A 72089-nucleotide genomic window follows, 5' to 3' on the forward strand; every position below is an offset into this window, starting at 1 on the left:
GAACCAGGTTCCTCTCTGTACATCACTTCCTATTCATCATAATAAGAAACCTTGTCTAGAGACCTTTTCAAAGCTAGAAAATTCTTCTTCAAATGACCATTACGATCACAGTGAAGACACAACCAGTTTTCAGATTCTGTATTACACTTTTCGTTAGTATTATGAGAGAAACTGATTTTGGAATTTTTTGGACTTCTTCTACCATTGTTATTCTAATCAATAGCATTTTCAAAAAACTTTGGGTGACCAGTCCATTTTAGTGATTTAAAAAGTTCTTCTTTTGTCAAGGCTAAATCCTTTTCAAGCTGTACATTTCTATCAAGAATCATAGTCAACTTTACTTCAGTTATTTTCTGCCATCAAAACCATTATCTGTTCTTCTAGATCTAATATTTGTAGAACTAGAGACAAATTCTCATCTTGAGAGGTATCTGAACAATTAATGAGTCTTTTTTAATTATTTGATAGCTCAATGATCGAATCTATCAACATGATAGTAAGATTTTTCAATTTTTTTACTGAATAAGTATATAGGTTCTATTTAAGATCAAGAAGTGTTACCTCTTCTTTAGCTTCTTCCTTAGCATCCGATTGAACCATAAGAGCAACTATTGAACCAAAATCACTTTTGTCATCATCCACGTCATATGTTTCTATGAGAACATCCCAGATTTGCTTTGCGAAGGTACAATTGGATTTTTGATCATACTTATCTGGTCTAAGACCACAGATAAGTATGTGCTTGGATTTTGAATTCTTTTCAAGTGATCTAAATTCATCTGCTTCATACTCTATATTTTCCTTTTTTACATCATTTCCTTCACTGTCTCTCTTCATTGGATATTTAGGACCATCAAAAATTCTTGTCCATATTTCATAGTCTTTAGCTTGAATAAAACTTCCATTCTTGTCTTCCACAATAGGATGTAGTGTCCCTTGAACACTGGAGGTCTATGGCATAGTATTAATCTTCTCGGGACCTTCTATTTTTGTTAACCAGATAGAGAAAATCTGCCCTGATACAAATTGTTAGAATGTATGATTCCACCAGAACAGTAGAAACCGGGTCCATTATCAGAAATTAGTGCAAAAATTTGAAGAACGTAAAGATAAAATAGACACAAGATTTTTACATGGAAACTCTTTGCTCAAGAGAGCATAGGATTTCAGTTCAAATCTTCGCTAGAACAACTGAGCCAAGATTCAGATTATAAGTTATTGTAACCTAGAAATTGTACTCATAATTTCTCTCCACTCATTGTAACAACTCTGTTATAGACTTGAAATAAAAACTCTATTGCTTCCTTAATCACTAAACTCCTAGATGATTTAGAGTTTAGATGGTCTCCATAACTAGCTCTAATTACTTCGACAAGATGAACATAAGAGATAACAAATGAGAGCTGATCTAACTTGCTTTACAGATTAGGAAGTAGATCTTATAAGATTAAGAACAAGAAATTACAACTTTAAAAACAAGAACAAAAACACTGATAACTCTATCAGATACTTGATCTTCTTCAAGAGCAAATTTTCAATACTTGAGAGCATGAGCTTATATGAATATTCCTTTTTAGATTCAAAAAGGCAAGTGGAAAAATATTGTAAAGAGTATATATATCATCGATATACCATGTGCTGGACGATTTGTATTGGTTAAATAACTAGCCTTCTGCACTAGGACTTGACTGCGTACATACAGACCTGCAGACTTCGCAGAATCTATTATGTACTATTTGTCTGTTGTCATTGTCAAAAAGAAGTCCTCAAAGGGACCAGGTTCTCTACCTATTCCCTAAGTTTGTCAAATCATCAAAATCGACTTCAAGAACACTATCAAAAGGCTTTGAAATGATCTTTACATATTAGTTGATTAAGGATTTGTGTATTATCCAATGCAAAGTTTGTGGTGCAAATATTACAAAAAGAAGATAACAACATTGTGGAAAATAGATTCCACTTGCGAAAATATATGTAGATCGATGAATTTTTTCAAAGATATCAATATTTTATATACTTCTCGAACATGAAATGTACTAACTCATAATCTAAAATAATTCTCTATTTTATTACAACATAGAATTTATGGAAATTTAGTTTTCCAAGTTGGGTTGTAAAAGATGCATTGATGTCGAATAAACATTTGAAACAAATAATGAAGTAATATATCGAAGTTGTTCACTAAAAAAGATAGGAAAAACTAAGCTCATACCCCATAAAAATAAAATAATTATAGAAAAATACCCTTTACAATTCATACCACCCAAAACATGTGACTCGCGGCTTCCGTTCCTTACCCTCAAAGCAAGAGACCTCCATGATACCATCGCAGTATCAATATACTGACATGGTATCATTGAAGTTTGCTTCTGTCCGTAATTATACCACCACAGTATATTTGTATACTATCATAATATCATTGATGTCTACTTCAATCTTTCAGCTGCATCTCCATGATATCATCATATACTAGTATGATATCATTAAGGATTATTCCATATAATCAGTAACACTGCTCAAATCATTTATGATACCATCTAAGTATGTGAATATATTGTTGTGGTAGCACTAACGTTTTCTTTATTCATTCATTCATATATAATAGTATAGTATCATTCACCAATAACCAGTCCTTCAAGTATATATCATATACTGACATGATACCATCACAAATGTTGAATGATACCATCATAGTGATGGTATCACAAAAATTTTCCTAAGTCATTCGATATTACATGATTGATACTATCATAATATATTTGTATATTATCATTATATTGAAAATACTTAATGAAACATTTTTAAAATACACAATGATATCATAACAATATATTGCATGCATTAAGAAATCAAACATTTAGGAAAAATTGCACAAATACGAAATGATACCATCATAGTGTGTGTATATATATATATATATATATATATATAAATATATTGTAATGATATCATAAACTCGAATTGAGCCTAGACTAAAGGGGTATATCGGGTATGTATTTGGAGCAAAGGGGGTATTCTTTGAAATTACTTTAGAATGGGACAATTTCGGATAATTACTTTCAATCTAGATCTATTTTATGTACTTTTTTTAAAAAAGATATGTGAAATGATATTGGGCCCGTTCTACGGGCCTTAAATTATCTAATTTTTAATATAATGATGTTCAAATGAGCTTGTGTCAACTTTATTCGAAATGTTCCAAGCCATCAATATTTCTCTACTTCATGTGTCTTGCATCTATTACTTTGAGATATGGCGGCAAATGGGCGGGCCGAGTTGAATATGAATTGATCTAAAATGAATCAAGTAAAAATGGATAAAATATTCAATCCAATCCATATTTAATATAATTAACCCAATAAATAATATGAACAGTACATCTATATTACATGCAAAATTACTTTTATACATAGTGTAATGCATTTATATTACATGTATAATTTATTTTTAATACATAATACAATTTTGTTTTACCAAAATAAGTATAATACATATATAATTCACTTTAATGCATAGTACAATTGCTATAAATGATAAATATTTTTTAAATATGGTATATCTAGGTAATAAATAAAAATTATGTTCAAAAGCAGTAAATTTTTTATAAAAGGAACTCAAAATGATAATTATCCCTTTAAACTTAAGCTTCAAGGATATTGCAGTCAGCCCAATCCCAAGTTACTTGAAGGAAATTTTTTCAAAACAACAATATTTTAGCATTTAATAAGACCTCTTATCTATACTTTCAATATTTATTAAAAATAATTATATTTAGTTTACTATTAGACCCATTTATGTATATTTTTTTTAAAAAAGTTTCAATTAACAAAATACAAATAAGAATTAACCAACTAGAGAAAATCAGGGAAGAGAATCTTTTAAAATAGGTAAAAATGCTTAAATTTCTCAATATGTATCTTACAAAGATTAGGAGTCTCAAAATAGAAGATTCTCACAATAATTGACTGAAAATTTGTATCGGATTGAATTTCCCATTGATAATCATCCTTCTTCCTCGAATTTAATTAAGTTAATCAAATATTGTTGCTAGAATAATAAAGATTGCCATCGATCTATAACAACTCGTTAGATCGTTTTGAACACTGGACCTATTTCTTTCATAAAAGAACTATCATAGTATTTCAAATTTGAGCTTTGACCTTTACTTTAAAATGTATTGTGTCAAAAGTCTGTTGAATTAACCTATGAGGAAGAACGGATAAGTTTAATGAAAGAAACCATTGATTTTAAAATAACTACAAGTTTCATAAAAAAGATCAATGTAGCATGCAAGATACAACATGTAAAATTGAATTGAATACAAATACAAACTATCTATAAACTTGAATGAATATAGTTTTATAAAGGATACTAAATTTTAAAAAATACAAATAGCCTGTGACAAAATGCATGGATACAAACATGCTTATATAAATACAAAATCAAATGGCATACATACGGTAAATAATACAATTTAAGAAATAATACAATATTCTGAAAACATACAAATAGATTGTGAAAAAAATAGGATATGGATCTGCTTACAAATCCTAACAAAATTGACATACTTATTGACTATTGTAATTAATACAATCTACAAATAAATACAACTTCCATCTAAAAAATCCAATGTAATATGCAAGATACAACATGAAAATTATAATTAACACAAATACAAAATAACATAAATACTTTGAAGAATACAACTTGATAAAAGATACAATAATCTGAAAAGTGCAAATAGACTGTGAAGACAATCCTAAACCACTTGGCATACCTATTGTAATGAATACAAATTAAAAAAGAAATACAATATTTTGAGTAAAATATAAATGTTATGTGACGAAAAAACAAATCATAAACAAAAATTGATATGAATACAAACTAAAAAAAATACAATATTCTTAACAAAGTACAAATGTTATGTGAAGAAAAAATGCTATGTTCTTCCACAATTTGGTCTTCAACAAGTTCTTCGATTTCTTCTTCAAATGTTATATTCTTTCTCAAATCTCTAAAAATTTGATAAAATAGTGAAAGATATGTCACGACCCTAACCTGCCGTGACTAACATCCATTCTAACTCTCTAGTGGGAGAACCATTCTAACAGCCCAACAATACAATAGAAATATGTACACAAGCTTAGATATGTGGAATCAGGATATAAACTAGAATAATGACTGAATCCTCATAAATACAACAAAAAAAGATCAAATATCAAGAAGTGCAAAAACACACTAGAAAATTGAAAGTCGTCTGCATCGCACTCTAACAATGTTTGAAAAGGAAAGAAAAACACTCCCACAAGAAAACATAATAATAAAACAGTGACTAAAGTCTTAGTCCTGAAAAAGGGACTAGAACATGGAAGAGTCCATGGTAGCTTAAAACAAATAGCTCACCCTTGAACTCGAACATGCTTAATCTTCTAATCGAGGTCTCTCCGTAGTCGAAGGAATATGCCTTGTACTCAATAAAAAGGCAGAGCAGAGTAGTATTATTACACAAAAACAATGGTGTATTGGTAGAATTATGCGGTTAGCCAATAAGCGGATCATAGACAAGTAAATTCAACACAATAGGCATATACATATACAGAATAAGTCAACAACATCTCAATATCACAACTCAATGTCTTCCACGTGCTATAATTTCACACAAGAGTCCTCTCAAGCGACCTATAAACAATCAATTTTGTGTCGAAATGTGATACCCGATCCAAGTATGTATCGGAATGTGACACCCGATCCAAATACGTGTCGAACGTAACACCCGATCCAAATTATGTGTCGAAAAGTGAAATTCGATCCCAAGATATCACAATCACAAGAACATTCAATGTTTACAATATTTATACCACCAAGAACAAGTTCATCACAATAACAGGCAAGCAAGTGATCATTTCACACATAATCTAGCATGTTTCCTTATTCATATACACATATGCATATCATGAAGTAATTTAACAAGTATGTGAAACACATACCAGAAACTAGACCATCACCTACCTCAAATTCTAGCTTTCACAACCTTACAATGCAAGAGTCTTTCCTTTCCTAGTTCGTTCTTCTCGTTCTTGGTCTAGAAAATATTAAATACATATCAACGATCAATAAAGTAGCCTAACTATCAGGAAATATAATACAATTTTTCTCCCTTGGCCAAACCCATGATCCTAACCTTACTCTAGGACTATTTTCCATCATAGATTTTTAGTTCAAACCTTCCCCCAATGATTATCACCCATACTTCTAGTTTCTAGGAATCAAAGTATGAATCTAGGGAGTAAAAACTTTACCTTAAGCGTGAAATCTGTGGAAAATCAATGGAAATCTCCCTAGGTCACCTCTTGGGGTTTTAAAATCTGATTGTTGTAGAAAAGACCATTTCTGGTCTTTTTCACGATTTAAGTCGCTACTGTCTCGCTCTGCCAGAACAGATCCCGCTCTGGCAGGATATGCGGAAACAATGAGCTTGGAGTTTGTGCTCCAAGCCCCCATTTCTCAATACACCCCTTCCAAAGATGCATTAAAATTTTACCCTTCACGCCAAATTCAATTTCAAGAGTTTTACTCACCCGAATGTGATTCCGCAAAGCCGTAAATGCTCCAATCAAATTATATAGTTGACCTCCTATCATTCACGTGATCACCCCATAATTCACCTGACTCAAAATTCGTCCAAATCTGGCCTAGGTTCAAATTTTCTGAAGTTATTACCCAAAGATTTTTGGTCCGAAATCCTTCTCTATTAGCCTACCTCTAACGACGAAAATAGGTCGTTATAAGATATATGCTTAAAATTTGCTTACCGAAATCAATGGGATTGTGATGTTATCTTTTGGAAATACCTCTTGTAATCCTCTTTGAGTCAGCCATTGAAGGGGAATCTTTAAAAATTTCCCAAGCTAAATTCCTAACTCAAAATTGAGAAATTGTTAATAATCTACACATACAAAAATTAAGATTGCAAAAGATAACCTCAATATACAAAACGAAATCGTAAAAATATGAAAAAAAAATCAAAAAAGAGGAATATAAAAAATAGGATACCTGAATCAATGAGACTATTGAATAATCTTCTGGAATATTCTTTCAATTTCTGGAAAAAAAAGAAGAAGAAAAGGATGAGAGAGAAGCGGAAAAAAATGAAGAAAGAGAGGAAATGGAGAGAAAAATATTTCAGCTTTGAGTTAGTTTGAAATTGGAGAGAGAAAGTTTGAGAGAATAAAAAAAACAGAAAAAAATTAGATTGTGCATAAAAATGGGATAAAAATTAGATAGTTTAGAAACTGACTTAGGATATCATTAATTTGCTATTTGACTAAAATATTATTCTTTTTAATAATATTTTTAAAGTGTAATTATATAAAAAAACTAAGCCCAAGCCCATAAAAATAAATAATTACAGACAAATATCCCTTTACAATTCAAACATCCAAAGCATGAAATTCGCGACCAACATACCGTTGTAGTATCATTATACTGACATGGTATCATTGAAACTGTTTCAGTTCTTAGGACCTACTAGAAAGTCACCCTGGTAATTGGATTTGGTGTAATTGAATGTAATTACACTGTCTGATATGTTTGGTTGATCATGTAATTACTTGGTCAATAGGTAATTGAGTGTAATTGGCAGAGGGTAATTACACTCTACAATTCCCAAGGAGAGGCTGTGAATTAGTGTAATTACAAGCTGATTACTTTTTTTAATTTCTTCCTTTTATTTCTATTTTTATTTTTATTTTTATTTTTTATTAATATTTTTTAAACTCTTCTTATTTTAATATTTTCTAAAATTATAATTTTATTATTTAAATTTCATTTCCTTCTCATTCTTGACCTTTACTTCATGTGATTCCATGCAATTTTTCGTATTACTTTTTTAAATTCTATGTTTATTATTTTCATTAGCATAATTTTTCTAGTATTCAAATTTTTAAATTAAAATAGAAGTCATTGTTGAGTAAAGTTACAAATTTACGTTTTTCTTTTCTTTTAAATCATATTTATTTAAGTTATGTTGATATTTGACATAAGAGTAGAATTTTGCTTAAAATTTTATTTTGAATTTAGAACTTATGTTATATTTTCAATTTCATTTATTTTATTAGTATTGATTTGATATTTCACATTGCAAGCCATTTATTTTTTAATTAGACTTAATAGATCATTTTTTGTCAAATATTTTAATAATTTTATGATATTATATTTATAATATTAATATTTTTGTCAAACATGCATTTCATGATGTTCAAATTTTTTTTATATTTTTAGTTTCTATGATTAATTAATTAAAATATACTAATTTTAAAAAAATATAAATCAATTATTTTTTATAATGTTAGTAAGAACGTATGTTTATTAATTAATATATTTTCAAAAAATAATTTATATATTAAATATTTAATTTAAGATCATTTGTAAAGGTCCTTATTTGTCTAATATAAATTTTAATTTTAGATAATTAACTTTTATTTTTAAATTTAATACAGCGTTGTAATAACACTTGTGCAACCAATCATTAAGGATTGTTTCATACAAATGTTGAATGATACTAGCACATTATTTTTTGGTAACTAGCATTTCATTAATCACCAAAATTTGCCTTAATCTTCATAGCATGCTACATCCCAGCAATGCTATCTCATATCAGAAGAAACAAAAATCGTAGAAAAAAAACTATGAACTAACATTTGAATTTTATGAGGGGCTCTAGCACAACTAACATATATAATCTCTATACCTATCTCTTCTCAAGGTCTGCTTCGCTTCTCAAAAATCCTCAGGTTTTGTTCATTTCGTATTCCATTTGTGAGTTCTGCGTCTATCATTTTAAACACCTGGTCTTCTTTGGATTTGCCTTTTGCCTTGCTGATAGTCCATTGCATATGTTGGTCCCAAGTGTTAGCATTATAACTCTGATCCTTCATCCATATTAACACTTTGTCCCATAAATTCCTCGCATAGGAACATTGAACAAATAGACGTTCCCTGGTATCTTTATGCAGGTTACATAGGTAGCATTGTTTATCTACTTCCACTCTCCATTTGCTTAATCTATCAGTTGTCAGTAGCCTTCCATGTAGTTGTACCTATGCTGTGAATTTGGACTTTGGTCTAGCAGCATTCATGAATATTATACACTTCCATGGCACTCTAGGTTTGTCTTGTTACATGTAAATATAAATCTTCTTGATTATACTCTTAGCTGGGTTAATAATAGGAATTTGAGAAAGTAGACTTCTGCCTCAAGTATTTTCCTAAACATCCAGCATGCCTGTTATGGGATTTGAGTAATGTTACCTTGTTCTCCTTTTAGGTAATATGTATGTATCCATTTGATCCAGAGCTTGTCTTGTTTGTGTTCCACATCCCAATAGTTCTTTGCTATGGCAACCCTGTTCCAGAGGATTACATTGGTAATGTTTAGTCCACCCATGCATTTAGAAGAACATAAAGTATCCCATTCTATCAAAGCTTTCTTTGTGATGGTATTGCTCACAGACCATAAGTAACTTTTATAGTATGACTTAATCAGTTTTAGCACTTTAGATGGTATCAGAAAGAGTTGTGCCTAATAGGATTGAATACCAAAAATTACAGATTAAATAAGTTGTGCTCATCCAACATATGATAGCTTTCTAGCAATCCATGATGATATTCTAGCAATGATTCTGTTAATAAGAGGTTGCCATTGAGTGAATGAGATCTTTTGTGTAGAGAGAGGTATTTCAAGATATTTGAAAGGGAATTCACCAATGGAAAATCCCAGTTGTGCAATAATCCTCCCTTGTTCAGCTTGTGCGACTTCCCCAAAAATTTGCAAAACTCTTTCCTAAGTTTGCAAGCAGTCCAGAAGCCTTTGAGAAGGTAGTAAAGCATTGTTGTAACATAGTTACTAAAGCTAAATCCCCTCTCGAAAAGAGGAGCAAATCATCTGCACAACACATATGACTTATTCCTAGCTTTCCACACCTTGGATGAAATTTGAACTCTTTCTTTTTCTTAAGGCTGTTCAACAATCGAGTTAAATATTCCATCGCAATTGCAAAAAGAAAAGGTGACATAGGATCACCTTATCTTAAACCTCTAGCAACATCAAAAGGATGACATGTTTCACCATTGATTAATATTGAGTAGCTTACTGTCCTAACACACTACATTACCCAATTGATAAATCTTCTTGGGAATCCAAGTTCATTCATAACTTGTTCGAGATATATCCACTCCAGTGAATCATATGCTTTTTGAAGATTAATTTTAATCATATATCTAGGACAAATATGTTTCCTTGTATATCCCTTTACTATTTCATGTGCAAGGATAATGTTGTCTCCTATTTTTCTTCTTGGAATGAAACATGTTTGTGCTTCACTAATCACTGTGGTCATTACCTTTTGCAACCTAGATGTCAGGTGCTTTGAGATGAGTTTATATAACACTGAGCAGCAAACAATAGGTCTATATTTTTTTATGTTGGCAGTATTAGAGTTTTTAGGGACAAAAGTTATGATGGCACAGTTGACAGGACTGTAGATTTTACCTGTCTTGAAGAAATCAATAACAGCTTCACTAACCTCATGTTTGATAATGTGCCAAGATTTCTTGAAAAACACAACATTATAACCATCTGTAACACCCCCTCAAATTCTTTCCCTAAGATTCGAACCTTTCTCGCATACGTGTAGGGTCGAACTCAATTATTTTGAAGTATGTTCACGAGTTAAGATGAGTTTCTAAGTAATTAAAGAGTGTTAGGGGTGATGTGGGGTCATAAGGGACCCTTAGAGCCAAGCTAAATTCAAAAGATTCATCGTGGCTAAGTTTGAGGAGGAGTTCGCATAAGGGGTTGACTTCTAATGACCCTATCTTTTGAAGGACAATAATCTAGGTAGCCCACGACCTATTAAATTAAAGGTCATCGAGTCTTCTTTCCAATGCCACCAAGAATGTAAATTTTGAAGTTCGGAGTCAAAAGATATGGCGATCCTAAGACAAACTAGAATGGTAGGGATTTCTGGCCTGGGTTGCAATTGCTGGAAAACTAGGCTTGGCGCCACAGTGGCGTGATGCGCCACTATCGCGCCAGGAACAAGCCTCAGTAGTTTGGCCCCTCGCGCGGCGCGCCACTGCGAGGTGTGCAGGGTTTTCAAGCCAAATTTCCAAAACCCAGAAAATATGGCCTTGGCGTTGTAAGGGCGCGACATGCCACTATCGCGCCAAAAACATGCCTCAGTAGTTTGGTCCTTGGCGCGGCGCGCCACTAAAAGTTGTGCAAGTTTTTAGGCGTAATTGACCTGGCGCTGCAATGGCGCGACGCGCCACTATCGCGCTAGGAACGTTTTAGCCTATTTTCAGAAATTGAGAAGGGGCAATTTGGGAATTTTTCCCAAATTATATATATATCATCCTTGAGCATTTGAGAACATAATTTTCAGCCACACCCTCTCTCTAAAAGCCCTAGAAAAATTCTCTCTTCATCTTCTTCTTCTTCTTCTTCTTCTCTATTTCTAACAAAGAGTTGTTCCAAGAGCTTCAAGATTCAAGTTGCCATTGAAGACCCAACAACAAGGTTTCTTCAAGAATCTATTTTAAGGTATGTAAGGCTATCCAAAACATGGGTTGAGTCCACCCATGTGCCCTACTCTTACTTTGAGGTTAGAGGTCCATGAGAATGGAGTTTCTTGGTATGGTTTATGTTTGAATGAGTTTTGTCTCCTATTAATTTGACTTTATTGGTGTTGATGTTGTTGAGCTAAGAAGTTCCTAAAATCTTCATATTAGTATGAGTTGATTGAGATGACTTGTTATTATGTTTTGTTGATCTCTCTAACCATGTGATTATGTTGCATAAGTCAATTTTCTTGAATGTGCTATTCTACTTGAATTATTGGGTTAAACCCTTAGAGTTGAGATGAGTCCTAAGGAGAGGTTATAAATGCTTACCTAAATGAGGCTTGATTGAGTTGATTGGAGGATAGAATTGACGAGTGGATGAGGTCCTAAATGGGACTTGCCATTATGACTTAATTGAGTTGAAATGAGAATAGAGTTGACGAGTTGGCAATGTCCCACATGAAACTAGCCGTGAGGGCTTGTTTGAGATGATTGGAGGGAGTCTTATGAGCATGGAGTCATGGGAGGAGTATCGAGCACCGAAGCGGGTAAGAGTATAGTCCATACTCGAACCCCAAAAACTACGCCGCCAACGTAGGTAGGGATGGAACCGTTAAAGTCGGATGCTTCCAGTGGGATCGAACCGTTAAAGTCGGATGTTTCTCATTTTATTGTCCTGAAATGATAGGACTTGACAAATCGATGGTATCCATGATTAGGGAGGCGTTCATGCCCTGGCAAGGTATGGAAGGACGTGGCAACAACGTCTGATTGTTATACTATCACTGGCTCATAGGTGATGGTTGTCGGATAAGAGAAACTCCCATTTAGGTCTTGATAGTACTCCAAGTCAGTTGAGTTGAGTGGCTTGTGATTGGTCCTGTCTAAACCATTTCTTATTAGACTTAGGACACATGAGTGAGTTGTTATGTACATATATGAGTTGAGATTCTGAGTTGATATTGATGTTTTCTTGATGTTTGTTTCATCCGGCCATTTTACATACTCGTACATTCTACGTACTGACGCCATTTGGCCTGCATCGTTTCATGATGCAGAGACAGGTACCAGAGATCATCAACCGGCACACCGTTGATTATCCACACACTTCCAGCTACTTGGTGAGTCCTCCTAGTTTCCGGAGGATCTTGAGCTCCCTATATAGTTTCGTTTTGTCTCCTTATTTTGATTGTTGGTAGCCATGGGCTTGTCATTGGCACCTCCTAGACTTTGATAGAAGCTTCATAGACTAGAGTGTGGGGAGGTTGGACTGTTATTTTGAGGAGTCTTATTATATTTGTTTTGTTGAGTTGATAGTGTTTGGCCTTCGGCCCCATAATGCTTATGGGTGTGTTGATGATTGAATCCTCCATTGAGTGAATGTGATTGAATGATAGTGTGACTGAATCAGGTGGTTTGCTTGAAGGCCAGAAATGGCTTTCGAGTGCCGGTCACATCTAGGATACCCTCCCGGGGCGTGACACCATCTATACTAGGGGCATTATCATCACCAATAATTATCAACATGCTTCAATTTCAGTTATAGTAACAGGCCCGCATAATGCTAGTTTTTAATCTGGAGATAAAGTTGGTCCTTTCTTCATTACCATGCTACTAACTGCTGGCATAGTTTGTGCAAAAGTTCCCATTAATCCCTTATAAAAATTAGTTATCTCCTTTCTTATATCTCTTTGCTTAGTTAGTATTGGACCATTGACTAAAGTGAGATATGTTATCTGATTTCTCTGACTTCCTTCCTTCATCACAGCACTGAAATACTTGGTATTTGAGTTTCTAATTTGGATCTATTTAGCTCTAGATTTCTGCTTCATAATATTTTTCTTCACCATAGACCATTTTTCTAATTCCCTCATTACATTATTTCTTGTCCTAGTAAGTTGTCATTGTAATGGATTCTGAGTTGCTGTTGTATACTAGCCAGCTCACTTCTTACTCTCTCCATTTTTGTATAGTACTCCTGAATTCCTCATTATTTAACTTCTTAAAAGTTGGTTTGAGAGCTTCAGCATATACCAAATACTTTGTCGATTGTAAGTAGTACTGCTAGGAAGCCATATGTTTTGTACAATAGGGAGAAATTGTCTGTGCTCAGCCCAAACATTAAAGAACCTAAAAGGAACTTTGATGTTATTTAGATTTCCAATCAATTTTAGTATCATAGGAGAGTGGTCAGACACATTTGGTAGATCATATCCAAGAACCACATGTCCTCACTTCACCATCCATTCACTATTCCCAAATGTCCTATCCAACCTACTACAAACTCTATCAAAACCATGTTACTTGTTACTCCATGTATAATAATCACCTTTCCAGAGTAGTTCATTCAGGAGAGTAGCCTCCATGCATTCATAAAAGTCATTGGGATCTTCATATTAGATAGGTTGTCTAGACAATTTGTCCTGATGATAAAGCAAAGCATTGAAATCTCCACAAATAATTCAAGGTGTGGTTATGCTGTGTGATAAGTCTTGAATAAGTTTTCACAGAGACTTTATTTGTTTAATGATATTGAAACCATAAATAACAATTAGATAATACTCCACATCCTTCATAATACCTTTCACCAGATAATGCACCATTTGTTCAGCCTCCTTAATATGAGTGATTGTTTCATCTTGCTTGCTCCACATAATTCATATTCTTCCATTATTTGTTGAGTTGTAGTTGAGTAGATGACCCCATCCTAGAACAATATTATTCAAAATCCTATCCACTTTTTGATACTTGACTCTAGTTTCAATTAAGTCAGCTAGTTTAATGTGTTTATTATAGATTAACTTCTTTACTTCTTTCTACTTGTATCTCTTATTCACCCCCCTTACATTCCAGATTAGCCAAGTCATATAGTATGAATTATCCTCCCTTTATTAGGAGGTTTAGAACTTGTGGCTCCAGTTATACATTCTGCACTAAATCTATTTTTGAAAAGCACTGAGCAAAGTACAGAAAAATCCTCAGAAGTGAATTCTGGCCATGTTGCTGGTTGTTTTGCTCCTTGTTCCTGATCATAACTTACCTCCCTCTTGCTATTGCTCGTACTTTCAGTGACTTTCCCAATTTTCTCTTGATGTTCCACAAGGTCAAACTGTGTTGCTTTTGCTGCACTTGAATGGGTCCCTTGGTCATTCATCTTTGCACTATCTTCTTTTGCCCCCCTTGTCCTGTTCTTCTTTTTGGTTTAACTTGTTCATTTCCACATTTATGACCTATAGTCTGACATATTTCACAAAATAAAGGCTTCTACTCATATATTATAGGCTAGCTATGAACTCTGTCTTGTGGATCTTTCACAGTTATTTTATTAGGGAGAGGTTTAGTAATATTAACTTTTATCCGCATTCTCGCAAAGGATACTCTAATTTGCTTAGCTGTGCATTCATCAACAAACAAAGGAGTGCCTATAGTGCTGACAATTATGCTTAGAGAGTTTGATCCCCAGCAATTCAAAGGCAAATGTGGTAGCTTTACCCATAAAGGAATTTCTGTGAGGAATTCTTTATTGAAATTAAAATTAGCTGTCTATGGTTATAGAATCAGTGGTCTGTAGTTGATAGTATAAGGTCCTACCATCAGTATTTCCTGCGCTTCCTCCATTGATTGGATACTTCATAGTGAAGTATCCTTGTTCATGCATATAGATACTTGGTTCAACTACATTCCAATTTTGTGTTACAAATCGAAGCATAGCATTATATCCAGGGCAATACCAACAGCATATACAATCAAAGCACACTTCCATTTTTCTGTTTTCCTTTCAACCTCCTCCTTTTCAAGTTGAACTACTATCTCACCATCTACAATTTGAGGAGTAATGTATTCTAGAGTCATACCATTACCCGCAGATCTATTTTTCTTAAACATACTTACCCATAGTTCTGCAGCTTGACTTCCTTCTCCAGCATCTATTGCATTAATGATACTACCGCATTATATTCGTATATTATCATGATATTGAAAATCTTCAATGAGACACTTTTAAAATTCTCAATGATACCATAACAATATATTGATACATTGTCGGTGTCATATAGGATTGAGCACTTTTTTTAAGAAATAAAAATAAACAATTAAGAAAAAATTATTAAAATCACAATCATATTTATTAAACTAATTAGTAAATATATTCTTTGTGATACTCCGTCGATATGTTGATACCATATCGGTATCATATAGGACTGAGCTTAATCCTCTGTAATACTCTATCGGTATATTATATAGGGTGAGCGCTGACGTCAGCACGCGAATTAAAAAATTATTAAAAGGGGTAAAGGGTAATTAGTTTGGACGAATGGGTACTGGAAGGAATTATTTTGGGATGGGGTATGAGATGGTAAATAATTTGTTTAAAGGGTCCATTTTGTGTAGTTTTCCCTAATTATTTTCAATGAATAAATTATAAATTTTGCCTAATTAGCTAATTTTCCCTTACTTGAATAATGTTGGACCAAACTTCTGGGCCTGCCTATTGCAGCTTATACCCAATGGGCCAATTACATACCGGATCAATCAAAAAGCCCTTCTAACACCAAAATCTCTCACCCCTGTTAAGATATAGTTTGCCTTTCCCGGCTGCGAAAAACCCTAGTCCCTGCAGCTTGACTATTCCATCTCTACAACCATGGTAACTATCTTCAAACATTCACATTTTCGCTCTATCTGTGTCAATTCAGATGCTTTTGTATATACCTCTGTCTCCTCATTGTTGTTTGCTTTGCAGGCGGATGTTGAAACCGATGTGGCAGCAGGACAGCCCAGAAAGAGGACGTTCAAGAAGTTTAGCTACAGAGGTGTGGATCTCGATTCTCTGCTCGACATGTCCACTGACGAGCTCGTCAAGCTCTTCAACGCTCGTCCTCGTAGAAGGTTTGTATAGACTCACATGAGAATATTGACCATAACCTTAGCTTGCTAATTTTAACATTTTCATTTTGACATGATGACTTTTTAGTGTACAAAAATGAATTGTTTGATACAAGTGTTTTTTTAGTACTTGATTCCTATTTAGGTTTGGTTTGTCAAAATTGATATTCATTTATAACATGGATTAGAGTACAACTCTACTATTGATGTAGCTTTATGTTACTGTCTACTCAGACTATGTTTAGTTTGATATGTACTCCCTCTATTTCATCTAGTTTAAGAAAGTAAATACTAAAACTTTTAAAGTTTGTGGTCTTAAACTAAAAGATATGTCAAATGTATTAAAATGCTCTTTAATTTCGTGGTATTAAATATGTTATGTGTAAAACTGAAATTTAAAAAGTTGCCAAAAAATAAAGAGACCTTTTTATGAACGGACTAAAAAGGAAAAGAGGATAAACAAATTGAAATAGAGTGAGCATTAACTTATGTCCTGTAGTTTCCTCAGATGTGTGGAGATATTTGTTGATGCTTCTTGTAAAGTGGTTTTTATTTGTTGTAGGTTCCAGAGAGGTTTGAAGAGGAAGCCAATGGCCTTGATCAAGAAGCTGCGCAAGGCGGTAGGCATATAAACTATCAGTCCCTTTTCAGTTGCTTTTCCCGTGGGTGGAATTTATTTTCGTTTTATGTTTAGTAGCTTACTTTTATATGTGTTATGATTGATATTACTGCTTTAGTAGTTGCTCTATACCCTTCTTGGCGGCCAGATATTTTGGAATGCTACATCATAGAATTTGATGAAGCTTAAGATAGTCATTCAGTTGTACATAAATGTATCTAGCTTCCTTTTAATGATCTGTGATAGCAAAGGTAGTCTTTTGTATGGTTGCCTAGCATTGATATGACAAATGGGTTTCACGAGGAGAGGATTACTTATGGTCTACATTTTATTGGATGGATCATGCATATTGTTTTTCCATTTCTTTTAAGTGTTTTGATTTATTTTTTTTTTCAATTTTTTCCTTCTATTTTACATGTATCTTTTACTTCTGTTTACTTAGTTCTATCTATGAGAAATCTGTCATCCCAAAAGCTTATGGTTGGCACTATGCTAAGATTGATCCTGGAACTGTACTTAATTTTGATTTTACGGTGGAGTATGTATAATCCTTAAGTTTTGCTAAACAAAGGCATGTTTGTACTCAAATCAGCATAATCCCCAATGTATAAATTTCTCTACCTGATTATGAAACCCTCTATTCATCTCTTCATGCAAATCAGTGAAACTTTTACATATAAAAAACTGCCCATGTTTATGGATAAGCTAAATACAACTGTGAAAAGATCATATAAGGTATTGTGGCTGCCAGGTAAAACATCTTTAGTGTAAACTCCCAATGCTGGAGTTATAAAAAAGGCTTGAACATATGTACTAAAAGTTTGTTTAAAGCATTCTTTAAAAAGAAACTGCTGGTTGGTTCTTTGAAGTCTGATTTTCTTTGGCATGCTCATTTATCTAATGATGGTTTTAGAGAACTAGCAATCCAGTTTTGATGTGAAAAGCTTACTTGGTGGATTTTAGTTGAGGGAAAAATCATTTTTGTTTTCTGTTTTTGGTTGAATTTGCTTTTGTTAACCTTTGATCTTTCGACTTATTCAATAGAACCTTAATTAGTTGCTCCTTTCGGTTCACTGCCCTGCAAATTTTAATAGCTGAGGCTGAAATTTCTTTCAACTGAGTTACATGTCGATAGCATCATAAGGTTGAACAATAAATCACCTTGACTGGCACTTCTCCTGAAATTTAGCTCTGGCTGGTAGTCCAGCGAGATTTTATGTATAGTGCAAAACTCTGTGTCATAGTGTGTTTTAGTTGGATTTTTGAGGATTTGTCTGCATTGCTTTTTTGAGGTTGCTGCCAAGTGAGGACATGCCCTATATTTTCTTTCTCCTCATTTTTCTATTGAAATGACAGTTCCCTTGATTTATTTGTGTTGCTATCTTTATGTCTCTCCAGTCTTGTATGAGTTCCATTTGCATATATGATATCGTGTGCTTTGTTTGGTCTGCTACCTTTTTCATTTGAGCATTTTAATGCAGAAACGCGAGGCTCCACCAGGTGAGAAGCCAGAGCCTGTCAAGACTCATCTGAGGAACATGATTATTGTTCCTGAGATGATTGGAAGTGTCATTGGTATTTACAATGGGAAGACATTCAATCAGATTGAGGTCAAGCCTGAGATGATTGGCCACTATCTGGCTGAGTTCTCAATCTCATACAAGCCTGTCAAGCATGGAAGACCCGGTATTGGTGCTACTCACTCATCAAGGTTCATTCCTCTGAAGTAATATGGCATGTTAGGTTATCTTTGTGCTGTTTTTTGCTAGAATTTTGATGAAGGGCTTCCATTATGAAAATATCTGAGTTTGTAATAGCTGTGGTCAGCTGATAAATATCAATTTTATTTGTTTTTTTCATGACATTGGTGTCTTAGACTCAATTCTTTTTAAATGCTCAAGTTTTTTTCATTTTGTTTTTTTGCTATTCTCTATATCCACGAGTTCAAATCAAGAAGTCAGTAAAAAAAATGGTAGTGAAGTGATAAATCCGTTTTCTTCCATAACCAAGGGTCTTGAGTTCAAACCCTCAATAGAGAGTTGAATTTGTTTGAAAGGGCTTTACACCCTATGTAAAACTTTTTGGAGTAAATTCAAATTTAGTTGAATCTCAACTTGAGCATCCAGCACCGATGGAATCAAAAGAAAAATATCAAGAAACGCAAACTTCTCCACTATACAAATCTAATACAAGTTTGTTCAACTGAAAAGGATGCAGGAATTGATGAATTCTCCTTCTAATCAAAGTAGAGAAAAGAAGGGTAAATTTACCTCATCTGGCCCGAACAAGTGAAATACCAAAATTATTATTTAAATGGGGTAAATTTTTTATAAAAAATTAGGATAACATTTCAAAAAAATAAAATCTATATTATTATAAAAGCATGAATATAAATGTTGATTGATCAAAATATCCACTAAAAGTTGATTTACTTATTTGCCCTTTTAAGTTTAAATTTCCTTCATCTAAGAAATTATTAATGGGTATAAATGTATTTTGTAGTAGGACTAAACAAAACATATTTCTATTAGGACTAAGTTTATTGCAGGATACATATTATTCTATTAACACTAGGAGCTTAACATTAACTCTATTTCAAGTAAACTATGAGTAGGAAACTTCTACACATTTTATAATATTGGTTGACCAAAATATCCATTAAATATTGAACGACTTTGGTATCCTTAATGAGTAAATATTTAATAGTTATAACTTTAATTAATTTCAAAGTCCTACATATTTGCATAGTAATTAAATAACAATTATTTTAAAAAATAGGTAAATGATAATTTTATCTTAGAGTCTTTCAATAAAGGGCAAAGTTTCAATCAACAATTCAATGAGATAGAACCTCCCGTCATTAATCTTTTTTCCTAAATTCAAGATGATTCGAAATCGAACTCCTAGATCTTGGGTCAGATCTCAATTTGAGTGTTTGATTTTGAGTTAGCAATCGAGGTAAGATTTCGGGTGGGGTGTCAGGGTTGGGTCCCGAGTTAGGTGTCAGGGTGGGGTTTCATATCGGGTGTCGGAGTTGGGTTTCAGTTCGAGAATCGAGGTTGTGTCCCAAGTCAAGTATTAAAGTGGGTCTGTAATAGATTGTCGGGGTTGAATGTTGGGATCGAATCCCGATTCAAAATTCAGATCTCGTGGTCAGGTCCTGATTAGGAAGTCGGGTCCCGAATTAAGAGTTGGAGTCGAGTCCTAGGTCTGAAGTCAGGATCGGATCCTAGATCGGAAGTCGGGATCGGATGTCGGGGTCATAGCTTGGTTCGCAAGTCAGGTCTAGGGTCTAATGTCGAGGTCGAATATCTGGGTTGAAAGTCAGGCTGACTCAATAGTCGGAAATAGAGGTTGGGTCTTGTGTCGGATGTCAAGGTAGGGTGGGGTCAGATCCCGATTCGAAAGTCGGGTGCAGGGTCAAATTTCAGGTCCAAAGTCGAGTTCTGATCTGAAATTCAGATCAGGTCCTAGGTCAGGAGTTGGTGTCAGAAATCAGGTCTCAGATCAGTGTGGGGGTCAGATGTTGAGGTCGGATGTCAGGGTTGAGTTTCGAGTCGAGTTCAAGGTCGAATGTCGGATTGAATCGTAGGTCAGAAGTCGCGTCTCGGATCGAGTCTTGGATTAAGTGTTGGATCGGGTCCTAAGTTGAGAGTCGAGGTTGAGTGTTGGTTCGAAAGTTGAGTCCCGATTCAGTTGTCAGGTGCGGGATGAGACTCCGAATTAGTCATTGAGTTTTTATTTTGTATGATAATTGATAGAGAGTAATGTACAGTCATAGACAATAGTATTGTAAAAGTTCAAAAAAAAAAAAGCAGTTGAAATGAAAAGCGAAAAACAAAGTTTTCGGCGTTTCCTGAAATTCCAAATACAACTTGTTGTGTTTAGAATTTTCACGACCAAATGTTAATTTTCAAACAAAGTAAAAAGATTTCCCTCAAAAGAATTGAATAATCCTCGTGCCAAACGTGGATATGTTTGGTCATGGAATCTGTGGCCAAGTGGGGTTGTTGGAGTTATTAGAAGTGAACAAGCAATATTATTATTGTTTTTGCAATGTTTGATACATGGAGTATTTAACATTGCTTTAGAGAAGAAAACTGAGGCCTTACTCGTAGAGAAAAGACTCTATTTAGTGACACCAACAAGCTTCACTAATGAGACAAGTTTTCAGTTTCCCTCCTTTACAAGGAAGACAATTAGGATCCTTTATTATCTATTGAGTACTGCATGTACAAAATCTATAATTTTCATGTTCATAGACTTCTTGTTTTGGCGGCAAGATGAGGTACCTGCACCTCATTTAGATTATATTTCATTTTTTAGGTAAAGTATCAACTATTATTTGCAAAATGTATAACCAAACTCAACTCCCTTTTCAACTCATATTTCAAAAATTCCAAATAAAGTGAAAAAATATTTTTAATAGTTTGATCTATGACATTGATTATCTAATTTGAAATATTATTCTTTTAGAGCATATTTGATGTTTCAGGTAAATTAATCAAGTTGATAATTTTACTAGTTTTTAGAAATTGTTTGGAGTGGGGTGGGTTATGAAGTATGCTTAAAAAAGTATATTCATATTCTAAATATTTATTATAAAAAGATATGCAATTTATCAATGTGACATCCTAAAATTTCAAAACCTCACCTTCACATCAGATTTCATATCGAATGTTCAAACGGACTCTAAAAAGAAGTTAGCAAACATCACTAAAAGTTTTTTTTTTCTCTCTTAGCTTGGTGGGGTGGATGGGTGAATGGAGAGGCTTTCTTGAAGTCTTCTACCAGACGATGTTGCATGTGCAAAGGTACTTCACAATAAAAATTAATACTCCCCTACTATATGTGAACATAATGCATATGTCACACATATAATATAGTATGTACTAGTTATATATTTACGGAAACTTGTATGTACACGTAGATGCAAAGCAAAGAATATCTCACATTCATAAAATCACAAAAATACTTCAAAAGTTAAGTATTGGAATGAGATCTTCTATCATCATTGAGATCTTTATGCACTTCCATATAGGATTTTGAAAATCTTACCAAATCTAACCAATATCAAAGAAAAATAAATACCAATTGAGATGGTTTAGAAATATCTACAATATATTTAATCACACAGAATAGATTAATTAATAAAATTTTAAAAAGTTATCAATTCTGAATTATTTTTTATGTCATTCTCTTTTTGAAATTTTGGGTGTAAACTTTTGTTGCCTAAATAATTCACTTCGTGTGCTTGCTTGAGGAATATGGTTTACTTCGTCTGATTAGTGCTTATATTTTCGATATTTGTGTCTTGCTTTTCTTCAATTTCAATTCTAGTTTGTTTGGAAAAAGTAAAAGTGAGATTATTTATTGTAGAAATAAGAAGGTGATCCTTTTAATGTTTAGTAAAAGAATATTCAAAATCCGGTTTTCACTGTCCAAAAGATTGTAATTATTTTTATTTGTCACCAGACATATATAGTTCTTTCCTATTGTCTGATCCAAGAAAAATACTTGCATGGGTATGAACAGTGGCGGAACCAGGATTTTCATCGAGGGGGTTCAAAAAAATAAGTAAGCACGCTAATAGTATCCACAAATAAGCAGATCGGATCGGGTCATATATGAACGGGTCGGATCAAATATAAGAAACTAGATAAAATTCAACTTTAGCTCAACACTAACAATAAAATAGAGAAAGTACGCGTTTGACATAATATTAAAATTAATATGAGAAAATGTATTTTTAAAATTTTAATTATGGATTCTGTCGCCGTCATTGTTGTATAAATACATTATTCAATTTTTGAAACTAAATAAGGAACACAAAAGATTATACTATCCAAAAAAATATATTAAAATAAGAGAAATAATTAAATGAAAGTTTAATAATGAGGATTTTCTTAATTCTTGATTTGTACGTTAAAGGCATATTTTTTCTTAAGTTGTGGTCACTAATCTGTAGTAGAAGGATAAAAGAATACTTCCAAAATCCAATCCTATTTATTTAATCTTACTTATAATCATATTATTCCTTAATCAAATAAAAATTAAATGTTTGACTTAAAATGAGTATGAGAGAATTTTTTTTAAAATTTTAAATATGAAAACTCAAAAAAAGTTATAACTTTTACTTAATTTTATAAAAATAGAAATTTTTTTATTGTAAAGTGTAATTCATTTTATGTTGTGCTCTAAAATATTAATGTAAAATAATTAAACACATATAATATAGTTTAATATTACAATATTGGGGTTGGACGTTTCATTTATTAAGCAAGTAAAAATTAAAATTGGCTGAAACTAAAATATGAAAAAAAAAATGTTGCTACCCAGGCTTGAACCCGCAGACTTAGCTCCAAAATTTGCAATTTCGTGAACCCCTTTACCGCTGGACCAAGTCTTTGGCTTGTGTTCAAGGGGTTCATTATTAAATATATACTCATAAACCAACAAATTGATTCTATACATACGGTGTAATTTTTCGACGAAGGGGGTTCGGATGAACCCCCTAGGCTGCATGTAGGTCCGCCCCTGGGTATGAATGAATTGAAGGAGAGGAAACAATGCATTAAATTCTTCAAGTAATAGTAGCTCTTTTATGTGTGTTGTCAACTCTTTATGTATTATTACCCAAAAAAGAACTCTTGAAATGTACATTCAATTGACCATCACTTGTTACTCAAAAAAAGACATTGAATCTTTTTCTATTGCTCCCATCATCTTATACATTTTCCTTATGCATTCCCTTAAGAAATTATTCATAAAAAATATATATATTTACAACTCTACGTAGTCCGATTCCAAAAAGAACACTTTTTAAGCGATATATATCAAAAGGATCCTTCCTATAAACACAGATCAAAATAGACATTTTGCTCATTTGTGGGTGAATTGAGACAAAAAAGTTAACTCCTGTTAGTTCACCCTAAAACACATCACAAAAATTTTAAAGGTAGTTCGTCCACAAATGGGCGTACTACAATTCTTTTTATTAGTTTCTCACGTAAAATTATATCATATCTGAATTTTAAGTGTATTGTAAAGTCTATTTGATACACAAAATCATGAGTTTCTTCAATAATAGAAGTATAAAATAATTGAGATTTTTTTATAAAATAAATTATTTATTTGCTTACAATCAATAGTAAAAAAAACTATTGAGATCGACAGAGACAACGATTCCTCTTAAATTATATTTTTGTACCACGCAACTTGGAGCAATATCCATTTCATTTCTACGACGCCTACTAATGTTGGCCCCATAAATTATCAGATATTAAATATTTACAATTAAATTGAATAGAGAAGTGGCCAATATAACACTAAAAGAATCATTTAGTGTTCATCTCACTAAAAAGAATAATTTAGTATTAATATAATTCAAAAAATTGTAATGCAGTAATTGAAAAATTATTTTAATCAAAAATATAATCAGTTAAGTTCATAGAAAACTAAACATTAACAAAGAAAAATTGCTCATTAAAGCTGGAGTTCCATCCCTTACATGTACCAGCCAAATATGAATTATTTAATTATAATGGAAATTGCACTAAATAAACAAAACATTAAATAATTGACCGGGAACGGGGAATCCCGCATCAACATGCACATGGCCTTGTTCCCTCAAACCATAGACTTCAGGATAATAAATAATTACTATTGATTTTAAATAATACGAAAAATAAATTAAAATAATCAAAATGCATGACACGAAAATTTTGGTTAACAGAAAGAAGAAGAGGAGGAACATCATTTAAATGAAGGAATAAAACACTCAACCACTAAGACAGCGAGGACAAGAACAGCAAGCCAAATAACAATAACATAGCCCGGTGCACTTAAGCTCCCGCTATGCGCAGGGTCCGGGGAAGGGGAGCCTTGGAGTAACTGGTAAAGTTGCTGCCATGTGACCAGGAGGTCACGGGTTCAAGCCTTGGAAACAGCCTCTGGCAGAAAATGCAAGGTAAGGCTGCGTACAACAGACCCTTGTGGTCGGGCCCTTCCCCGGACCCTGCGCATAGCGGGAGCTTAAGTGCACCGGGCTGCCCTTTTTTTTAATCTTGAAAACGTTATTTTGAAAAGATAGAAAAGTTATTTTCGACAAATCATCGATTTAAGTAAAATATCTTAAATATTAAATATCTAAAACAAATATAATAGTGGAAATCCATACTGAAAATATATAATCAAGAAGAGAACAGTAACAACGGTAATCCAAACTGGAACACGAAAAAGAAAAAGAAAAATAATAAAAACTGAGGGACAATAATTAAACGAAGCCTATTAGTAATAAACAAGCCAGACAATAGTATATTTTTCGTTTATTGCTTCTTGTCCAATTACAGATGTCCAAAGATACTTATCTCTCTCTCTATATATATACTACTGACTATCAAATAAAAATACAGACATCATGGAAATTGACAGCTTCATTCTTCATCAACATATATTTTTGAGTCTCCATGAGTTGCTGAACTAATTAATTGCTCAGCTCCTGCGCTTGCATTTCTCCATGGCTCTTGGTGCTGACATTCAAGAAAATATTGTTTAGGGATAATCGAGAAAATAATTCATCCGGTCTCAAATATGTAAAGATATGACACATGAGCGTAATTCAACTCCAAAAGCTAGCTAGTTCACGAGGGAGAGGATTGTCCAAGTCCATATAAATAGACCACCGGCCCATTCCCAACTAATGTGGGACTTTGACCCACTCTAACAAAATATTAGTCATTTTGATAAATGGAATTTGTTTCCAAATATTTCTTTCAAGTATAAAGGGTAGTCGAGACAAATACTCGTATAACCAAGGGTTATAAATATTATTTTTCTCAAAAAAAATCTGCAAAGCTTTATAAAAGAGAGATAATATATCTGGGATTAATTCTATTGAAATATAAAAAGAAAGGAAAACTCATACCAAGTCCAATGGCCTCCGATCCTTTCATTATGCGTAAACGTTTGCATGAATCAACAAACATCCTGCATCAAACCATAATGTCGCAGAAATTAGCCATAGCCATAGTTGGATCAAGTAAGATGAAAATTGTAAATTGTGTTCGCCAAAAGTTATCATCTAACATTAACCTCTATAATAAAATTAATTTAATTTACCCTGCAATATATGTTAGCAGTTGAAGTTCGCATATGAAATTATAGAAATTAATATCGATAAAATGAACTTACTGCCAAGGTACATCTCCAACGAGCATCCAGTCCCCATCCTTATCTTCATAGGTAGGTACATAGTCAGAACTATTGAGGACATCCATCAGTTTCCTCTCATTCATAAAATCTATCATTCCTTGGGACCCATAATTACCTGCATATATACACCATATACAATTAATTAATTAATTAACAACCTACCTAGTGAAATTAATTATTACCAGTAAAAAGCTAGGCTATATCACTCATATGATCATCATACTAAGATCTAACTTTTTCCCTTCTTTTTTTTTTCTTTTGAAAATGCAATAACTATAGTCTAGCAATAGTGAAACTTTTCATTATAACATCTCTAAATAGAAAGAATTCCAGAAAGGCATGATCTTGAGCCGCTGACAAAATCTAGAGATCCTGATCTTATTTTCATCCCATCGTTTGATATCTGCTTTGGAGTTTGATTAATTCAAATGGACACCGGAAAATACCATTTTGGAGTAAAATGTCACTTTTAAATTCGAACCTAATACCTCAAATTAATGGTAGAGGTGTACTTAATTACAAGTTACTTCTTACCATAACTTTCGTTAGTTAAGGATATGTTTTATATTTTCGGTATAACTAATTAATATGTTAAAACACATATGTTAGTATATTTTGAGTAACTTATAATAACCCAATGATGTTAAATAATTATATACTGTCAGTGCAGATAAGTTACATGGAATAGGAAATTATGGACATACCCATAGTAAAGGAGCTAAACATCTTGGCCAAAGAATCAGAGAGTTGTTGGTAACTTTTGTACATCTTTAAGTCCACCTTACGAAGGTAAGGTGCACCATCCATGGAGACCTTCACAAATGATATTGTTTTTTGTCCCTTCTTACTAATTTCTTCATTATTGTTGCCTTTTTGAGACATTATGTTCTTCCTGAAAGATCTTACTGGTGGCCAACCTACCACTTGCGCCCTGTAATTTAAAAAAAAATTAAATTTTTGATACGACGAAATTCATTTTTCATGGAAATTGTGTTTGTTTTTCGATGTTTGGTTGGTGAGTTAAAGTATTACCCTCACTACAAAAAAAGAGAGAAGGAATGAGCTCAAAATTCATCGTTAATCTGTCGTTAAATAGGTGTAACAAACGGATTAGTGATGGAATTTTTTTGTTTAGTAAGAATAATATAAATTTATATTTTCTTGATTAGTGTATTCTGTTAAAATTTATTTATCTTACTTTATTTTTTTATTCTACTAATAAAAAAGAATGTCATCTCTGTATAGTTAGTAAGTTAATTTACATTTAATTTAAGATAACAAGATTGAAACTCTTATTTAGATTTTTAAATTTTTTGTCTAGTCAGCTAAGATATATAAAATGAAATGGAGGGAGTAATAATATAGGGTTGTATCCTCAATTGAATCCATAACTTGTAAGTACTTAGACTTGACTGAAGTAATAATATGTCATGAATATTATGTAAAGAGAAAAAAAAGAGACTGACTTAGTTGGTGGCTTGAGAGAGTCCTTGTTGGAAGAATTTTCCTTTGGAGGAGTGTTCATATTCTTGATGGGAGTAGTACTATCATCAAGGTTGAGTTTGAGATCAACAGTTTGAGAAAATCCCCTTTTCTTAATATTCTGATCTCTTAATAGTGATTGTCCACCACCAGGCAGCCCCAAACATAACTCAGTTTCCTTGAGATTCAAGTCCATTATATTTTCCTGCCCAAAAAAACACTTCTTTTTGTTCTCTACTATGCAAATTGATGATACTATATAGGCTATGGCTATGAAAATTGAAGAGAGAGAGAGAGGGAATGTACTCACTCAAAGTTGGAATTAATAATGTAGTGGTGCTAGCAAAGTAAGGGGAGCATTTACATGGATATTATGTGCATATTTATTTTAATTTTTGCTATGATGTTCCAGCGTATGGCCTGGTGACAAGTGGACATGCACAGTATGCTGATCATCTTGGGATATATCACAAGGCATGTTATTGTTATCAAAAGAAGGGTTAGGAATTTAACTTAATACTAATTGTAATATAAAAAGTACTCCTTCACTTGTAATATATAATCTAATCTGCTGCACTTTTTAGGTTCATAATTTCACTTTTTATGAATTGGTTATTTGATTTTCTCTGTGTTTCAGTGGTCTAGGAGAAAGTGATTAAAATAGTCCTTTTTTTTATAGGGATCATATATAAGTTCAATTTAAAGTAGTTAATCTTCTAAAATTTTATTTCTTTAAGTTTGTTAAAAGAGAATACTTTTGTTCTCTGACAAAAACTTTGAAAAGAAGTTAACCATAAACATCAAAAAAATTTAATCAATTCTAAAAATAGCAACACACTAAATCTGAACTAAACACCAAAAATTGCAAAAGTTACACCTTAATTAAAGGGCTCCACCATTCTAGATTCTAAAAAATAGATACTTTCTCGATTTCATATTAAGTAAATTTTTAAGGGATTCTTTTATTTATCAAAATTTAAAATAGATATTTAAAACTTTTTTTATATTTGTCCTTTCATTTATTAAAATTTTATATTTTCTAGGAGATAAATCACAGTACTTGCAAAGTTATATTTATAATTTTACAAAGGACAATAGTGAAAAATATAGTTCAAATTATGTTCTTGAATGTTTGTCTTAATATATATGCATTGCCTCACAAATTCACTTAATATGGAATGAAGAGAGTAAAAAAATTAAAAACTACACCTTCAAATATGAGTTTCCGCTAAATTCTATTTTCCCACTCAGATTTCATCAAATCTAACGGATAAAATTTATTAATTATTTTATAAAGACCAAAAGAGTTTATTCTTGGTAAACTTACAGGTGCAAAACTGGGCAAAAATATATTTAAAGAATTACTTTGAACCTACCGAAAAATATTAATGAATTAGTTTTGTTACTATTTTCTCAGTCTAATAGTGTAAATAACCTTTTAGACTATCAATGTATAAAAATTAAAGAGAAAAGAATACTTGTACCCAAAAGAAAACTATTTACAAGTAATAATTTTCTTATCGGAAAAGGGCTTAAAATACTCTTTAACTATGTAAATTGGTATAAAAATACTCTTCGTCTACCTATCGGGCCTAAGATGCCCTCGACGTCAACTTTTGGGGTCTTTTTTACCCTTATCTCTAACAGTCAAAATATTAAAAACGAAAAAGGCCAAAAATACTCTTGAACTATAAGAAAAAGTTTTAAAATACCCGTCATTTATCTTTTGGTCTAAAAATACTCTTTTATTCATCTTTTAATCTAAAAATACATTTCCATTCACCTTTTTGGCTAACTATAACCATTGAAACTAACAACCCTCTCTTTATTTTTTATTTTTTAAAAATATTTATAATATATCATTTTCTTATTGGATGAAATAAAAATTCTACCTCCACTAAAAAAGGTTATAATTTATCTAAGCATATATCTCTTCAAGACTCCCCCCCCCCCCCCACCTCCAATTTTTTCTTTTCTTTTTTTAAAAAAGCTACATTGATAAACAAGACTAGAGTTTTTTTATCTCGTTAACCAGAAAAAAAAGATCATTTAGTTCTTGGCTTGATTTTTTACTATTTAGTTCTTGGCTTGATTTTTCTTTCCTGTTTAATAATGCTGATTTTTTTTACAATACGTATAAATAAAATAACTAAAAGATTTTAGTTATACGTATAACTAAATTATTTTCTAGTTATTACAAGCTAGTTAAGAATTATTTAAACTAAATTAGTTATTACAAGATGGTTAAAAATAAATAAATAATTTTTTTAGTTTTTAGATAGTTATTGTAAAACTACCTTGTAATAATACGTATAACTAAAAGATTTTTTAAATAGTTTTAAAAAATTCTCATAATTTATCCAAACCAAAACAATATACATGCTTGATGAACATAAAAAACTAAATTAAAAGAAAAAAACTATAGCAAATAAAAACGTTATTTTTTTAATATTTCCCCCCATAATTTATTCAAATCAAAACAATATCCTTTTTCATGAACCCAAAAAAACTTTAAAAAAAGAAGAAGAAGAAAAAGCTAGGGCAACAAAAAACTATTAGATTTTTTTTTTTTAAAAAAATGGGGTCTGTATATTCTTTTTGGGTTAGATAAATTATAATTTGTTTCTTAGTGGAGTTGGAATTTTTATTTCATCCAATAAAAAAATGACACATTATAAATATTTTTAAAAAATAAAAAATAAAGGGAGGATTGTTAGTTTCAAGGGTTATAGTGGGTCAAAAAGGTAAATAAAAATGTATTCTTAGATTAAAAGATGAGTAAAAAGGTATTTTTAGACCAAAAGGTGGATGAATGATATTTTAAAACTTTTTTCTATAGTTCAGATGTATTTTTGGCCCTTTTCCGTTTTTAATATTTTGACTGTTAGAGATAAGGGTAAAAAAAAACCCCAAAATTGACGTCAAAGACATTTTAGGTCCAATAAATAAACGAAGAGTATTTTTATACCAATTCGCATAGTTAAAAGATATTTTACATCCTTTTCCGTTCTCTTACTATAATGCCCTTTCAACAATTGTCCAAATGATATTTTTCTCTCCCCTCTATGGCACTTTTTTTTTGTCTTATTTTGAGAGCCTTTCTTTTCATGTGAAATGTGGTTTTCTTCCTTTTTTTTAAAAAAAAAAATATAATAAAATTCAAAAAGTAAATGTACTACTCAGCTTTTTTTAGTCTAATAAAAATGTAGGAAAATTAAATAATTAGACTACAATAAAAAGTTATTAAAGAAAATACTATATTACTAACTTATTTATTAAAACCAAAATTAATAAAAAATATATTTTATATACCTATTTTCTTCTTTTTAATTTTTTTTTTTATTTATTTCTTTATTCATTTATTTTTCTCTATTTCCCCCCTCCCCCCTTTTTTTTTTCTCCTTTTCCACTTTTTTCTCCTCTGTTGGTTCCTTTATTTTTGCATTTTTATTTTATTTTTCAATTTCTTTGTTTCATGTCCTTTTTTTCTTCTCTTTTTTTCGATTATTTTTTTATTCTTTATTATTTTTCTTTCTTTTTCATTCATTTTTTTCTCAAAACATAATATATTTTTTTACCACAATTTAATTTCATATATACTATTATAATATTATTGATCGCTGCTTTAATTCTTTAGTGAGACCTCCATAATACCATTACAATTAGGGCCGTTCAAAATCGATCGCTACCGATAATTCAACCGCAAAATTGGTTTATTGACTTATTGGTATTGGGTTATCGGATTAGCGGGTGGGAAATGGATTTAAATTTTATAATTAACGGCTTATCGGTGTGGGGGATAGATTACTCAATTTTATTATTGGGTAAACCGTTAACCCGTTAAGAATTTATTATATTTTATTAAATTTTTATCCCTAAACATATAAAATATGTATGGTAATTATAATTTGTAAACCTAAAAATAAGCCTCAATAGGACAAATCCATTTAGTTAAATAGGCCAAGCCCATTTAGAGTATAAGACCCTAATTTTATCTATATCTAAATAAGTTGCCAGTTGCACAGTTGCACTTGTTGGCTACTGCCTCTGTCTCATACTCTCATCTCTATTCTCTCATTCTCTTCTCTCTCAAAATTGAAAAACTTGTCAAAACAAGTAGACAAATCATAAGCTACAACCGCCAGAAGGGGACGATTGCTTTAAATTTCAGTCTGCTCCCTCAGTCTTCGGATTGTACTCCTCACTGGCTTTGACTTTGCCGCAATTTTTGCAACCCCAAATTTCCACTGCTTTCAGCTTTACTGCATACTTTCCACAAAACTCATAAAAGTACTTGCTGTGCTGGCTAACCTCCATCTTCTTAATCTGCTTACGCAGATTGGCGCCATAACGGGTACCATACTTTCCAACGATTCCAGCCCTCTTGGTCCTCTTAGTCATTTCTGTCTATTGATTTTCCAATATGTTCTTTTGATGCATGTTTACTCTTGTTGTGAATTTTGGCTAAAGCATGAATTTCTTTGAGGCTTCAGATCTTTGGTTCACTGATTCTTTATGTTAATGTGCTAAATCCTCACTTTATGTCTAAATCGTCTTCGAATCTGCTTTGATTATTTCTGTTAATTTTGGTATGTGCTTCACTGATTTTGGCGTTATTAAACTATTGGTATAAAATTGATTAACCATATTGTAGCTTATTTTTGGGTTGTTGATTGAAATACAGGGACTTACATATCGTAGCTTACATGTTACCACCGATACACCGCCCGATAATTGCTAATTCGATATCGAATCAACTGATATCTTATAGGTTGGCTAGCGGATTAGTACTTTTAAAAGCCGATAACCATTAAGTCAAACCGTTAAGCATAATAATCCGTCCGATCCGCCCGATAAGTAGCCCTAATTACAATATACATATTGTCATGGTATCATTGATGCATGCTTCGATCCTTTAGTCGTTTAGTAAGTCCTCCATGATATATTGTTGTTATGGTATGATTGATGTCTGCTTCAATCTTCAGTAAGAACCTCCATGGTACCACCACAACATATCATATACCGACATGGTATCATTAATGACTATTTTGTATAATCTATAACACTCTTCAGATCATGGTTGATACTATTACAATATATGAATATACCGTTGTGATAGCACTAAGATTTTCTTCATTCATTTATTTACAAAGCTACTAATTCCTTAATGATACCATAATAATATATTCATATACTACCACCAACTCATTTGTTAAGGTTTCCTTCATTCATTCATGTACAACCAACTCATTTCTCAATAATATTATCACAACATATCATTTACTGACATGACATCATTAATGAATGAGTAATTTTGTAAAAAAATTTGTGAATTTAATATTTTTATTAATCTAAAAGTAGATAGCTAATATTTTTTATCTTTGTGTTTTGTTTTTGTTAAAAAATAAAAAGAGAAAAAGAGAAAAACTAAAAACAAGATAAATTATTAAAAAGGGGAAAAAAGAGAAAACAAATATGATACCATGATGATATATAGATAATGTGATGGTATCATTAATTTTATTAAATAAATTAATAAATTTAATATTCATTATAATTACTTTTCTTGTAAGCTAATTGTTTATTTTATTTATTATTGTAGACAAAAATGATCAACCATTATAATTATTTTTATATTCAAATGAAAGAAAGACAAAATTACATAAAGAGAGAAGAAATATACAAAATAAAAGTAATCAAATAATAAATGAAAAGGGGATAAAAGTAATAGTGAAAAGATAAAAATAATAAATTGAAGTATAAAGACAATAAATAATAGGACAAAAGTAATAGATTGAAATATAAAAGCAATAAATGATAGGATAAAAGTAATAAATTGAAGTATAAATACAGTAAATAGAAAGACAAAAAAGAACAAAAAATCACTGTGCAAATTAAAGGGGCACACGGGTAATATTTTTGGATCATGGATTCAATAAGAATAAATATATTGAGTTGGATCTAATTTGGATAAATATTTTTATTAATAGATTTAATTTGTGTAGTTTTCCTAAAATTAAACTCACGAAGATAACGGTAATTATTTTAAAATTATGGATTTTTCTATTGTTTAGGGACATGTAAATGTTAGTACTAATTATTATGGTACCCGAATGATTTGTCTTTATTTATTATTTCTTTTAATTTATGTCAAGTTGATGGGAAGTTTTTAATTGAATTTATTTCTAAAAACAAGAGAGGGGAAATGCAATGATTAAGGTAACAATGAACCTGAAATGAGCTAGTAGTGGTCCAATAAAGAGCCATGATCAATCAACTCTCCAATGTAAAAAGAGAGTATTTTCTTATTCAAATATATGTAGTTCAATTAATTCATGTCGGACTTTTTGTTAATTATTATTATTATTCATGTTTGACTTGATTATAATGTCTTGTCACTTCCAACTCTATCCATGTCTTCCTTTTTGCTTTTTCATCACAATTATCAACCGTGAATTTAGGTGAGTTTTTAGTTTTGTAATGGCATATATAATAATCAAGAAAAGTCATTTTAAAGTTTCTTTTTCTATTTTTCGTCTCATGCCATTTTGACCAAGTTAACTAACTAAAAAGTAAACTTCATCTAAATTTTTACTATATCTTATATCAAAATATGGCATGACACTGGAAAATAGGTTAATTATATTTTTCACTATGTTTATTACCTTATTATGATTTCTTTATAACAATTTAAAGCCGTGCACCATTTCAAGGTGGTAGAATTTGTGTTTGTCATTGGAATCTTTGATCCTCTAAGAATAAATCTTTTGCTAATTTAAAAAGGATTTTATGAAAATTTACTAAACAAATAAGTATATTAGTAACGAAAAATTGTCAAATTATATTTTTTACATCAATGATAATGAATTAAAATTATTACAAACAAATCAAAATAAGTAAAATAAAGGTAATATTCATAAATCACAGTGAAGATTAGAGTTATGAAGGGAAATACTAAGAGTACATTCATCTAAAATCATCCCAAATATAATTAATTTATTTTAGAGTAACATATCATATTTTTCACTTTCAATAATTGATCCGAGTCATATATAATTAGTTTATGATGTTGGTTTTGAAAATTCTTTGAAAAGTTGTGATTTTTCGAAAGTTTTGAACCTCGAAAAGCTTAAGTTGTGTAATAGTGATTTTTGGTGTCTTTCGGAGTTTCGAGTCTCAGAATAGAATTCCGTCGATTTCATTAGCTCCAAAATGAAGACATTGGTCTAGGACAGTTGTCGGAATCAGATTTGGGGTTATACTGTGGATTTGAGGTTCTAAGTTGGAAATTGTTGAAATTTGGCCTTAGTTTGACTTTGATCAATGTTTGGAAGCTCGAAACGTATTTTCGAGATTCTACTGGATCCGAGAGGTGATTTTAGGCCTAGGTGAGATCTTGGTTGAATTTTTAGATGTCCCGATCCTATTTTGACGTTTTTGAATCTTAAGTTAGTTTAGGTGTGACTAAACGAGATCAAGGTCAAGGACACCTCGAATTCGATTTCTAACGATCCATTCAGGTTTGAGGTACCGCTAAGTCAATATTAGGTATATTCATTTTATCTTGTGAGTAAATAGTCCACAACCTCAATCGACTACAACGATGGAATTAAATCTCTTAAGAATACATAGTGAATTCTGCGGTCCTAATTTATTATTTCTAATTTTTTTTATGCTATTCTTGTTCAATACAACACTTCACGACCCCAACACACTGTGACTGGCACCTACACTAACTCTCCGGTGGAAGAGCCATTCTAAACAGCCCAACAACACTAATCGCAAAGAAATTCCAAACTTAGGGATGCAACACAGGTGTAAAACACGAATAAATGTTGAGTTCCCATAAAGTCAGAAAACAACTAGTTATCAACCCAAAATATGCGGAAGTAAACACATCTTAGGAACTAAAAGTCATCTGTACCAAAACTCTAAACTAAACAAATCTAAATAAGGGGATACAACCCTAAAGAAGAAGAAGCATAGTCATGAACTAAACCATTGTTTGAATCTAAGTCCTGGAAAAAGGACTAGAAAATAAGAGAGTCCATTGCAGCTTGAAAGAAACAGCTCACCCTTGAACTCGAACAATAGTCACTCCTCTAGACGGAGTCTCTCTGCAGCTAGCTGAATATGCCCTGTACTGAACAAAAGATAGAGTAAGTATAGTATCAGTACAAAAATATAATGGTGTACTGGTAGGATCACACAGTTAGCCAGTAAGCGAATCATAGACAATTAAACTCAACACAATAAGCACATACATGTAGAATAAGTCAACCAATTTCATGTTCAACCATATTCAGCAGGATCACAACTCAATATCTTCAACATGCTATAACTTCACACAAGAATCCTCGCAGGAGACCTACAAACAATCAACTTTGTGTCGGAACGTGATACCCGATCCAAATATATATCAGAACGTGATACCTGATCAAAATATGTGTTCGAACTGATACCCGATCCAATTTATGTGTCGAAATGTGACACCCAATTCAATCATACCAAAATCACAAATACAATCAGTATTTACAGTATTATATCACCAAGAACAAGTTCATCACCAAAAAACAGGCCAACAAGTAATTATTTCACACATAATCTAGCATGTCTCCCTATTCATACACATATATGCATATCATGAAGCATTTTAACAAGTATATAAAACATATACGGGAAACAAAACCATCACCTACCTCAAGTTCACGCTTCAACAACCTCATAATGCAAGCGCTTTCCCTCTCCGGGTTCGTTCCTCTCGTTATTGGTCTAGAAAATAGTAAATACATATAAATGATCAACACAATGGCCTAACTATCATAAAATATAACACAATTCACATTCTAGGCTAAATAAATGATCCTAACCCCACTCTAGGACTATTTTCCACTATTAATTTTCAGTTCAAATCCTCCCACAATGATTACCAATCATAGTTTTTAGGTTCTACGAATCAAAAGATGAATTTGGGGAGTAAAATCCTTACCTTAGGAGTGGAAATCCATGGAAAATTGATGAAAATTGTCCTAGGTCGCCTCCTGAAGTCTTAGAAACTGCTTTTGCAGAAAAAGAATGTTTTTTGGGGTTTTTCCAACTTAAGTCGTGACTGCCCCGCTCAAGCGGGTTGCACAGAAATAGAGAGCTTGGAGTTTGAGCTCCAAGACGTATTAACATATACCCTTCACGCTGAATCTAATTTCGAGAGTTTTACTTGCCCAAATGCGATTCCGCGAAGTCAAAAATATTTTTATCGTCTTGGCTATCAGCTTATACAAATAAATCAGAGATGCTCTCTCCCATCATTCACATGGTCAATATAGACTTCACCTAATTCAGAATTCGTCTAAGTCTGGCATAAGTTAAATTTTTTTGAAGTTACTATCCGAAATCCTTCCACATTAGCCTATGGGGATAGTTCGTTACAATAAATACCAATTTACCATCACTCATCCCCGAGTGACTAACTAGAGAAAACAGGGCTAAAATAGAGGTAGAGTAAAACCTGTTTCAGCGAACAGTTGAGGATACTTGTCTTGCATGTATTTTTCAGTTTCCCAACTAGCTTCCTTTACTGAACGATGTTTCCATTGCACTTTAACCATATTTATCTCTTTATTCCTTAACTTCCGAACATCACAATCAAGGATTGCAATTGTCTCATCCTCACACTGGAGTTTCTTGCCTAACAACACCGAGTCCTATTTAATGATGTAGTCCCAATCTCCATGGTACTTTTTCAAAATGGACACATGAAACAGAGAGTGTACCCCAGACAAGCTATGTGATAAGGCCAATCTGTACGCCACTAGCCCTACACAGTCAAGAATTTCAAAAAGGCCAATATAGCAAGGACTGAGTTTGCCCTTCTTGCCAAACCTCTCTTTTAATGGGTGACACTTTTAAAAGTACTTGCTCACCAGCCTCAAATTTCATATCCCTTACTTTTCGGTCAGCATATTCCTTCTGACGACTTTGAGCCTCTAGAAGCTTAGCTTGGATGCTTCTTACCTTATCCTGAGCATCATTCACTAAGTCAATCCCTAATAGCTCTACTTCCCCAGCTTCAAACCACCCTATAGGAGATATGCATCCCCTCCCATACAGGGCTTCGAATGGTGCCATATCAATAATGGAGTGGTAGCTATTGTTGTAGGAGAACTCACACAAGGGAAAAAACTAGTCCCAATATCCCCCAAAGTCTATCACACATGCCCTCAAAATATCTTTCAGCACTTGAATAGTCCTTTATGATTGTTTGTCTGTCTGTGGATGGAAAGATGTTTTAAAAGTGAGTTGAATACCCAACTCTTCATGCAATTTATCCCAAATTTTGGAAGTGAACTGCATACCACAGTCTGAAGTAATAGAAAGGGGCACCCCGTGCAGCCGTACTATCTCATTCACATAAATCTTGGCCAATTGTTGTGTATTGTAATTCACTCTAATCGGGATAAAAGTGTGTTGAATTTTTTAGTCAACCACCACCCAAATAGAGTCATACTTTCTCAAAGTCTTGGGAAGTCCCACCACGAAGTCCATGGATATTCTCTCCCACTTCTATTGGAATGGGCATTCTTTGAAGCAAACCTGCAGGTCTTTGTTGCTCATATTTTACCTGTTGGCAATTCTGACACTTAGCTACATATTCAGCTATGTGTTTCTTCATACCAAGCCACCAATATAACCATTTCAAGTCTTGATACATCTTAGTCACTCCCGGATGAATAGAGTATCGTGAACCAGTAGATTCAGACAGAATCTTCTGAATTAGTCCATCTACCCGGGGATCCATCTACTCGAGGAACACAAATCCTTCTCCTAAAGTGAAGTACCTCACATGCATCAAGTGTTGAGTCTTGAGCCTTGCCCATCAATATTTTTCTCTAATTTCATTTAAGTTAACATCTTTAAACTACTTGGTCTTGATCTCTTCTATTAAAGTAGGCCTTAGATAAACTTCGGCCATTGTACCACCTTTCTCTAAGATACCCAGCCTCATGAATCTGGCCTCCAAGGCTTGAATTTCTCTAGACAAAGGCTGCTTAAAAGCTCCCAAACAGGCTAGACTACCATGCTCATCGGTTTATGACTCAATGCATCTGCTACCACATTAGCCTTACCTGGATGATACTGGATGGTAATATCATAGTCCTTGAGAAACTCCATCCACCTCCGTTGTCTCAAATTCGAGTCCTTCTGGGTGAACACATGTGTAAGCTGCGGTGATTTGTAAACACCTCATATTTGATGCCATATAAATAATGCCTCTAGATTTTTAGAGTAAACACTACCGCTGCCAACTCTAAGTCATGAGTCGTGTAGTTCCTCCCATGCACCTTCAACTGTCGTGAAGCATATGCTACAATGTTTTTATCCTGGATCAACACAACACCCAAACCAAAATGTAAAGCATCACAATAAACAATGAAGTCTTTACCTTCGATCGACAGGGTCAAAATTGATGTTATAGTCAGAAGAGTCTTGAGCTTTTGAAAGCTCTATTCAGACTTGTCAATCCACTCAAATGATACCTCCTTTTTAGTCAACCTGGTCAAGTGAGTATCAATAGAAGCAAAGTTTTTCATAAAATGACGATAATAACTAGCTAGTCTCATAAAACTTCTAACCTCGATTACGGAACTAGGCCTTGCCCAGTTTTTAACTACCTCAATATTTAAGGCAGCCAAAATTCACATTTAGATAATTTTGCATACAATTTTTGTCTTCCCAAAACACCTAGGACAATTCGAAGATAGTCTGCATACTCCTGTTCACTCTTTGAATATACCAATATATCATCTATAAATACTATCACGAATGAACCCAGGAATGGCTTGAACACCCCATTCATCAAACTAATGAAGGTTGCAGGTGCATTGGTCAGCCCAAAAGATATCACCAAAAATTCATAGTGTTCATACCTGGTTCTAAAAGTTATTTTGGGAACATCCTCAGGCCTAATTTTCAATTGATGATATCCGGACCAGAGGTCAATTTTTGAGAAGACTGAAGCACCTTGCAGCGGATCAAAAAGGTCATTATTCTGAGGCAAAGAGTATTTATTTCTGATGGTAACCTTATTCCGTATTCGGTAGTCAATGCTCATTCTCATACTACCATTTTTTTTCTTGATAAACAACACTGGAGCACCACAAGGGGAAGCACTAGGATGAATGAACCCCTTATTCAGAAGCTCCTTAATCTTAGCCTTAAGATCTCTCAACTCTGTCAGATTCATACGATATGGAGGGATGGAAATTGAACAAGTACCCGGCTCTTAAGTCAATGCAAAAATCTATATCTCGATTAGGAGGCATACCAGGCAAGTCTGAAAAGAAAACTTTCAAAAATTCACACACTGCTGGAAGAGACTCAATAGTAGGAGACTCTACATCCACATTCTGTATATGGACCAAATAATCCAAACAATTCCACCCTAATATTTTTCTAGCCTGAAGAAAGGATATGACCTTAGCTAGCTTAGGTTTGTACACCCCTTTCCACTCTAACCTTTCCCTTCCTGGGATCTCTAGAGCCACAGTTTTTGCATTGCAATTAAGTATAGAAAAATAGGGGGACAACCAAGTCATGCCTAAGATCACATCAAAATCTGTCATGTCTAAGATCACTAAGTCAACCCAAGTCTGGTATCTTATAAACACAACAGAACAAGCACGATACACTTGGGTGACTATGACTGACTCTCCAACAAGGGAAGAAACATAAATAGGGGCATCTAATATATCACACAGTGCATCAAAACTCAAGGCATATTTCACAGACACATAAGAATAAGTGAAAGCTGGATCAAATAAAATAGTAGCTATCCGATCACAGACGAGAATAGTACATGTGATAACTGCGTCAGATGCCTCTGTCACAGTCTTACCCGGGAATGCATAAAATTAAGTCTGATCATCCTGATGGGCTACCTCCCTGCCTGGCTGGACTACTCCTAGACCTGTACTACCATTACCTCGGCCTCCACGGCCTCTCAAATTTCCTCCTCGCCCAACCTGTGGACGTCCTCTGCCATTGCTCCCCCAACCGCTGGGACCACTGCTCTGGCTTGCTGGGGTGTAGAAACTGTCCTACGGGGTGAGGTCACTCCCTCCGTATATGTTCCGACTCTCCACAATTAAAATAGTCACAATCAATAGATGGGTGGCTTCCTAGAAATAATGTTTCTTGGCCCTCATGTGCTGGATGATACTGTGGAGTATCTGAAAAACTGCTAGTAGAAGCGGACAACGCTGATTGAATTGGTCGGGCTACAATCACCGGCCTGCCTGATACTCTGGAATAGGATCCTTAGAAATTTCCTGTGCTTTTGGGCTTCTTAGCCAAAGCTTTGGCTTGCTCATCTCTTCTCACACATTCAACCTTCTAAACAAAGTCTATGACTTTGTTGAAACTCCTGTCAGACGAAGTTATATGGACGGACAGTACCTGCAACTTGGGGTTGAACCCCTTCATGAACAACCTGATCCTCTCATCCTCTATAGTGACCAGCTGAGTAGCATACCTGAATAATGCATGAAACTAGACCTCATAAGTAGCCATTGATAACCCTCCCTGCTCAAGAGACATAAACTCATCCTTTTTTCTTTCACTCAAAGTACGGGGCACATACTTTTCTAGGAACAGAGCATGAAAATAATCCCAATTGAGTGGGGGAAACACAAGCGAACATTACTCCACATAAGCCCTCCATCACTTCTTGGCCTCACTATGCAGCTGAAAAGTCACAAACTCTACTCCATGTTGGTGTACTATACCCAACTTGTGCAACCTCTTATAACAATTAAGAATAAACTCATAAGCATCTTCATATCCAGTACTATGTAATACTGGAGGTTTGAGTTTGAGGAATTTGGTGAGCATGTCATACTCAGTACCGATCATTACTGGACCCATTAGTGGCCTGAAGAAGGCATTAGTGCCTACCACCTCATCTGCTAGCTGAGCTGCAATAGAAACAGGACAAGCAACAGGAGTTGGTGCTGCAGACATGGTAGGAATGGCTCCAGTGCCGGCCAACGCACTCAAGAATGCCATGATCTGTTGGGCTAGTATTGGGTTCAAAAGGGGAATACTAGCAGCCCAAGTCTAGGTGTCCTCCTCCAGTTTAGCATTCTTCTTCCTCTTCAACCTTTACCTCTCCCTCTTACTCATAGTAGGAGGGGTCTCACCTAGTGGCACCTCCTCAATAGGAACTTCCACCCTGGCGGGTTCTGCTCTTCCTCTACCCCTACCTCGTCTCTATCATTTTCCTCTTTCTTTGCCAGGCCATTGAACAACTGGCTCTTTATCTGGCTACACTGGAGCTACGGACTTTACACCATTATAGCGAGTGTGGACCATCTGCAGAAAAGAGAGTAAAAGAGGTTAGATACCAATTTGGATCGCCAGATACCAATTGGAATCAAGTCATAAAACGAAGACAAGAAGACAATGAAACTGTTCCTAAAATCCTGTAGCCTCTCGAAGAAAAGTACAGACGTCTCCGTACCGTTCTTTAAGACTGTACTAGACTCATTTTGGTATGACGAGATCAACGAACCTAGGCTCTAATACTAACTTTGTCGCAAACCCCGATCCCCCGTGACTAGCACCCACGCTAACTCTCCAGTGGGAGAACCATTCTAAATATTCCAACAAAACTAATTGCAAAAAACATCCCAAACTTAAGGATGTAACACAAGTGTAAAAAAAGAATAAATGCTGAAACAACTAGTTATCAACACAAATATATGCGAAAGTAACACATCTTAGGAACTAAAAGTCGTCCGTACCAAAACTCTAAACTAAACAAGTATAAAACAAAGGGATACAACCCCAAAGAAGAAGAAACATAGTCATAAACTAAACCAATGTTAAATCTAAGTCCTGGAAAAAGGAGTAGAAAATAAGAGAGTCCACAGCAGCTTGAAAGAAACAACTCACCCTTGAACTCAAACAATAATCACTCTTCTAGACGAGGTCTCTCCACAGCCGGCTGAATATGCCCTGTACTCAACAAAAACAGAGCAAATATAGTATTAGTACACAAAAATAACAGTGTACTAGTAGGATCACGCGGTGAGCCAATAAGCGGATCATAGGCAATACTCAACACAATAAGCACATACATATAGAATAAGTCAACAAATCTCATGTTCAACCATATTCAGCAGGATCACAACTCAATATCTTCAACATGCTATAACTTCACATAAGGATCCTCGCAAGGGACCTACAAATAATCAACTTTGTGTCGAAATGCGACACCCGTTCCAAATATATATCGGTACGACACCCGATCCAAATGTATTTCAAAGCGTGACACCCAATCCAATTTACATGATGGAATGTGACACCCGATCCTATCATACCACAATCAAAAATACATTTAGTATTTACAGCATTATCACCAAGAACATGTTTCTCACCAAAAATACGCCAGCAAGTGATCATTTCACACATAATCTAGCATGTCTCCCTATTCATATACACATATGCATATCATGAAGCAGTTTAACAATTATATTAATCACATATGGGAAACAAAACCATCACCTACCTCAAATTCACGCTTCAACAACCTTATAATGCAAGATATTTCCCATTTCGGGTTCGTTCCTCTCATTTTTTATCTAGAAAATAGTAAATACATATAAAGGATCAACACAATGACCTCACTATCATGAAATATAACACAATTCACATCCTAAGCCAAACCCATAATCCTAACCCCACCTAGGGCTATCTCCCACCATTAGTTTTCAGTTCAAACGCTCCCCCAATGATTACCAACCATAGTTTCTAGATTCTAGGAATCAAAGGATGAATTTAGGGACTAAATCCTTACCCTAAGCATAGAAAGCCGTGGAAAATTGATGAAAATCGCCCTAGGTCGCCTCCTGAAGTTTTAGAAACTGTTTTTCCAGAAAAAAACTATTTCTGAGGTTTTTTCCGACTTAAGTCGTAACTGCCACGCTCTAGGGGGACCCATCACGCTTTGGCGGGATAAATTCCGCTCTGGCGGGTTGCATGGAAATAGAGAGCTCGTAGTTTGAGCTTCAAACCCCCATTTCACAACACATCCCCTTCCCAACATGTATTAAAATATACCCTTCACGCCGAATTCAATTTCGGGAGTTTTACTCGCCCGAATGCAATTCCGCGAAGCCGAAAATATTTCTATCGTCTTGGCTATCAGCTTATCCCAATAAATTGGAGATTCTTTCTCCCATCATTCATATGTTCATCCTAGACTTCACCTGACTCAGAATTCGTAAAAGTTTTTCGAAATTACTACTCGAAGTTTTCTGGCCCAAAATCCTTTCCCATTGGCCTATTTCTAACGACGGAGACAGGTCTTTACACAACATAATTTCAATTTATTTTTTAACCAGATCGGCTTGGCCCTGCCTATAATAAAGTACTGAACCTATAGAAAACTGAAAAGGAAAAGGGTCGACTACAAATAAACATAAATTACAATGGGGATCTATGTTGCTCGAACTCTTAAAAAATATCAATGGATGCATGTCGAATTCTTCAAATATAGTGTATTTTTAAAGAATTCGACACGTATGCAACGTAAAAATGGAGAGTGCACGCAACTTGGGTGGAAATCCAATTTGTGTTTTCCTTTTTCTTCTGTCAGCAGACAGACGCGGCACTCTGACCCTTCAATAATATTCATACTTGTCTGTCTATATATTTGCATGAATCTATGTATAATTGTCTCTTTGATTTCATATAGTAATAATTAATGGGGTATTCGGTTACATATTGGAGGGAACATATACAATATCTCACTGAAACTATGACTCTACCTTTTAAACTTATACTAACATAATTATGTATTTAAGTTTCATAGTAAACAGTAAAACTAGATATATAACGAGTTCATGTCTTATGCATCGATGGTATAATTGTTTTAATACAATTAAGTTACTTAATAGGTAATTACATGTAATTCTATTCAATAATGGTAAGAGGGGAATTGGTTGTAATGGAAGAAGAGTAATTACACTCTTCAATTTACAAGGTAGGAGGGTAAGGAATTGGGTGTAACTACACCATATAATTACATAAAAACTTTTTTATTTTTTTTAATTTTTTATATTTCATTTCCTTCTCATTCACAGACTTTACTTTTTCATGTGATTTCATACATTTTTTCATATTATTTATTCATTTATTCTAATTTTTTTTCATTTGCATATTTTTTTTAGTATTTTAATTCTTAAATTAAAGTAGAATTCATTACTAAATAAGGTTATAGACTTATACCTTTCTTTTCTTTTAACTCATATTTATGTACGTTATGTTAGGTTGAAATTTGACATCAAAGTATTATGTTAAATTTTTTGTTTTGAATTTAGAACTTATGTCATATTTTAAATTTTATTTGTTTTAGGAGTATTCACTTGACATTTATATTGCAAGCCATTTATTTTTTCGTTAAATTTGATAGATTATCTTTTTGTCAAATATTTTAATAATTTTATGACATTATATTTGTAATATTAACATTTTTTCCAAACATGCATTTCATGATGTTCATAAAAATCTTATACTTTTAGTTTTCATGATTAAATTAATTAAAATATTCTAATTTAAAAAATATAAATTAATTATTTTTATAATATTAGTTAAGACCATATGTTTATTAATTAATATATTTTCAAAAGATAATATGTATCTTAAATATTTAATTTAATAATATTTATTGTCACGATTCAATCCATCGGAACGTGCAGGAGCCTACTCTAATACCTAGATAGAAGAACCCTTACACAAATTTTGAAATCAAGTCAAAAAGGAAGTTAACAAAACATAAGAAATCTCTTACTAATTAAAATAGTTATGAAAATACATTGAAAATCCTCCCAAGGAACTAGTCTAAACAGGTGCAAGAGCATCTATGAGTACAGTTTATAAATAAAAACAAGACAAAGCTCCCACTATAAGGAAGGAAGAGTAGAAGCTGTCGGAGGTCATCGTCGTCTTCGCCTATGAAACATCACTGACCCTGCACCCGGATTATGCCAAATGGCATAACAAGATTAGTATCAGTATAAACAACACGTACTGATATGCATCATCGATCAATCCGATACCCAGCACATAATATACAACAATTAACAAAAATAAGCATACACTTAAGAAAAACTACACGCCCAACATTTAAGTACGAAACTCTATCATCCCCACTTTTCTCATCAATGTCATTCAATCCTAACACTCATCTCTTCTCTTTGGTCTGCTGCTAACTCTAATATAGATCAAGGGCTAGCTCGTCTATCAGACCTTATACAAGTTTTCACTATCACAACCTAGTCCTTCGGCCACATGGTCTACCATAACAAGGTTAGTACCCGACCCAGACTGAGCTCTCTCTTCCCAAGATTTGGCCCAAGTCACTTAGCTCCTATATCAACCCCTCTGATTCTCACTTACACACTTTTCATACCTGAAATTCTGAGCACATCTAGGCACCACAATATGATAAAACAAGCATATAGAAAAATCACACTACTATTACCGTTCCCTAAGCATCGCTCAATTCACAGGGTCAATCTCTATACAATAGTTAACAATAGTCCTCTCACCTTAATTATTATAAAAGGTGAGTGTGGTTGATTATAATTATGCCAATTTCTCTTTACCACAGTCCTCCCACATGAAATCACATTTAATCACAGTTACAAAATCAATTGGTTCTCTTATGGATTCCATACCCAAACTATATGTATACATGTAGAAATGTGATATCGGATCTAATATATATATATATATATATATATATATATATATATATATATATATATATATATATATATATATCTGTGTGTGTGTGTGTGTGTCAGAACGTGACACCTGATCTAATATGTATACATATTGGCACATGACATTCGATCCAATATGTGTTTATATGTCAGAACATGATCCCCAATTCAATATGTATATGTGTTGGTACGTGACACCCGATCTAATATATATATGTGTCGGTACGTGACACCCGATTCTATTTATATATGTGTGTGTGTATGTGTCAGAACGTGACACCCGATCCAATATATAACAATCACAATCACAATCAAATTCCACAACGAATAGTTCACATACTTGCACAATCAAGTAATAGGTTCATTGCATGTAATTGATCACAATAGTCATTTCATTAAGCTCATTAATACTTTCCTAGTCTCAAACATGTAGGCAATACTATCAATTACAGTAACAAGCACATGTACCACATACATGAATGTAAAACCATCACCTACAATTACTTATACAAATTAAATCCTTGATACCACCAATGACTAAATAGAGCCTTTCTTTGCCCTCCATCACTTTCGAACGCTAGAACTCGTATTCAACTCGACAAGTGATTACAATTAATCTCAGAAGGGTCATTGTCCCTCTAAAACGTTGTTGACATGGTCTACATTCTATTATTACCCCCTACCATTTATCACAAACCTATCAAGACCCACAAACATGTAAATAACCCGACCTACACAGTAAATAGAGTCCTTTTGCCATCTATACTCCGTTCCCAAAGACCTAAGCATCAATTCTCCTGTCAACTATAGTATAGCATGTGTGGAAACAGATTTAGAACTACTCAATTAGAGAAAACCTAGCCTTCTTGGGCGCCAAGCAGCTATTGGAGAATTTATCGAACGATTTCTAACTTTCGAATGGAGGAACATCGGAGACAGACCTGAAATCCGTAGTTTGCAGCCTCCCTTGCGCTAGAAATATCTCACTTCCTTCTCCCTAGGTCTAGAGCAGCTTTCTGAGGATTTTTGGGTGTTCCTCGCCTATTTTAGCACTTTAGGGAAGAAGGAGTAGATAAAGATTCGCGTTTTTTTTTAATTCTATCCCCAATGCCTCTAGGGAGACACCGCTGTGGCAGAAATTCTTCCGCTATGATGGGATGACACAAGTCCGGATAACTTACTTCACAAAATTTTTGATCCCATCTAGCTAAAGACGGTTCGAGTCGTTACATTTATAAAGATCCTTATTTGTTAATATAAATTTTTAATTTTAGATAAATAACTTTTATTTTTAAAATTTAATATAACCTTATGATTGCACTTGTGCAGCCAAACAATACACTTATAATTACATTATAGTAAACAAATATGTCATTATAATTATTAGATTGTGTAATTATTAGACTGATAATTCTATCCTAGTTATTACATCAATTTTAATTACAAAGTGACTTTTCAAACATACCCTAATTGGTAGTTGTATCATGTATGGGGTAAAAACTCTGGCCCTTGTTAAGGCTAACACTAATCTCGGTGCATGAAATCATGAGTAGAAAAAGAGATTTTAATATGAATAAGGGAGAAGTGATGTGACATTTCATAATATATTTAAAGGTCACTGAGAAGATGACTAGATGAAAATCCCAAATTAGGGTGGATAATTATTATGCGGTAGAGTTTTCTCACTATATATAATATAATGGTAGAGAAGGGTCCTATTCGGAAGCTTCTGTTTGTTCCGTTATCAATAGTATTACTAGCGTGCTAGCTAGCGTTATCTTATGATTCAATTTTATTATTATTGTTATTTCTTTTACTTTTGCTATTTTTAATTTTTGTACTGATGATACTTTTCTTTTCAATAGTTTCATCATTAACATTTTAATCAAGCTTCCTTTCAAATCTTTATTTGAAAATAATTTTCTTGAGCCGAGAATCTATATAAAAATAAAAGTAAGGTCCACATACACTTTACTTGTTTAAAACTTTATTTATGAGAATATACTACGTATATTATTATTATGTTATATTTTATTGATATGTCTCTATCTTGCGTTTCATCTCATATTCTCCTAACAACGTCACGATAATTCTTAATTAACCGAGTCTATATAAAAATAAAAGTAAGGTCTACATACACCTTACTTTTTTAAATTTTACTTATAAAAATATACTACGTATATTGTTATTTTGTAACATTTTATTGATATGTCTCTATCTTGCGTTTCATCTCATCATATTCTCCTAACAACCTCACGGTAATTCTTAATTAACTGAGTCTAAAGGGTTCATATGCATCACTAAAGAGCCCTTTAAAGAAAAATCAGCATTCAACTTGTAAAAGCATTGAAGTCAAGTTCGTACTTCTTATTAGGTCCCTCCTAATTTGTCTTTGATCATAACATGACCTGACATGAAATTTAAAGCTCGTGTACTATTTTTGTTGAGGTGATCCATATACCAAACAAATAATTAAGCACGTATGTAAAGAAGCATAAACCTTTGACAATGTTAAAGCACACTTTTGACTTCGTCAAATTAAAAGAGATGCAACGTTAATTATATCTTGCATATAATACTTAAACTATGCACATGATAATTCTGTGCTAATGTTATCATCACCTTTGGTAAAATAACAATCCTTTTATTCAATTTCACGTGACATATTCTTTTCGATTTATTTAAAATAGAATAACACATTTTTATATTCAAAAGTTAGTTTTTCTTTATTTCTTTTTTAAACTTTACTTCTGTCAAACACCAAAACATAAATTAATGCCAAGGAAATATGAAACTACTATGCCACAGTATAATTTTTTGAATCACTTTAGTACATGTCTTGTTTCCTAGCAAAAAGAAATGAAATATTTGGCCAAACTCAACTTGAAAAGAAATTACTATGCAGGAAAGATTTTGGGGTGGGGTGGGGTGGGGTATAGCATGTTGTGTCAAAAATTTCTCCTACATGACACTTGAATATCAATCAGTATATAACTCATTGTAAGCTTTTTAGGGCATGGTGATGACTTAAAGACAGGTCACATCCCAAAGAGATGGAAAACATCCCTAAACCCTAGATGTGCCCTTTGTTCAATCAACATCTCCTCCCCAACCCCATGCTCTCTTGTTTCTTTCTTACCTAACATAAAGTGAAATTACTCTTCTAAGCCACAATTTCATAACAAGCCATCTCCCCACCCAGAGGCATCCCAAAAAATATACAACCTCTTTGGAGTTACTTAGGTAGAGTCAAAATCACATAAGCCTACAATTTCTTTTTTGGATATATGTCATATACTCAATCCAACTTAGAAACCTAGCGAGATAGCTATTTATACTATATTAAAAGTATGAAGGCCCTTAATAATGTTGATTGAACTTTTTGCAGATTTTACTTCAGACAAAATCACTTTTTCACCATTTTTATTCAATTATTATACCATTATTTTAATGATATTAGATATTAACTTTAATAAACATAATAAAATTAAATAGAAAATATTTTCTTATTATGGTTAAATTTCTACACGAATAATCTTTTTTCAACTAAAATAGAGTTAGATCCAAAAAAAAAAGTCCAAAAACTTCCAAAGTTGTAGGGAAATTGAAAAAATATGCAACAAACGTCCCAAAAAATAAGCAAAAACAAGTTTTAAAAAAACGTTCAAAAAAAAAAATATAGCCAAAAAAAGTCCAAACAAATAGGTAAAGTTTTATACTTGAATTCCTAAGTTAATGGAACCATTCTAACCAATTAAATTTACATTTTATTAAAAAATTCTATAATTCTATTTAAAGAAGTCCTAATATTTTACACTTCTAAATCAATTTAAATATTAACTTATATAATTAAGTTCAAAAGATAGATCATTTCACCATTTTTCTTCAATTATTATATCATTATTTTAATGATATTAGATATTGACTATAATAAACATAATAAAAATAAATGAAGAAGATTTTCATATAATGATTAAATTCCTACACGAAAAATCTTTTTCAGACTTGATTCAAATAAAATTGTCAAAAAACTTTCAAAATAATAGGCAAAAAAGGTTTTAAAATAACCTTCCAAAATATAGGCAAAAAAAGTCAAAAAAAAGCTTCCAAAAAGGGAGGAAAAACGTATAAAAAAAGGGAAAAAAATTTCTACAAACACTTGAATTTGTAAGTTTATGGAAAACTTCTAAATCAATTAATTTTGCCTTTTATAAAAAAATAATTTGCCCTTCATTAGAAGATTTTGCTTTAGATAAAATGGTCTTTTCACCGTTTTATTCAATTATTATAATATTATTTTATATAATGACATGTCTCCGTCGTTAGAAATAAGCCAATGGGGAGGGATTTCAGGCCAGAAAACTTCGGGTAGAAACTTCGAAAAATTTGCGCCTGGGCCAGACTTGGACGAATTCTGAATCAGGTGAAGTCTAGGGCGATCATGTGAATGATGGAAGGTCAAATTGGAAGGGCAGATAGCCAAGACAATACGGAGCATTTACGGCTTCGCAGAATCGCATTCGGACGAGTAAAACTCTCAGAATCAAATTTGGTGTGAGGAGTATAGTTTTAATACATCTTTGGAAGGGGTGTGTTGTGAAATGGAGGCTTGGAGCACAAATTCTGAGCTCACTGTTTCCGCATATCCCGCCAGAGCAGGATTATTCCCGCCAAAGCGAGGTCGCTAGAGCAGGGCAGTCGCGACTTAAGTCGTGAAAATTCCAGAAAAGGTCTTTTCTTGCAAAATCAGTTTCTAAAACTTCAAGAGGCGACCTAGGGCGAATTCTATCAATTTTCCACGGATTTCCACGCTTAATGTAAGGTTTTTACTCCTTAGATTCATACTTTGATTCCTAGAAACTAGAAAGTATGGTGGTAATTATTGTGAGAGGGTTTGAACTGAAAATCTATGGTGGGAATTAGCCTTAGGGTAAGGTTAGGATCAAGGGTTGGCCTAGGGTGTGAAATTATGTTATATTTCCTGATAGTTAGGCCATTGTATTGATCATTTATATGTATTTACTATTTTCTAGATCAAGAACGAGAAGAATGAACCCCAAAAGGAAATGCTCTTGTATTGTAAGGTTGTTGAAGCTTGAATTTGAGGTAGGTGATGGTCTATTTTCAAATATGTGTTTCATATAATTGTTAAATTGCTTCATGATATGATGTATGTATATGAATAGGGAAACATACTAGATTATGTGTGAAATGATCACTTGTTGGCCTGTTTGTATTATGAACTTGTTCTTGGTGATATAAATGTTGTAAATACTGAATGTATTTGTGATTGTGGTACCTTTGGATCGGATGTCACGTTCTGACACATAATTTAGACCGGATGTCACATTCCGACACAAAGTTGATTGCTTGTAAGTCCCTTGAGAGGACCCTGGTGTGAAGTTATAGTATGTGGAAGTTATTGAGTTGTGATATTGCTGAATAATAGTTGAACTTGGAATTGGTTGACTTATTCTGTATATGTATATGTCTATTTTGTTGAATTTACTTGTCTATGTTTCTCCTTTTCTTACATTGACACTGGTTAGAGTTTTGGTACGGACGACGTTCAGTTCTTAGAATGTGTTGACTTCCGCATTTTCGTAGTTATTAAAATTGTTGGCTGAGTTTATGGGAATTCAGTATTATTTTCTGGTTATATTCTTGTTTCTGCAAGATTTTTAATATTTATTTCATAAGTTGATAAGTTGGGCTATAGAAATGATTCTCTCACTGGATTAAGTATTGTGGGTGTCAGTCATAACGGATCGAGGTCATGACATTTTAATAATATTAAATATAGACTATAATAAACATAATAAAACTAAATAAAAAACATTTTCTTATTATTATTTAATTTTTACACGGATAATCTTTTTTCAATTAAAATAGACTTGATAAAAAAATAGTCAAAAAAATTTCAAAAATAATAGAAAAAAAAAGTCCAAAGTATAGAGGGGAGGGGGGGGGGGTTAGTTATTACTCACCATCTTTCAATTATCTGGTAAAGAATTTTAACACCCCTACATAATAGTCTTTTTTTTTTTAATTTATGATTGTGTGTGATAATTATTGTAGAGTGCATGGAAAAGTGAAGTTAATGTTTTAGAAAAGAGAGTCATATTTTTTTAAGGAATATGTTCTTTTTGAGTGGATATAATTTGGACTCTACGAAGTTCAGTGTATGTTCGAGTCATATAACGTTGTTGAACTGTTGTATCTTAAATGAGAAAAGTCAAGAGAATTAATGTTAAATCAATGAATTAGGTTTTGCTATAACGAATTTAAATTTTCTTAAAAAGAACAAGATATCTGCTTTATAACATTAATATATTTATTATTTTATTTTCACTGACACCACAAAAATTATTTTTGTATAGTTTCTATTACTCGGGCTAATTTGGTCCGACCCTTTCTATAAAAGTTTTAAGTGTCCGGACTTCTAAGTTGCCCATTAAACTTGGAACTAGGGCTGTTCACAGTTTTGGTTAAAACCAAAACCAAATCGAAAATTTAACCAAACCGAATAAAAAAACCGACATTTGGTTTGGTTTGGTTTGGTTTGGTTTTAAATTTGAATAACCGATAATATTTGGTTTGGTTATGATTATAGAAAAAAATAACCGAATAAATAATCGAACTAAACCGATAATTATATACATAAAATTTATAATTATTTATACGTATAATATTAGTTTTTCATAAATGATTAAAGATATTTTATACCTTTTAATTATTAATTTAATATTAATCTACTTATTTTTAAGGCCCAACAATCCAAGCCCAACTCTCAAGCCCAATTATAAATTCTAATAAACACTAAACAGCAGTCCAAGTCCAACAATCCAAGCCCATTAGCCCAATTCTAAATCCTTAATTCTTTATCCTAAATTCCTAATAAGCACTAAGCACTTAAGCAGCAGGCAGCAACATAAGGTAAAAGTTAAAACTTTAAAACTCAAGTATCTATTTTTCTTTTACATTTCTGTTCCTCTCATGTTGGTTTCTCACAAAGTCACAGACTCACAGTCATAGACTAACAGTGAAGACTCAAAAGCAACCTCAACTCCTCAACCTCAAGTACAAGATTGTCAAATTTTGAGAAGGTTTATAAGAAGTTTTTCAAATTTTAAATTGATTTTAAGTTGTTTTCTTTTTTGTTTTGAATGTTTAAGTTGTTTCCTTTTCTGTTTTGAACCTCTGTGGGCTGTGAGAAAAAAAGAGCTTCGTAAGAATTTGAAGAATGTAGACAGAGAATATTTGAATTGTCTCGGCTAGTCATAAACCGAATAACCGAACCAAACCGAACCAAACCGACAATAACCAAACCCGTGGTTATTATTTTACTTGGTTTGGTTATGGTTTTAGACATTTAATAACCGATTAAATTGGTTTGGTTATGGTTTTAATCAATAACCGAACCAAACCGAACCATGAACACCCCTACTTGGAACAACCTTTTAATACAGAGATGTAGTAAAATTTCTATGCTCTAAATAATATTAAATATTCATTAGAGCCTGTTTGAATTGATTTTTGACTAATGACTTATAAATCAAAAATCATTAATTAACAATTAAAAAATTTATCAAAACAACAACTTTAATTATGAATAATAACAAAATACTAGGGGAGGAGGGAGGAGGGAGGAGGGAGGAGCGAAGCGAGCGAGATCTGGAAGAAAGAGGAGAGTGTATTTTTCGCTGATTTTAGAGAAAAAGAATACAAAAACAAACTGATTGTATCAAAATGAATACATATTAAGCGGAGAGAGCCGAGCGAGATAGAGAGAGGAAGGAGAGAGGCGACCGATATCAAGACACGAAGGAGAGAGGATTGTATTTTGTATCAAATTGTATTCAAAATACAATAAATTATATTTTATATTTATTTTGCATTGTATTCTGTATTTATTTTGTATCAATTGTATTCAAAATACAACGAATAGAACAATCTTCATCCTTCTCTTTGTGTCACGGCCCCGACCCGCTGTGACTGGTACCCACACTAATCCTTCAATGGGAGAATTATTTTTTTACAACCCACACCAATACACTTGAGGGATATAACAGATAAAGATTTGCGGAAGCAAGAATAAATCAAGAATAATATTGGGTTCCCATAAACTTAGAAAAATATTCTAAACAACAAACTGAACATGCGGAAACATCCTAGGAACTAAAAGTTATCGTACCAAAACTCTAACTAAACAATTCTAGATATTAAAATGCAATTCCCAAAAGAAATCATTAAGAATAACAATTGTCTAAACATCTAAGTCCCGAAAGAAGAACTAGAATAGATGAGAGAGTCCATGACAGCATGACAGAATAGGTCACCCTTGGACTCGAACAAGATCACTACTCCTCTAGGTGAGGTCTCTCCACAACCGGCTGAATATGCTCTGTACTCAACAAAACACAAAGCAAGTGTAGTAGCAGTATACAAAAGCAACGGTTTACTGGTAGGATCACGCGGTTAGCAAATAAGCGGATCATAGACAAGTAAACTCAACACAACAAGCACACATATACAAAATAAGTTAACCAATTTCATCTCCAACAGTATTCAGCAAGATCACAGTTCAGTAACTTCAACATGATATAACTTCACATAAGGGTTTTCTCATAGGACCTACAAACATTCAACTTTGTTTCGGAAGGTGACACTAGATTCAAGATTTGTGTTGGAACGTGACACCTGATCCAAGTATGTGTCAGAATGTAACATCCAATCCAATTTATGTATCGGAATGTGACACCCAGTCCCAACATACAAACAGTCACAATTTCATTCAGTATTCAACATTATATCAGTAAGAACAAGTTCATCACACAACAAGCCAGTAAGCGATCATTTCACATATAATCTAACATGTTTCCTTATTCATATACATATATGCATATTACGAAGCAATTTAACAAGTATATAAAATACGTACGGAAAACAAAATCATCACCTACCTTGAATTTGAGCATCGACAACTCTAAGATGCAAGAGCTTTCCCTTTCTAAGTTATTTCTGCTAGTTCTTAGTCTAAAAACAAATCAAATATATACAAGGATAAATAAAATAGCCTAATTCACAAGAATTATACATAATTCCCTCCTAGGACTAAACCCATGATCCTAACCCTAGCCTAGGGCTATTTTCCACCATTAGTTTTAGTTCAAACTCTCCCACAATGATTATCAACCATAGTTTCTAGGTTCTAAGAATCAAAGGATGAGTTTAGGGAGTAAAATCCTTACATCAAGCATGAAAATTCATCGGAAATTGATGAAAATCGTCATAGGTCGCCTCCTGTTGTTCTAGAAACTGTTTTTGCAAAAAAAGACCCTTTTTGGGGGTTTTCCCAACTTAAGTCACGACTGTCCCGCTCTGGCGGGACCCATCCTGCTCTGGCGGGAGAAATCCTACTCTAGAGGGATATGCAGAAATAGTGAACTCGGAGTTTGAGCTCTAAGCCTTCATTTCGCAACACACCCCAACCAAAGACTTATTAAAATATACCCTTCACGCCAAGTCCACTTTCGGGAGTTTTACTCACCCGAATGCGATTCTGCAAAGCCGTAAATGCTGCGTATCGTCTTTGCTATCAGCTTACTCACTGAAATTAGAGATTAGATCGCCCACCATTCACATAATCACCCTTGACCTCACCTGACTCAGAATTCGTCCAAGTCTGTCCTAAGCTAAATTTTTCTGAAGTTACTACCCAAAGTTTTCTAGCCCAAAATCCTTCCCCATTAGCCTATCTATAACGACGGGGAAAATTCGTTACACTTTGATTGGATACAAATGCATTTGACAGAGAGTATAAATGCACATTGTATTCATATGAATACAAATATAATTGATACAAAAATACAAAACATAATTTTTTGTATACAATTAAAATAAAATACAAAACTCTCACCTATATTTATTGAATACAATTTATAAATAATAAATTTGACTGTATTTCTTCTTATTGGCAAGAGAAAGAGAGAGAGAGGGTGAGAGAGGAGAGGGCAAGAAAAAGCGAGGAGAGGCAAGGGAGAGTGGGGCAGAGAGAGGGAGAGAGGGAGTGAGAGAGTGAGAGAGAGGGAGGAGAGGTAAATGAGAGAAGGAAAGTGTTTGCTATAATAACAACATATTACTTTTTTTGATAATATTTTAAAACTATAGCTATTTTTCATAAATAAGTTGCTGAGTTTGACTAGTTTGATAATTTTTCCTTAAAAGTTCTAACTTATGATTTTTGATTTTTATATTTATTATTTTGACTTAATAACAATTGCTTATAAACACTTTTTTATTTTATCTAAACACAATAAAATTACTTAAAAATTATTTTGATTTAAAAATATCAAAATAAACCAAATCAAAGAGGCTCTTATTGTTAAGTGCCGGTTGTTGGTGACATGATTTTCTAATTGTTTGTTGAAAGAGATGCTGCAACTATTGTTTCTCCTCTAGTTATTTTATGAGTAAAGACTGACCTCGTACAAAATTTTCTTAGTCGTTCCTGACATTTTGTTTCTTTCTCAAAGTGCTGATAAATTATTATTCTTCTTCTTTAGTGGTTTGGTAAACTTTAATTTGCAAAAAGAAGTGCAAGTTATCATTACCGGTACCTTTTATTTCTATTTGACAAAAATATTTGTACATTTGTAACCCTTCACTTTAAGCTTGATATGGTAATATTTAAAATATAGGGAAAATTTATTGATAACAAAGAGTTATTAAATTGAACTCGTAATACAAATATACACGACCAATCTATATCTAACTTAAATCTATTAAAAAATGCAAGAGGTGAAGAATTTGTAAAAGAGTAATGTTAATGGATTTTACTCATAGAAGGCGAACACTAATTAACCATTTTCTCATGGTATCAAGAGAGCTTTCAGAAAGATAGGCTACATTCAAGCACATCGTTGTGTTGGATATAATAAGAATAAATGACAAATGGAGAGAATATGAATGAAAGGAATATGAAGTGTTATTGTATGTTATGGTAAAAAGTATTTCTTACTTATTGGTGGGGAAAAAAAGGAAACACTTCTACTTGTTGTTAAAAGGTTGGAAAGAGGGACTCCCTCGCGCTGGTGCCATTGCTCACTTGGCTTTGACTTTGACTTTAGAAAATGATCGATCAAGAGATTATTTTATTTAAATATTTAATTAAAGTGGCCAAATGTACAACCCGAACTTCTTTCCCCAATTTTATTTATATTTTTCGTCGTTTTTTAAGTGAATGTTCTGAAAAGTTGCAATCTTTTCAAAATAGTACTTTCATTAAATTATTGTTTTGAAAGGTTGCAAACTTTTAGAATCAAATACTTCGATGACTATAAATACATCTATTTCCTCAGATTATTCCTTACGAATTTTCTGAACTTCTTCTTCTGCACAAATAAATTATAGTGTATTTTGCTCTCGTTGAGTAGTTTCCTGATACCAATACACTGGTGAGTAAAATCATTCTATTATAGGAAGATATATTCCATTAACCTCGAGTACTTGAGAGAAATATTTTTCTTAGGACACACTGTGCATTCAGTGGGCTTGATTTTCCTCTTTTGATATTGTTTCCGATTTGTTACAGATTCTGATTTTTCATTACTGGTTTTAGAGTTTCTGGTTTGAAAATATTGTTTAAACTTTGTTGTTTCTTACCAAAGTTGTTGTTCTAAATATTTTTGAAATACAAATTAGATAACACGTTGTACATGAAAAAAATAAATATTTGTGAAATATTCATGTCTTCTTCTTCTTGTTAGTTTGGTTGCGTTCTGGACGCTCAAAGAACCAAGTTCTTTTAGTGATTATGGAAGGTAAATTGCGGAAAGTAAATTTACATAAATATTTAATGTGGAAAACTTTTTTACTTGACAAGTCAAAAACCATGATCTAGCTCTCCATTATAATTTAAGATTTACATGATATTCTTACCGTTATATATATTTTTGACTAAAAGATATTACCATTATAATTCTGTTTCACAAAAATAATATTCGTATAACCCTTCACGTTAAGCTTGATATGGTAATATTTAAAATATAGGAAATTTTTTTTGATAACAAAGTATAATTAAATTGCTCTTGTAATACAAATATACATGAATAGTATATATCTAACTTAAATCTATCACAAAATGCAAGAGGTGAAGAATTTGTAAAAAAGTAATGTGAATGAATTTTACTCATAGAAGGCGAACACTAATTTGTCATTTTCTCATGGAATCAAGAGAGCTTTTAGAAAGAGCGCTATATTCAAGCACATCGTTGTGTGGGATATAATAAGAATAAATGGAAAATGAAGGGAATATGAAGTGTTCCCATATGTTTTGGTAAAAAGTATTTCTCCTTTATTTGTGGTGGAAAGAAAAGTTCAAATGTTTAAATAAGAAAACGCTTCTACTTGTTGTTAAAAAGATTGGAAAGAGGAATCCCCTCATGCTGTCGTCGTTGCTCACTTGACTTTGACATTGGCCTTGGAAAATGATCGATCAAGAGATTATTTTATTTGTATATTTAATTAAATTGGCCAAATGTACAATCCGAACTTCTTTCCCCGATTTTATTTATATTTCTCGCCGTTTCTTAAGTGGCTGTTCTGAAAAGTTGCAATCTTTCCAAAATAGTTCTTCCATTAAATGATTGTTTTGCAAGGTTGCAAACTTTCATAATCAGTACTTCGATGGCTATAAATACATATGTTTCCTCAGATTATTCCTTACAAATTTTCTGAACTACTTCTTCTTCTGCACAAATAAATTCTAGTATACTTTGCTCTCGTTGAGTAGTTCGCTGACACCATTATTTTGGTACCAATACATTGGTGAGTAAAATCGTTCTATTTTGGGAGGATATATTTTATTAACCTCGGGTACTTAAGAAAAATATTTTTCTTAGGACACACTGTGCATTCAGTGACTTAATTTCTTCTTTTTAATATTGTTTCTGATTTATTACATATTCTGATTTGGGGGTGTGATCAAACCCCAAAGTTTGGTTGACGTGTTGTTTATATAGGAGTAAGTCGCTACCTTACAATTCTCCAATCCATGTTAGATGTGGTTCAAGACTTTCCAAGAATGCAATCTTAATTTAACTTGGTCTTCCTCTTGTCGACATACATTAGGCTTCTTTGTCTCCTTATTTGAAACTAAATACATGTGCAAGTTTATGATAATTTTTCTTGTATAACATTCTACTTCTTTGTAGAGCAATAATTCTCTCGTATTGCAATCCTTCAAGAAAATCTAGTGCATATATGAATAATCTCAATCTTCTATCTTTTACGATCTCCTTTTCTCACTACTAAAGATTGGGTCAAAATAGAAAGCCAAAATTGATGGACAAGGTCAATTTTTAAAGAAAAATCGATGCTAAATCGCCGGATTATACATCATCGATTTCAAGAAATCTACGGACAGGAGTGGTTAAAAGCAAGGTACAATTGACATTGTCCATCAATACTTAAAACCGACAGACATGATCGATTTTTCAGAAATATATATAAAAAATGTAGCTGCTTGAAATTGAACCCAATTTTTTTTTAAATCGAACCCAAGTATATCACTCGATCACAAATATTCTTTATTCTTCATTTTTACTTATACTCTTCAATTGCAATTTCCATACTTCAAAACTGACGAAGTTCCTCAATTTTTCTAAAATAATAGTAAAAAATCGAGGGATTGCGTTGATTTTCTTTAAAATTTTTTATGAATTTCCCACATTTTTGTATGAAAGAATCCGACGAATGTCCATCAATTTTTTTAAAGTCTTCGATTTTCTATTAGATAAATAAAATAACAACGGACTAAGTCGAGTTTTCTTTAATTTTGTGAACTAACCCCGTCTGTTGATTTTCTATTCCTCGATTTTTACATTATTTTTAGTAGTGTCTATTCAAAAAAACACGTTTTCGAATGAGTTCCTTTGGAAGTCACCTTGCGTGTCTCTTTTATTTGGAGATATAGAAGTATTTGATTCTTGATACTTCTGTCTTTCTTCGTCAACATATGAATGTCATTTAAACATAATTTATCAATTATTAAAACTTCATCATAGTTTTACAAGATCTTGAATATAAATTCAAAGGTCATTGTGTTTCAACAAATAATTTCCCATAAATGTGGAAGAAGCGAAACAATTCAAAACCAAAATTGTTGTACATATGAATTGGTCCAATAATGTCACTTTGCTTATTATTAAAAAAAAGGATAATCAAAAAATTGCTTTTGTTTTTCTTTCCATTTTTTAGGGTGGGAGGGGGGTTCAAACGATTAGTCAGATCTTCTAAATAAAATAATTGATGCATAACTTTTGAGCACTAGACATGTTACATCAACTACTCTTAGGATATTTATATAGTCAATTAAAGTAATGTCTATGAATTTATTATCACTAATCTAGTTTAATGTGTGAGTCCCACAAATTAAAAGCAATATAAGGGGAATCTTCCGCCACAATATTATCATTCCATATGTTGGTTGAAGTTGGGACAAAGGGATCCCATGGTGGGGACTCTTCAACATACTCACAGCTTAGAATGTCTAGCATCCAGCCATCCACAACTAAAATTTAGGTCTCACCAGCCTACTAAAACCCTGATTATTTTCCTTATAATTTATGCCACAATTATTATTATTAGGAAAATTGTTAAATATAGTTTTGAACGGTTTGAAATGGGTCAATTTTATCTTTTGTTGTGTTTTTTTATTAAAAGATATTCTTATCGTTATAAATATTTTTGGTTAAAAGATATTTTTATCATTATATTTTTGGCTCAAAATACTCCAAAACTAGTAAAATTGCTTTAAAATATCCTTTTTGCTAATGATAGCTCCAAATTAAGGAAAAATGGTCTGATCTTGCCCTTGAACTATTCAAACATTTGGGAGAAGTGCTCTATTTGTAAAGACTTGGACAAAATTTATATTGGAGATTATGAGATTAATTTAATTATTTTAAGTGACAATTTTTATATACTGTCAATTATGTTTTGTATAAAGTTGTTGCATGTATTATTTTTTAATTAAATATTTATTTTATTATTTCCTTTCAAAACTATTATACCGGCTCTCGACTGAAATAGACTGAAATTTGGGATGACTTAAAGTTACGTAATATCTAATACGAAGGTATAACTGAATTTGATTTTTTTTTTTATCATATTATTCTTAGAGTTATGTAAAATAAATTTACGTGTTATCATGTTTAGAATAAATTTAATGTCGTGTAAGAAAAATAAATTTTAAAAAGTTATGTAAGAAAATGTACGTGTTAGTACGCTTAGGAAGAATAACTCATATCTAATGTATAATAATCGAAATTATTTATTATATGCCATCAATTTTATTTATTAAATTGGGAATGTTTATACTGCTTATTTTCGTATATGTAATTTATATATTTCACATATTCAATCCCCCTGCACTCACCCAAATAAAATAAGATAAAACACATAAAAGAACAAGGGCAAAAATATTCTATTTTGAATAGTCAAGAACAAAATTGGACCACTTTTGTTTTTAACGACGTTAGTAAGAAGGTTATTTTAAAGCTATTTTGCTAATTTAAGTATATTTATTTTATCTAAAAATGTAATGGTAAAAGCATTTTTAAGTAAAAAAAAAATAGAGAATAAAATTGACCCATTTTAAATAATTCAAAAGTATACTGTGTATGTTAGCCCTTTTTTTTTTCCTTAATAGTATTACTATTGAAAATTGAACCATATATATTACTTAGAAGATGAAAAGATTTTTATGTTTATATCTTATACTCATTATTAATATATCGGAGGATTCATAGAGCTTTTGCTCATGTGGAGCTATATATTTATTTTTTTTTGGAAATTATAATCCAGAGTTGTTTGCTAGTTTTTTCACCTAATTGTATTGAGTTAGACCATAGGCCAAACGTAAATATCTCCTAAAGTTGCGATAAAATACTTGCCTTAGAGATGCAATTGATTGGGTGACAAAAGCATAAAATTAATCCGTTTATTGTTAACTGATGTGATGTGTCTAAATGATGATTAATTATGATAAATATTTAAATTCTAAGTAAATATGAACATGATAATATAGTTACTAATGATATTGATCGTGTTCAATTTTATTAAAGAGTATTACACTATAACTCATGTTCAATTTTATTTTATTTTGAAAGGAAAATTTCATATATTACAAACATTTTAAGCATAATAATAATAACTTTATATGGGTATGATTTCTTTAATTACTTATGATGACAAACACTTATACAAGAGTTGTAGCGAATTATACAAACGTTATACCCACAAATTATTTGTAGACCGAAATATACAAACATGGCAAATTGGGTAGTGAATTATATAAACGTTGTACACTAATTGTATAGCGAAATATACAAACGCTATACAAAAACTTCAAATTGTATAGTGAATTATATAAACGCTATACAAAATTGTGAATTGTATAGAGAATTATCCAAACGCTATTGTATAGCGTATTATACAAACGCATTACACGAATTGTATAGTGAAATATACAAACAAATTATAGCAAATCTAGGCAAAATATACCCACGAATGATAATAAAATGAAACTATACCCATATGGAATAATAAATTAGTAATGTTTGTCATCTAGTGTAATTTTCTCTTTTTTGCTAAATTTCGATCAATAAATATTGAATTTTTTTATTTTTAAAAATAGCTTTGTGATAATGTATTATACTTTTGTTATGAACTTTTCCTTATTTGGCAAGATTGTATAAAAATAATTGAGGTAATTTTATAGTTTTCACAATTTATAATTTTTTTTATGTTTATGAGCAAAAAATACAACTTGTAAATTCAAATTGCATGTCCAAACAAAACTTCAACTTCATCTTATATGATATCATATCATAATTTCAAATTATAATTTCATCCCACAACCAAGACAAATAATACATTAAAGATAATAATTTCTGTGCATGCGCAAGACGGATAATACAATTTGTTGTGTAGCCTTCTTTAAACTTTGAGTAGAAACTATGAAGTTAGATTTATTCGAATCTGTTTCATCAAAAAATTATATTATGTATATAAAATTTAAATTTTGTTTTACATATATATAACAATTATTAAATCCCCTCGAAAAAAACCAAAAGCTCAGCACCGTGGTCTCTAATCTTTTTAGCTTTATGAGTTTTTTTTTTCAAAATATAAAAAATAAAAAATCGTTCACAGAAATTCTGTCTCTGCCGATCATACGAATGTCTGAGTAAATGATTTCATTCCTACCATCAATACTAGTAAATGTAATAGTAACAAAATATCCCTCATTATGAAAAAAAAAAACTTAAAATTTGCGGTGAAATTTCATTGACTAGTAATTAACTTTTCTAAAGTACTAATGATTGGAGTATCACCTATACAACATAGAAATAAATTAAGTTATGCTTTCACATTTCATTTTTCTAAAAGGGAAGTCTTGGAGTAACTGGTAAAGTTGCTGCTATGTGACCAGAAGATTACGAGTTCAAGCCTTGAAAACAGTCTCTGGCAGAAATACAAAGTAAGACTGCGTACAATAGACCCTTGTGGTCGGGCTGCCCTTTTCAAGAGTTCAACCATTTTCTGACCATTTTGAATTGACGGGGTAATATAACTCAAATCCATACATTTTGAAGCTAGTCGATTTTCAGCAAAATATTTTAAAGAATTTTTTTTATTTGATATGTTATATATAATGATAATAATAAAAAGTTTTTTAAAAAAAGACTTAGTAAGTGTTGGACGGATTGAAATCTGCCTCATTGTTGATCAGCTCATTTTGATCTCGCTCATTTCAGCCAAGTAACCTTTGGACATTAACATGTACTACCTGTCATTTATCAACTCAATCTATTTTGACTCATCCAAATTCACTGAAATTGTTCATTTGACACTTTGGCTGGCGGTCTCGTGTGTTTTGTTGTTTATCAAATTGGTTACGCATTTTGAATGGAAAAATAATGAGAGAATATATTTTTTTTAGTTTGACAACATTTATGTATGACAAGCATAGATCTCTACTATCTAGATATTGAATTAGAAGGGCATGCCTTTAGGCTTTAATAGACACCTAACAATTAGTTAATGTAGCATTGCTGGATTCCATTGCATTTGAATTGCTGGATGTTTGTGGCATAGTCCTAACTGACTGTCTAAATCAAAATGGGTTGGTCCAGTAAGTATATATGTACACGAACTCAACATACATTAATTGTGAAAAGGAAAGAGGAGAAAATCAACTATATGGCATAACTAACATTCCTCTCTTATCACATTCACTCCGTTGCTCAAACCAATAAGCATAATTCTAATTGCTTCAATGCTGGCAAGCCAAGTTTTTTCTCAATGCGAATCAGTGAGAAATTTGTGCTATAAAATATAATTTTCCCATTCAATATCCCTCCGAATCATCTCACTGAAAAAATGCATGGTGGAAAAAGGATCTCATTGAAATAGAGGGAGACATCCTATTTTTTCTATATGAAAACATCAATATTTTTTTCTTTCTCACTGATTCAATAAAAATATCCGTGGGAATATTTCGTCTAGGTTTCATTTGTTATATATCTGAATGCTTACCATTTTTCGTGGTTACAAAATGAAGAAAACATTTCTCAAATAACCACTATAATAAACTTAATTAAGCTCTTTAGCTATAGTTTGCATATTTACGGGTTGTAGCTATAGTTTAAGTTGTCTCGTTTGTATAATTCGTGGGTTTGTAGAAGGATTTGTATAATTCACGGATAATTTAGCTATTTTTGTATAAATTCGAAATAACGAATTTATACAAATACAAATATCTGAACTTTATAAAGTTATACAAATTATATTTTACAAAAAGTTATACAAATTATATTATACAAACATGCGAATTATACAAACTCGAATCGTAATTAATGCTAAATGTTAGTGACAAATTATAACTTAGCTAAACTATAATTATGTTAAATAATTAACTAGTATATGTTTGCTTACTCGCGTAATTTTTCCCAGAGTGGGGCATATGGAAGATCCATAATCTGGGCCAGGCCCAGGCTGGTGACTTATGAGCGTGGCTTTTCCAACAACTTATTGTACTTGCTTAATGGGCTGTTGACAGCCAGACGGGCCATAAAATCCAGTTCTTCATCTGCTAAGTAGGGCCCAAAATGATGTCTACAAAACCATATAACAACGCATATGAATTTGGGTCCACACGCAGTTGTGGGAATACTGCAAAAAATTCACCGGACATCCTATTTGGTCGCCCCCATTAAATTTGGGAAAATCACGTAAATATACGATTTATTTTATTATATTTTTAAAAATTCTTTATCATTTAAAAAAAATTACAAAAGTTCTATTTTTTTCTATTCTTTGATACATCATTGTATGCGATGTATCGTGATGTATCAGGACGTCAGATACATCACTTTAATTGATGTATCGGTCGGATATTTTACGCTATAAATCGATCGTATACATCACTTTACGTGATGTATCAGGACGTACGTGATGTATCCGGGTTCCACCAACAGATAATTTAACTTGTACTCATTTAAAAGAATATATATATTTAATTGGTAACTATATAGCAACTTCAGATAAAAGGTTTTTCTGCTTCCATTTTTCTTGTTTGATCTCTAATCTAGGATTCGATCTTACCCCCCCCCCCCCCCCCCAAAAAAAAAAAAAAAAAAATCTAGGATTCGAGATTACCAGATATTTTTCATCCATTGATATCGGGTTTGAATTGAGTTGTTTCGTATTACATGAAATATTAAATTCACGATGGTTGAAAGCTTGAAAATAAATGGATATTGTTAGGAAAACTAGGAAACAATGACAAATCACCATTGTTGCTAAATAAATTTGTTAGCTTTGTTATTATTTCTCCTCTCTTGTTCTTCTCTATTAAGTCGAGGGTCTTTCGAAAACAGTCGCCCTACCTTTCAAGGTGGGGTTTAGGTCTGCGTACACTCTACCCTCCCCAGACCCCACATGGTGGGACTATACTGGGCTTGTTGTTGTTGTTATTATTATTTTGCCAAATTGATATTGAGGTATGTCCTCCATTATATGTGAAATTATGTTTCAAAATTGAGCTTATTTGAGGTACATGTAGTTGTTGAGTCGTGTGTTTGATTAATGAAATTTGAAGAACAAATTACTAATTTCGAGCAAAAACTAATTCACTTGAACTTCATACGAAAAATGTCAAAAGAATAGTTAAAATAAATATTCTGATCACATGTAAAAATGTATGAAATTTGATCAAAATATTTGAAGCTAAGCTTTGCCAAGGCTACAACTTCAAACATATTTATTTGGTTATATGAAGCCTTTTAACAATAATAAGTTGTAAGTTTTATTTTAGAAAAAAATATTGAGTAAGTACTATTTATAAAAAAACGTTATTTTTGCATATAAAAGGAGAGAATAATTAAAAGAAGTTTAACATATCCGGATTAAAGATTAAATTGATTGATTTTATTATCGATCGAAAAGAATTATTAAAACAAATCAATTATAAAAATATTAATAATTCCGCATCTCAAAGAGCTAAAAAATAAACTCCATAAAAAATATTTTTTAAAGTGTAAGGCCTCCATTCAATTTTTCACTGATGTGCTTGAGCCGACCCTGATATAAAACTTCTTTTTCTTCACCAAAAATTGAAAGTAGACACACTTTTCTTGTAACTGATTCATGAAGATTTTATTTTCTTGGGGCATTCTTTGTTTGTAAATTAATATAAAGCAATTCTAGATGAAATGGTAACGAAGCGAATCAAGTGCTAACGTAAGTGTACGGTGAGAGTAGTAGTTCCCTGGAACATGCTCTTTGCACAAGTAAACAAGAATTTTTCGTCAGCAATGTCATCTTTTAAAATGAAAAACAATAAATAATATACTGTAATATCATATTAAAAAAAGAACAAAATATAAGTGAAACACAATTCATGTACAGTATTATACCTTTACTAAAAAAAATATTATAAATTTTTTTTCAATGAGTTTATTATTTTTTATATTTTAAAATGTATTCAAAATAACCTCATTAAAAATAATAGTACTAAATATTTTTTTATACAAAGCACCAACTCATCACTAAACAACTTTTATTCATTTGATCTAATAAATTATTTTAATCAATTTGATTGGTGAGAAAGAAAGTCAGGAAAAAGAACATAAAAATTATATCAAAATGAAGATATATGTGTTTGAGCACACAACCGAGCCTGTGGAATTTCATAGCCAAAACCAATTGAGCTACATGCTCCTTTGGTCTAAGTGTTGTCACTTTACTCTATATATCCTTGTATCTTCTTTCCTCTTTAATTGTATATACCTATTTAGTAATTTTATTTGATGAACAATGTCATGTGACACCCTTTGAGCCTTCCTTAATCGGCCTTTGATCATATATAACGTTGAATCTAATATGAAGCTCTTAATTTCGAACAAGTGAGGGACGAGCGACCACAAGCTTCACTTAAGTGGTCGACATGCAGTTAGCTTAAAACATGTTCATTATATAATCGAGCGAAGCATATCTCCATAAAGCATTCCATTAAAAGTAAGTTAGTATAACCTGTGAGTTCTTGAGAACCCATATACTACTTAGTTTTAAGTAAAAAATGAACGGGCGTCTGGCGGTTATAAGGCAAAGCCAAAAAAAAACCAACGAACTTGATAATGTCGGAAAATGACGTCTTGATAAAAAAAATTAAATCGACAGAGATAATTTCAATTAAAAACCAAAGGACATCCATCAATGATATATATAATTATTACATACTAACCTGAAGTCATTGTAAAAACTTATAAACTATCCGTTCTAGATTTGCACTCAATGTAATTGTGCAAGTAGCATTGGATATTGGGATATGATCATAAAATACATGCCAAGACAAGAAACTGAGGAGCCATGGTAGATATACATATTAATTAGGGTACGTATGTGTGGTCCTTACTCCCTCAGCCAAGAGATCCACATATATAATAGTGCCCACGGATTTAATTATTAATGTGAAAGAGACCCATAATGAACTCTTATCCCACAAATAATACGGGAAATATCAGTTGTTTGTTCCCTTTGGGGCATTGATGGCTCAATGTTTCATCTTTCCAGACCACTTTGAAAATACATGTATATATTTGACATATGCATACCCAATTGCCCATAAACTCATCTATTTTTTGTTTTGTCATTTTGTCCAACTATTAAGCTCACTTCTAATTAGCGGCTAGCATTCTTATAAATCCTCCACTTCCTTTATTTTAATTCAGTGTATTGTAAATATTTTATAATTACAATATTCATGTAATGGGAATCAATTAGGATATAATTTTCTTATTTTATGATAATACACTTGATCACCCTAGCTACATCAGTTGTTACAAACAAAATGAAAATAAAGAAGTGAATGTAATATTTTATACTACAAGGTTAGTTTTACAGAGATACATTTTGAGGGAGGACTACAAAGTAATGCATAATCAAACACGACTTACATTTGAAGAAAACTAAGAGGTACATATGGTTAAATCATATGGATATAGTAGATGTTAAATCATCTTATCTAAATTTAGACTCCGTCTGTTATTGTTATTACCTATAGATGTCAGATCTTCCTTAAAAAACTGCCAATCATCTCAAACTAAGGGTGTTGTTCGATATGGAGCAAATATTTTTTAATTTTCTTATTTTTGATTGGTAAAAAGTTTTGAAAAATTGACCTTGTTCGAGGCAGTTTGGTAACCTGTCGAAGAGAACCAAGCACATCAATCTGTGTGGCATCTCTACCATCTTCATATGATCCCATGTCTAAGATCACCAAGTCTACTAATATATTGAAATTTTATGGGACTCAACAAGATTCATGTTTAGTTTCAGTTAGGATTATTAGAGGCTACTCAACCTTAAATCTTAATTCATGCTTATATATTAATGGTATTACATTTACTTAAAAGGGCATATCAAATATCCCATAAACTATTTAGATATTCATAAAGAGATCAAGATTTAGTCGGACTCTTCTTCAAATTTGTGTCCATATTATTTTATGAATAAAATTATGTTTCTTCGTATTTTATAAGTGATTGTAATTTATTTTTTATCAATTTAAAATTTATTGCAAATACCAGATACTAGACCATACGAAACAAGTTACACTAACATTGCACTTTAGTGTTCTCTCCTCTCTTCCAACACAACTCATCTTTACCCTCCACAACCCCCATATATTTATATGATCTCATATATACTCCCACCCTCACCCTCACCTTCACCTTCACCCTCGCCAATCTCATAATATTATTTATATTGTATATTGAATAATATTTTTTAATTATATATCGACTACAAAATAATAAGCGAGAAGTCACTTATTTTTCCGAAAAATATTTTTGAAGAAAACTTTTTTCTGCCTCACACACAAGCTAGTTGATTTTCCTATTCCTTTGAAGAGTCCTGTCACTTCAAACTTTTCTTAAGAATAACGGCGTTCAAAAATCTCGTGGCCACAAGAAAATACACGGAAAAAAATTATATACTATCACTATCCTTGTTGCTCTTATCTCATTGAACTCAATTCACCACCACTACTTTGAGTTCATATATATTTGACTGACTTGGGATGGATGATATTCCAGCCTTGTTGAATTAAATGCACATCAATTATCAAAGACAGATGTGTTGGGGCTATAATTACCAGAAAATGAAGGCTTATCCAAACTCTGCCAAAACAATTACTCCCTCCTCCCAATTTATGTTGAGAGGTTAAGATACGTGAGTCAAAATATTTATTTTTTTATATTAATTTAAATATAAATTATTTAATGTAAAATGTACATCTTTGATATAAATACATTACGAGTCACTCAACTATTACTTTTAAGAAAATTATTTAACTCTCTAAATAGTAATACCTTCACGTAGAATTGAAGGAAAAGAAATACTAATTAATAAATGCCAATGACTTTTACTATTTGTGTTAGAAAAGTTTAACGACATGTTGCAGGCAATGTTTTAAGAAATGAATTTTGGTTTGCCTTACTATCAATTTACTCCTTAATTTGAGATTTGTAATCAGTTTCTTGGAAACAATGATGTTAACCTCACAATTACGATAGTCATTGTTGCAAAGCCTCAAATTTTTTAGGACAATATTTAAAAATTTACTTATAAAGATTTGAAACTTCATGACAAATTGACAAAATATTTCTATAAAAGAAGGGTTAAAAATGGGTAGCGAACTTTATTGGGGAAATTGATCTTATCAAAATTTGTGAAATTTAGTTGACATTCCAAAAGTTATTATTTAGATATAAAGTGTCAAAAACATACTTAAATTATTTCTTGAGTTTCGTGCCTAAATTATTGAGAGTGTAAGTTTCATACCTAAATTATCACTTATTAGTTTGAGAAACGCATATCTCTATTTTATTCCACTTTCATCATGGTATATGTACTATATTTTTTCTTTCATTTAAAAAAAATTATCACGTCACACTTTACATGGACTAAATTATTTGGAGTTAAAATCCCTCCCCCTCCCCCCGCACTCAAAAATAATAATAATTATAAAATAAATTATAAAATATTTTTCTTATCTCACTCCACCATTTTCTCTCACCATAACCCCCCCCCCCCCCCTATTTTTAAGTTTTATTTTTAAGTTTTAAATTATTTTTATAAAAAAAAATTAAAATTTAGCCCCCCTCCCCCAATCAAATAATAATTTAGATATTATTTTAATTTTTATTTAGATATTATTTTATTTTTTAAAAAAAAAAAACTACCCCGCCCCACCTAAACCTCTGCTTTCCAAAAATGTTTTCAGTGTTAGATATATACATATGATTTTAGGAAAATACTTTTTACTTGCCATAAGATTTTTCTTAAAATATAATTTTTATTTCTGTTATATTTGATACTCAAGTAGAAAAAAATATTTTCCTAAAAATATATGTACATATCTAACTCAAAACAAAAAAATGTAAAAAAAAATAAAAATAAATTAAGAGTGGAGGGTTAGATGGGGTGCATATAATTTTATTTTTTTAAAAAAATAAAAATAATAACATTTTTTTAGAAAGGAATGGGGGAGGGAGTGAAGTATGAGTTTTTTTAAAAAAATGTTTTATACAAGAAATTTTAAAAAATAAAAGGACGAGGATTGTCCCGGAGGACGGAGGGAGGTGGTGGAGTGGGTGAAAAAAATATTTTAAATTTTCTTTTTTTTAAAAAAAAATTATTTTTTAAAAAAAAAACTTTTTTTTGAGATAAAAATACTTTAGTCTTTAACTTTTACATAATATTAATAGTTTATTTAATTTTGTCAAGGTGGTATATTTTATCCATGTGACAAGATTTTTATAAAAAATAGTGAAAGTAGAGAGTGTATTACGCCTGTGTATCTCACACTTCCTATAATTTAGATAAAAAAGAATAGTTTAAATGTATTTTTCACA

General features: G+C 32.3%; 2 protein-coding genes across 3 annotated transcripts; one reads left to right on the forward strand and one right to left on the reverse strand.

Moving 5' to 3' along the window:
* Window positions 1-16162: 16162 nt before the first annotated feature.
* LOC129899175 (40S ribosomal protein S15) lies at window positions 16163-18987 on the forward strand. Its single transcript, XM_055974020.1, has 4 exons — window positions 16163-16267; window positions 16364-16509; window positions 17069-17126; window positions 18607-18987. The coding sequence occupies exons 1-4, from the start codon at window positions 16265-16267 to the stop codon at window positions 18853-18855; spliced, it is 456 nt and encodes a 151-aa protein (XP_055829995.1). The 5' UTR covers window positions 16163-16264; the 3' UTR covers window positions 18856-18987.
* A 6360-nt stretch (window positions 18988-25347) lies between these two features.
* On the reverse strand, window positions 25348-28182 carry LOC129899174 (auxin-responsive protein IAA14-like). 2 transcript variants are annotated; one of them, XM_055974019.1, is made up of 6 exons: window positions 28131-28182; window positions 27805-28025; window positions 27043-27269; window positions 26318-26453; window positions 26052-26113; window positions 25348-25656 (listed from the first exon to the last, which is right to left on the reverse strand). In XM_055974019.1, exons 2-6 carry the CDS (start codon window positions 28014-28016, stop codon window positions 25619-25621), a joined length of 675 nt encoding a protein of 224 aa, XP_055829994.1. In that variant the 5' UTR covers window positions 28017-28025; window positions 28131-28182; the 3' UTR covers window positions 25348-25618. The 2 variants fall into 2 exon arrangements, with proteins under 2 accessions (XP_055829994.1, XP_055829993.1); XM_055974018.1 differs by having other exon boundaries at window positions 27805-28179.
* Window positions 28183-72089: the final 43907 nt, after the last annotated feature.

The sequence above is a fragment of the Solanum dulcamara genome, chromosome 8, assembly GCF_947179165.1.
Source record: "Solanum dulcamara chromosome 8, daSolDulc1.2, whole genome shotgun sequence".
NCBI lineage: Eukaryota > Viridiplantae > Streptophyta > Magnoliopsida > Solanales > Solanaceae > Solanum > Solanum dulcamara.

Bases quoted from the DNA above. Each gene is read 5' to 3' on its own strand.
- LOC129899174 (XM_055974019.1), bottom strand. From the start codon at position 28,016: ATGGACTTGAATCTCAAGGAAACTGAGTTATGTTTGGGGCTGCCTGGT. The intron at 26,454-27,042 runs GTATGTCCATAA...GTATATATGCAG, and splicing joins GTTTAGCTCCTTTACTATGG to GTAATTATGGGTCCCAAGGA. The intron at 25,657-26,051 runs GTATGAGTTTTC...CTTGAATGTCAG, and splicing joins ATCGGAGGCCATTGGACTTG to CACCAAGAGCCATGGAGAAA.
- LOC129899175 (XM_055974020.1), top strand. The intron at 16,510-17,068 runs GTTTGTATAGAC...TATTTGTTGTAG, and splicing joins AACGCTCGTCCTCGTAGAAG to GTTCCAGAGAGGTTTGAAGA. The intron at 17,127-18,606 runs GTAGGCATATAA...ATTTTAATGCAG, and splicing joins TCAAGAAGCTGCGCAAGGCG to AAACGCGAGGCTCCACCAGG.